This window comes from Lactuca sativa, chromosome 5, assembly GCF_002870075.4.
Source record: "Lactuca sativa cultivar Salinas chromosome 5, Lsat_Salinas_v11, whole genome shotgun sequence".
Classification (NCBI taxonomy): Eukaryota; Viridiplantae; Streptophyta; class Magnoliopsida; order Asterales; family Asteraceae; genus Lactuca; species Lactuca sativa.
This window is the reverse complement of record NC_056627.2, coordinates 217,136,853-217,208,941: the sequence shown is the minus strand read 5'-3', so window position 1 is coordinate 217,208,941 and position 72,089 is coordinate 217,136,853.

The following is a 72,089-nucleotide window of genomic DNA, read 5'->3' as shown; positions in this document are numbered from 1 at the left end:
AATACATAGGGATTAAAACACTCTGTCTAAGAGAATATACTTTTGAATAATAAAATATTTAACAAAATATACGTGCCTGCATTCATACTAAAATCAGCGTCACAATGACAAGAACAAAAGTATTACGATTGTTGAATATCACAGGTAAGCTCGGGGATGTATGGTCAGTCTTGGGAGTGGCGTAGCCTGATCGACTATGTTGTTCCAAAGATTGATTAGCACATGCCCAAGAATGGTTTTGATATGGCAACAAGTCTAAAAACATACCAACATCACCACAATGAGAACATTATAACAGAACCTAAGTCTGAAATACCATAGGGGTGTTTTGTGTTACTATAAGTACTTTATACTTGAGAACTAAAATGGAATATTCATTCCTAAGTTGATAATTGCTAAGTGGATACGCTAAAGTTATATCTAACTAGGATGTGATAGACTTAGAATCGGTGAAAATTTTGCTTTACCCTTATTCCTTGTGAATTTGGAGTTGAGGTCACTTATTCGAAGGCCTATCCTGTGTTGAATACATATAACTGGTATGCACTTTACAAATAGCGATGGAACTAATGAAGACTTTCTAAATAATTATCTAGATAGTTCGTCTAATAATTATTTTCTTACCCCAAATTCTCGCGTAGATAACATGGCTGGATTCCATCCCCACGACAACCTGTTCCTTCCGAACGCGGTTATTGCTGGATGGTTTGGAGAAGAACCATATAATGATCATCCAATACCTCTAAATGATCACCATGCTGACGACCTTTCAGACGATGCCATCTCCGAACCTGAGGTTGAGAACCTACCCCAGGCAGCTCCCTTTCCAATTCCTAACCCTCGTTCGGCTTTTCAAGGCCCGATGCCTGAGTGGGTGGAATGTTTGGAAACATGGAGCCAACGACAAGATCAGCCCATGCCATTTAATGGTGACCGAAGCTTCTATGACCTGAGCAATGGGGGCTCAGCAGACAGAATCATGCCAATTCTGATCCGAAGAGTTGCCCGAAACAAAATTCAGGGTAGGACAGCTCTACAATGTATCGCAGAAGTCGATACAAATCGAGGAATGCATATGGTTCGCACCAGTCACCTTGAACATTCTCGTGAGAGGTATGAGAGAGACTATGAAACCTTGTTGCAAGCACTGGCTGAATCACAAGCCGAAGTCATGGAACTTCGGGTACGCCAGAGAGTGTACGAAAGACACCTACTTGATGTGGAACGCCAACTGGCTGAACTGAGAGTTCACCAGAGGGATGACCGTCGCTAGTAGTAGATACTTTACTTTATTTTTCCTTGTTAGAAAGGAATCGTCTTCCTGTTTATGCCCGATGTGGTATTTTCTATGAAACTATCTTGTACTGTAAGTACTTTAGTTAGGCCCTTACGCTGTCAAGAACTATCTTCTCTGGATATAATGTAAGACCTTTTTACAAGGTCATTTTCCCGAACCTGTACGTCATTAATATCAAAGATATTGACAGCCGGCTAGCTTCTGAGTCATTCTTTATTCGAATACTCTTATCATACTTTCTTTAGAGTCTATTTGAAACATGCTCTAGTCAAGTCATTGGACTATAGCAATTTAACTCCGGCGACATCTCCAAGTCTCTTTCAATGGTTGGATCACGTTATTCGCCAACCAACGATACCTCGGCTAGAACGACAAACATCTTGAGACCATTGCATGAACTTACTTCCGATGTTTGCTAGGACTGCATCATAGGGATGTAGGTCAAACCTTCGTGAACATACTTCCATTCCATACTAGGACTGCATCATAGGGATGTGGGTCGAACCTTAGAGAACATATTTCTATTCCTTACATGAGCGATCGAACTACGTTTAGATTCAACCATTTTCGCTCACAAATTCATCTTTTTTTCGCTATAACAGAATCATGTCTCCCAAGAAAAGCGATCAGCCCATCAACCAAACACCAACTCTTTAGATTGATGCAGCTACCTTTCAAGATGCAGTCTCGGCTGTCGTGTCAGCCATTCTGAACCATCTGAACACTAACAATGCAAGTGTTAGCGGGATTGTTAACAACTATTCCCATCCAAGTAAAAATCCAGTACCTCAGCAAGCAACAAACTACCATGATACCCCGAGTCCTAAGACCAAGAGTAACAAACGAAAGTCTTGGACTAACTCAAAGGACAAGTCGTTTCAAAGGGAGAACAGGAAACAACCACCAGTAACAACCTTCACAGCTACGACATCTACACCTTCTACTACCATCCCTTCTGGTATCCCAGTTAACCATAACCCAGTCAGGACGTATGCAGGCAAACTCCCAAAATGCATCAAATGCAATTATTACCACCATGGACCTTGTTGGGAGATGTAGTGCTTAAACTACAACAAAAAGGGACACACCATCCGTTATTGCAATATCCCAATCCAACACACCACTTCAACCACAAATGTCGAAACTTCTCGAATATGCCATCTATGTGGTGTAACAGGGCACTTCAAAAGGGACTATCCATCGGAGAAGGACAACGGCAAATCCGGAGGAGTTTGACCTCAGAATGCAAAGAGGCAGTTAAGGACCCTAATATAGTATAGGTTCCCTCCAAATCGTCAGTATTTAGTATGTTCAAAAACATGTTTAAAACTAGTGCAACCAGAGTCTTATCTTTTGCGAGATTTCGTCCGTTAAAGGACTCTCGTGCTGCGTATACTTGTATTTTGTAGTATACCTTGTTCGCAGCAAGAGTCTTGTAATAAATCCTAAGTACAGTAACTCTGTTAATGGTTGCACTGTTGCGTTTTGTATGAAACGCCTTATATTCAAAATCTAATTTCTTTAGTTTCCATACGATTCCGACTTTATCATGTGACTCAAGTAAATTCGATCCTCGCAATACCAGCTTCATAAATACAACTCTTTCTCAGAAATCGTCTTTTAGCGAAGTCGTCATATCAGAACACGGAAGTACTCATACAAGGAGTACCTTATAGTTCTTTTCCTTTCCGAATGAATCCCTACAATATTACTCTTGCAGTACGTCAAATTCAATTCCAGGATTCATACGATTGACCTATCACTGGAGAATGTATACATGAGAGTGATATATCATCAATGTTCTACAGGTTTAGAATTGATGATTTCACTATGACTTCTTTTCCCCTCGATGGGATGTGAGGTTAAGGAAGAATCAGTTATTCGACTACTTTTTCAACCTTAGTTATATACGACTCGTATACACGAAATTGTGATCATTGAACCATGTATGAATTATAATATGAACTTCAGGACGGAGATTGCCCAAGACTACGAGTAATTACATGTAGCATGTGAACAAACTTAGGAACCAGTATGACTCTTTAACCAGATCGCCTTCAGTCTAAACACCTATAGAGGATACAAGAACAGCCCGGACAACACAACGAACTACTCAAAAACAGAATTAGAAGACCAGGGTTCTCAACCTTGAGAACTCCGGTCTTATTATTACAAGAAGTCGACGAAGTGCATCTTATCTACCTCGACGACCGGAGACTTCATTAAGATTTCCTTTAGAAATCGTTGTCTCTACCTCGCATAAACGAACTGATTGAACAACCACAGGGAAAGTATTACTTTCAGAAATGGACCTGAGATCCGAATATCACCAGTTCGAGTGTTAGGGAAGGATGTCCTAAAAGAGTACCCTCCGAACTCGATACAGACACTTCGAGTCCGTAGTGATACCCCTCGGATAGGACCAATACGTCCATAGTATTCATGAGCTAGGTGAGTGGAGTACACCTTTCTTACTGGGATCAGTTCGTCATTTCTCCATGTAATGGCTTACTTATCTACCCTCGTAGTAAGAAAGAACCCATAGAAACATTACCCTCGGAGATACTTTTTGCAAAGTTATCTAATCAAGTATTTTGGAAATTAGAGTCAAATTTCCTGGGACACACTATTAGTGTTGTGGAAATTCTTGAGTACTCTGTCAAATTATCCAAAACCGTTGGGAATTTGTCGGCACCGTAGTCACCGACGGAAAATTCGCCAAATTCTAGGTCTTACAGACCTACTATCATAGTCCATTCAGAACTCCCCACAAATTTCAGAAACCCTTTCGACTTAGACCCAGCAAGGCATGGCCCTTGATTGGGAAGTAAGCGAGAGAAAGAACCTTTGGAATTCCAAGTGAGAGACCAAATTCTTTAGGAAACCTCACTCTTGGAATGGCTTAATACGCTTCGTAAAGCGTGGAAAGCTAAAATCCAATATAGTTAGGACCTCCGAGATTCTTACCAGAATCGGTCCTGCATTTCACAAACTAGACCTACTCCGCGAACTTAGTAACGTACATTTTCCCCTTCACGTCTCGAACTTGAAACAGTATCCTTCCATTAGGACTTTCATAATCCCTCTTGACGAGATCGAGATTTACGAGATCCTTGCCTTCGTATTAGAACCGTAGTGACCCTTTACCGAGAGGTCAAGCGGACGAAGCAACGCCGTCGCCCGTTAGTGAAGGTTCGTTGGGATACCAACCGAGAACCCGATTTCACTTAGGAGTGCGAGAACCAATCCATTAGGAAGTTCACATAACGACTCGATCATTCGTACATACTTACTTGCTTAAATTCTAATTTCAGGACGAAATTTCTTCTAACGGGGGAATGATGTGACAACCCGAAATTTCCATTCTGTACAAACAATATCAATTCAATAGAAGTTATAACAGTCACAGTTAATCTTCAGACTTTTTCGTTTAAGTTTGAATACGTCAGGGTTTACACTTCAGGAAATATCAGGAGAGTGGATGCACTAGGGTTTAGTGCAACTCTATTATTCCATCACTCTATTATATTAGAGATCATTTCGGGATTAAAAATATTTTCTGCCAAAAATATCTCAGAACTATAAATAGAATTCTGAACCAAATTCATTCATTATTCGCATTTCCAACTAGAGAAAAGCCATTTTCTCTCTCACGGATCTTCGGGTTTTTATCCCAAATCTTGAGTACCTCTCTCTAGTAGTGTTAGAATGCTTATTATGTGTTAATAACATGAATTAGATAGCTAAATAACAAGATTTAGGAGTTTACTCCCCAAGGTGTTCTTGGGCGGTAAACTCCCGAAACAATGCCTAGCCTTTCCCCCGCGATATACTATTGCCTTAGGCTTGTTTATAAGTGTATTTGGGACATGAAAACACCAAAGAAACACATATGTATGAGAGTTCACGTCCCAAGAGGATCTTGGACCGTTAACTCAAAAATCATGCACAAAAGGGTGCTTTTAAGGCACCTAAAGCATTGGACATTTACTAGAAATTGTTCCCACATAAATCAAGGACCAAAACACATCAAAATCACCTTCCAAAGTGATTTTACGGCCAAGACATGTTTCTTGGGCCCTAAACATGAAAGAAGGGCACCAAAGTGTGCCTAATGCCTTCATATGCTTTAGGTAAAAGTCTAGAACGTATACTACATATGCAAGAGACTTGAAAGCAACAAAAACACCATTCCAAGGAAGTTTACGACCGTAAACTCCAAAGGAAATGGCCTTGGGGCCGTAAACTCCTCTAAGGAGTGTTTCTAGGCCTAAAACACTTCCAAGAATTTAACCACCAAGTTGGAATAATTCTAGGAATCATTTGGAACTTCAAAACACATAATACACCCATGGTTGGGAGTTTACGGCCGTAAACTCAAGAGTTTACAACGGTAAACTCCATGTGTGATGGTATAAGGAGAGTAAACTCATATATGGGGTCCTTTGGAACCCTAAACACAAGTGCCTTGTCCCACAATAACTTAGATGCAATCCTTAGGGCTTAAAACACTTATATAAAGTGTTTATTATTTCTAGGATGTCTTAACATTATCAATTAGTAATTGGAGACTAATTGAGTGCATATATGTGTGACTATATGTTCATTAGGATCGTAGTGTGTGTACAAGTCCTCACTTGACGCCTAACAATCCTACACCGTCCAATACATCTAAACTACCAACTACATGTGAGTTCATACCCCTTAATCAATGTTTTAAATGATTTTAAACGTTTTAATGGGGGGGGGGGAATACAAGTAGAAAACAATATGTTATTAAATCAATCTTATGTATTTTTATAACTGTGTTTTTCACTCAGTAGATTTCACATATTTCAAAAGGTGACACATGAAGTGGTTTTCTATCTTAAAATACATTGATAACAAAAGTATTAGTTTTGAAATGTTTATTAAAATGACATCAAGTCATTCTTAAGTATTGTTCAAAACTCCTAGATATCTTGCAAAACCATTATTTTACCTTCTTGAATCAAACTATACTTATGCGCATATGTTCATATATATGTTAGAGATTATAGTTTTCACCCTTCATTTAGTTTCCAATACTCTTGGCTAGCAAGAGTGCATAAACCTACGTAAACAACCAATTACCTTTCAGTTAACTATCCTAGGGATAGTTAGAAGATATCAAACATTATTACTACTACAAGGAATCACACAAGAGTCAGTTCATTCATGAGTCTATACCAATACCTTACATGATGCATGAGTACACTTACTTAGGATTACATGATACACGAATATGTTTACATATACTTACCTGTTACATGAACACACTTACATGAATACCATACAGGAACACTTTTACATAGGTGCATTATCCTGTATTCACATACCTGGATACTTGTACTTAGAACTACGAGGATGATTTATTAGTATTTTCTGTGTAAATTATCTTTCATATCCCGGTTCAATGGGATATCTCAGCGGGACTTACCATTCCGAACCCCACTGATTAGCACCAGTGGTCGATGACCATCTACAGAGGTCTAAGGTTACTACTTATACTAGGTAGATCGATAACCGAGGCTAACCCCTCCACCCACCTACTGCTGCTACAGAGGACAAGTGGACAATCTTCGATTGTTCATAAGGTTATACCTTTCGCTCATTGCGATGTTGTGTTACTCCTAGTACCCAACGATGACACTTACATTAATACTTTTTCTGGACAATCTTTGGATGTTCATTAGGTTACATATTTCACTTAATGCGATGTTGTGTTAGTCCTAGTACCCAGTGACAACACTTACAGTAGTACATTTTCCTGTTTACCTTATTTTGTGATACTTTCACATAAACGATGAGTTAGACTAAGTACTTTAGTACTAAACAATTTAAGAAAAAACTATCATTTTACTTACAAAGCATTCGGGTCTTGGTAGAAGACTACATCTTAAACTAATAGAAAATAAGGGATTTTCTAGGGTTTTTCATACTTACATCAACATTTTCATTTAAAGGTTTACATGGGCTTCATAATAGATTTTCATAAGCAAGGCAACGACACTTAATTACGTATGAATTCACCAGCTTTAAAGCTGATACTCTCTTTCAAAATAACTTGTATTTTCAGGTCATCAGTTAGACAGGTGCGATGGCCAGGTTTTTGAGAAGATGGAGCACAGACAAGACTCGCCTTATTTTGATTATTCATTTTATTGTTGTACATTACCAAAGAACACACATGTATTAAAACTCTACTTATAATGCAATGGATGATGTTATTGCTTGTTTATTATATTACACTGTTGTGATACTGTACATGATGTCCTCCACCGCTGAACGTTTCCGCCGTTCGTGGTTTTAGGGTGTGTCAGAGCAGCTGAGACTGGAGCATGTGGTGCGGAGGGAACTTGGGTGGTTGCGGCTTTGACTGTCACTGTTTGTTTATTCTTGGACGATTCCAAGCCTTGACGTCCCTTTGTAACATCCCGAAATATCAAGAGTAGAGTGGAAGGGCTAAAAGAGTAAATTGGGAAGGAGTGACTCCGCGAGTCCATGGATGGACTCGGCGAGTAGAGTCGCGACTTGGTCGCGTGTTAAGTAGCCGACTCGGCGAGTCAATGAGATGGACTCGGCGAGTAGGCGCTGAGTGGAGAAAACCCTAATTCTCGGGGTTGAGCCCTATATAAAGAACCTTATGTTTTCTTCCCAGCCTCTTTATCACCCCTTGAGTCCCAGAAACCCTAAAATCGTGGAGAAGAACCATTGTTCACCAAATTAGAGCTTGGAGTGGTGGCTATTGAAGAGATCTTAGAGAAGGAGAGGCTTGGAGCAAGGGGCTTTGTTTGGATTCAAGTTTCATTGCAGTTGGGGCGTTCTTTTGAGGTAATATCTCGTCTTTGAGCTGCCATTTCCTTGATGCATCATTTTGGGGGTATTAGAGATTATATATTTGGATGTGTTGGAGTTTAGAGGTTAGATCTGAGGTTGCTACGTCAGATCTAGAATGGAGAAGAGTTGGAATGCATGAAAGTCCCTGTGTTGAGTGTTGGATGAAGCTATCATGTCCCAAACCTTAGCCCTAATGTGCAAAATGCATAGATCTCTATGGATTCACGTAAAGTTTGCCACTTTACGTGATGGATGAGTTGTAGGAGGCTAGATCTATGTTTTGGAGCAATTGCATGGCCTGGAATGCTTCTGAGTGGATTCAGAACGATGGTACTCGGCGAGTCACATGGGTGTACTCGACGAGTTGCTTGAAGATGAGCTGGGACTTGGCGAGTTGGATGAAGATGGCATGGAACTCGGCGAGTTGTATGAACAACTCGGCGAGTAGGTTGAAGATAGCCTTAGACTCGGCGAGTCTTGTCGAAGAGTTCCAATATTTTCTGGTCGAGTCGAGAATCGGCGAGTCAAGGGATGACTCGGTGAGTTGTGGGCGAGTGGACTCAGAGTTGTTGGACTCGGCGAGTCTCGGGGTGACTCAGCGAGTTAGGTCGCGGATTGAGGGAAGTTCTGAGTATGGGGACTCGGCGAGTAGAGTCAGTCAGGGGTTGACTTTGACCTTTTCTTTGACCAAGGGTTGACCAGTGGTTTCCAGGGGCATTTTGGTAATTGTTGATTATTGTTTTGAGTTCAGTGCATTGGTGGTTGTCCAGTGGTGGAGATCGTATCAGTGATCGGAGCAGCTTGGGTTATCTGTTCAGTTAGCAGTTTCGAGGTGAGTTATCCTCACTATATTAACGGGGTTTAAGGCACCAAGGCCGACCCTTTATCGGATGGAAATCCGGGTAGTTGTCTGTTGTTATGATATTGCAGGATATGGGCCGGAAGGCATTATATGTAGAGGGCCGGAAGGAATTGTGATGTGGACCGGAAGGTCATGGCCTGGAAAGGCGTATGTGCGTAATTAGTATGTTTGCTGAGTCGTAGGGTGATGTTATGCTAGTGATCGGCTAGGTCGGTATCCTGGTTAGGGTGATCATATGCTATGTGATCTGTTTGATCGATTTGCTGACTGTGAACTGTTATATGATTATATGTTATGTGCACACGGTTGCTTGGACTGGAGTTTGATCCGATATGCATGGCTGTTCTATGTTCTGTATGCTTTTTATGTTATGGGCCGGAAGGCAATATGTTATGGGTCGGAAGGCAATATGATATGGGCCGGAAGGCAATACGATTTGGACCGGAAGGTCGTGGCCTAGAAGGGCGTATGTGTGGTTGGTATTTTGGGGATATCTCACTAAGCTTTCGGGCTTACAGTTGTGGTTTCATGTTTTTTTTAGGTTCTTCAGGAGGCTGTGGCAAGGCGAAGGCGTGATCGTACCGCTCCTCATGATTTCATAGTATTGTGATTCTGGTAAAACGTTAAATGTTTTTTATTGAAAACCTTTTTGTAAAGATTTAATGGAATCGAGATGTTTTTGAAAAATTTAAAATTGGTTGTATTTTTCGGTCGTTACAAGTTGGTATCAGAGCCTTGGTTTGAGTGAATTGGAGGAACATTCATGTGACTCCAGTCTCAAATCGAGGAGAGTTTTCAAAAGAGTATTTAAAATGGTTTTCAAAATAAGTAAGGGAGGACGCGGAGGTACAATCAGCCGGAGCCAGTAAGTAACCCCAAAATACCATGCATGTTATTTGTTTTTGAGTTTTGATAGAACAACATGCTAGTGATAGGCTAAGGATCTTCAGAATTTCATGATATGTTGCCTGATTTGTGATGCATGTAGCCTAGGGTTCCTTATGGGATATTTTCAGTGTTCCTCTAGTGGTGAGGGTTGAGCGTTGTTATGCATGTTTCTCTAGGGCGTTGTGGTAGTACTTCATACAAATATGGGTAGGTGTGGAAGGTAGTATGGGCCCGTACTACTGAAAGCACAGGACCCATACGCGTATCAGGGAAACCATGATCTCTAGGGTTGGGTTGAGAGAGTTGGATCCCAGGTTGTGGGAAGAGTCTGAGATTTTGTGTGGTGTTTTTCAGTATGGAGATTCCGAGGCATGATGAGAGTGGATCCGGATCAGGATCGGGAGCTGGAGAGAGAGTTCCGGGCGGATCGGTGCCGCCCGAAGTCATCGGTCAGATGAGCCCGTGCGAGTTGGATGCGAGGATTGGTGAGATCCTACGTGATGAGATTGCTGAGTTGTTCCGGGCTGAGTTGCCGGAGCTGTTTGGGTCGATTAAGACCGCCATAGTTGAGTATTTTGATGAGCGCTATGCAGCTCTCGCAGAGACGGCTGCTGCGGCGGCTACAGCGGCTGTAGCGGCGGCAGGGGGAGGAGCTGGTCGGGGTTTTCAGTATCGGGACTTCGCTAATATGAAGCCTCCCACCTTCGATGGAGTTCGGGACCCGATTGTTTCTATGAGATGGTTATCAGACGTGGAGGGGTGTTTCTTCACGTGTTTATGCCTTGCCGATCAGAGGGTGAGGTGTGCTCTGAACCTGTTGAGGCTCGGGGCGAAGGATTGGTGGAGATTGACCACGGGGTCATATTCAGATGCGCAGAGGGCTGCGGTATCATGGGATCAGTTCAGAGAGATGTTCAGCACTCGTTATATTCCACAGGTGGAGAGGGAGAGATTGGCTCAGGAGTTCCTTGAGCTGAAGCAGGATTCGGAGTCGGTGACTGAGATCACCAGGATGTTCACTGAGAAGGCGATGTTTTGCCCAGAGTTCGCTTCGGAGCAGGCTCAGATGTCTCGATATCTGAGCATGCTCAAGAGGGACATCAGGCAGTTTGTGTCTGCGCAGAGGTGTGAGACCTTGTTGGAGTTGCAGGAGGCCGCTAGGCGGCGTGAATTAGAGATTGAGTTGCAATTGCGTGAGCTGAGGCAGGCTCCGGTGCAGTCGCAGCCGACGCCGAAACGGTCCAAGACCGTTGATGTTAGAGTGGAGGATCTGAGCTGCCACACTTGTGGGAAGTGTGGGAGGGGTCACACCGGGGTTTGTAGGTCCGGTGGTGCATGCCGCAAGTGCGGAAAGGAGGGGCACTATGCGAGGGATTGTCGGCAATCAGCGCCAGTTCGGGATTTAAGGATTTGCTATCATTGTCATCAGGTTGGGCATTTGAGGGTCAACTGTCCACAGCTTGCTGCAGGACCGGTGCAGGCTCCAGCACCGGCCACTTTGAGGATCACAGCTGGAGGTCAGGGTGGAGCGGAGCCCCCAAGGGCTCAGGGTCGTGCTTATCAGCTTGCGGCAGAGGAGGTCAGAGCGGTGCCAGATGCAATTGCGGGTATGTTTCTTTCTTGATATCTTGTTATCTTGTGATTATTGTGGTGTAATGTTTATAAGCTGGTAGTTTGTTTGGTTTTCGTTGTGGTATTCGTCATTTTGCGGATTGTGGTTTTGGTTATGGGTTATTGTTTTGGGAATTCCGTTGGTTATCATTCATGAGGGTTATTAGTGGAAACCCGGCATTGGGTTGAAAGCCGGGTAGCATCTGCTTTCTGAGGAGTGGTTAGATGCAGATTGAGTTTCTTTCGAGCAGGTTGATCGGTGTTGATGGGAGGTCTTGTTAAGGTTGTTTATGCTTGTGGGAAGCAGTCCGCGTGTAAGTGTTTTCTTTGTGCAAGAATTGTTCTGGGAGGTCCGTAATGGCGACCGGTGGTTGATAGTTAGTGCCCAAGTGGGGGAGAATTGGAGAATTCTCCGGGAGATCGACGAGTATTCGAGAGTGCTTAGTTGTTGGGATTCAGCAAGTGTTCTGTCAGCCCAGAGTATAGGCTGATGGGAGTAAGTGTCGGGCATGCGGGGCGAGATACAGACCTAGGGCATTTAATTGAGGAAGGCTTGGGAGCAGGCCGGGATCGAGTATGTATGATGGAGTTAGAGTTCGGAACCCCCCTTAAGGGCTAGAACGGTATGCATGGGAGAATTTCCTGGGGAGGGGGATAGCTCGGGATGTTGAATGCTAGTTGAGCGGTCTGGATAGACTAAAGGCCGGAAGGCGTACCAGTCAGGCCGAAGGCTCGGAGAACGATCCAGCCAAACTTAAGGCACTGAGAGCGGTCCAGATTGGCTAAAGGTTCTGAGAGTGGTCCAGATGGACTGAAGGCCTGGTGAGGCGGTCCAGTCATGCTGAAGACTCTGCATGTATTGTTGGATCAGTTTGAGGATATGGATTGTGTATGTTGCGGTGTGATTGCATTAGAAGGTCTGGCCCCGGGTAGTGATCTTGATTAGTGGAGATAGTGCAGGGGCTTGAGAGTCCCTACGATGAGAGTCAGAGTATATGTGTTGGATGGATAGCGGATACGCTAAAAAGGGTGGTGTAGCGTTAGGCGAGCACCGTGGCACTTGTTGGAGTGGCAATATGGCCAAGTGGATTCCTTGGAAAAGGAAGTGAGAGAGGTGTGTAACTCCGAGAGGGAGTGCAAGTTCACGGAAGTGAAAGCGGCAGAGCAGAGTTATGATTAGAGTAATTCGAGTATGGTTTTTGAGCAGAGTGTTTGCGGCAGTGGATTAGAAGCTCATCCGGTTTGGGATGTCTGCTGAGGTTGCGGAGGAATTCCGCAGATGTAGAGCCAAGAGACTTGGGAGGGATGCAGGGAGAGAGTCTTGGGCTCTCAATGTGATTGTGATTAGGGTATTGGATATGTATTAGTGGTTCATCCTGGGGGATGTTGGAGGATATCATCAGTGTATCGGGTTTTCCCAACCTGAGGGTGCGGGAGCAAGTTCAGTATGTGTATGTGATTGCAAGAGGAGAACTCGTGGGAGTTGCTCTGAGATTGAGAACGGGTCTTTCCGTCATCACGAAATGGATAGAGTGGGGTTCGGATCGGGGATCCGATGGTTCATGGCTTTCTAGCTCTTATGGGCCGAGTGATTGTTAAGATTTGGGACAGTGATGCGTCATGGGTAATTCTTGGTTGTTGAGTGTGATTATCAGAGGGTACAGGTGGTGCCCGGCTCGAGACGGTGGTCAGGACACCGTAAGGAAAGAGAAAGTGTGCTTGAATTTCGATGTGTATGCCTTGAGGGACTTGGCCGGTTAAGGCCAGGTGGCGCGTTGTGGGAGTATCTTTGGGTTTGAATTGATGTAGGCTTCGAGGACGAATCCTAATTTAAGTGGGGGAGAATTGTAACATCCCGAAATATCAAGAGTAGAGTGGAAGGGCTAAAAGAGTAAATTGGGAAGGAGTGACTCCGCGAGTCCATGGATGGACTCGGCGAGTAGAGTCGCAACTTGGTCGCGTGTTAAGTAGCCGACTCGGCGAGTCAATGAGGTGGACTCGGCGAGTAGGCGCTGAGTGGAGAAAACCCTAATTCTCGGGGTTGAGCCCTATATAAAGAACCTTATGTTTTCTTCCCAGCCTCTTTATCACCCCTTGAGTCCCAGAAACCCTAAAATCGTGGAGAAGTACCATTGTTGAGCAAATTAGAGCTTGGAGAGGTGGCTATTGAAGAGATCTTAGAGAAGGATAGGCTTGGAGCAAGGGGCTTTTCTTGGATTCAAGTTTCATTGCAGTTGGGGCGTTCTTTTGAGGTAATATCTCGTCTTTGAGCTGCCATTTCTTTGATGCATCATTTTGGGGGTATTAGAGATTAGATATTTGGATGTGTTGGAGTTTAGAGGTTAGATCTAAGGTTGCTACCTCAGATCTGGAATGGAGAAGAGTTGGAATGCATGAAAGTCCCTGTGTTGAGTGTTGGATGAAGCTATCATGTCCCAAACCTTAGCCCTAATGTGCAAAATGCATAGATCTCTATGGATTCACGTAAAGTTTGCCACTTTACGTGATGGATGAGTTGTAGGAGGCTAGATCTATGTTTTGGAGCAATTGCATGGCCTGGAATGCTTCTGAATGGATTCAGAACTGTGGTACTCGGCGAGTCACATGGGTGTACTCGACGAGTTGCTTGAAGATGAGCTAGGACTCGGCGAGTTGGAAGAACAACTCGGCGAGTTGGATGAAGATGGATTGGAACTCGGCGAGTTGTATGAACAACTCGGCGAGTCTGTTCTTGGACTCGGCGAGTCTTGTCGAAGAGTTCCAATATTTTCTGGACGAGTCGAGAATCGGCTAGTCAAGGGATGACTCGGTGAGTTGTGGGCGAGTGGACTCAGAGTTGTTGGACTCCGCGAGTCTCGGGGTGACTCGGCAAGTTAGGTCGCGGATTGAGGGAAGTTCTGAGTATGGGGACTCGGTGAGTCATCGGGTTGACTCGGCGAGTAGAGTCAGTCAGGGGTTGACTTTGACCTTGTCTTTGACCAAGGGTTGACCAGTGGTTTCCAGGGGCATTTTGGTAATTGTTGATTATTGTTTTGAGTTCAGTGCATTGGTGGTTGTCCAGTGGTGGAGATCGTATCAGTGATCGGAGCAGCTTGGGTTATCTGTTCAGTCGGCAGTTTCGAGGTGAGTTATCCTCACTATATTAACGGGGTTTAAGGCACCAAGGCCGACCCTTTATCGGATGGAAATCCGGGTAGTTGTCTGTTGTTATGATATTGCGGGATATGGGCCGGAAGGCATTATGACATGGGCCGGAAGGCATTATATGTAGAGGGTCGGAAGGCATTATATGTTGTGGGCCGGAAGGCATTGTGATGTGGACCGGAAGGTCATGGCCTAGAAAGGCGTATGTGCGTAATTAGTATGTTGGCTGAGTCGTAGGGTGATGTTATGCTAGTGATCGGCTAGGTCGGTATCCTGGTTAGGGTGATCATATGCTATGTGATCTGTTTGATCGATTTGCTGACTGTGAACTGTTATATGATTATATGTTATGTGCACATGGTTGCTTGGACTAGAGTTTGATCCGATATGCATGGCTGTTCTATGTTCTGTATGCTTTTTATGTTATGGGCCGGAAGACAATATGTTATGGGCCGGAAGGCAATATGATATGGGCCGGAAGGCAATACGATTTGGACCGGAAGGTCATGGCCTGGAAGGGCGTATGTGTGGTTGGTATTTTGGGGATATCTCACTAAGCTTTCGGGCTTACAGTTGTGGTTTCATGTTTTTTTTCAGGCTCTTCAGGAGGCTGTCGCAAGGCGAAGGCGTGATCGTACCGCTCCTCATGATTTCATAGTATTGTGATTCTGGGAAAACGTTAAATGTTTTGTATTGAAAACCTTTTTGTAAAGATTTAATGGAATCAAGATGTTTTTGAAAAATTTAAAATTGGTTGTATTTTTCGGTCGTTACACCCTTCCTCTTGTCGGAATTTCGGACGGTGAGACTCCACAATTCCTATTCCATCTTCTGAATTTCACCTCGCGGGCAGTACTCGGCCATCAACATTTCTTTCATCTCCGCCCACGGCATAGAGTTAGCTATGGGAAGACTCATAGCTTCTAGGTGTCCGTTCCACCAAGGGAGAGCTTGATCAACGAACGTGCATGCAACAAACTTCACCTTCATCTCCTCAGGGCATTGGCATATCTTGAACACCGATTCCACCTTCTCAATCCATCTTTTCAGGGTTATCATTCCCCCAGTGCCATTAAAGGTTCGTGGCTTAGCATTGGTGAAATCATTGTAGGAGCAGGTATTGGTAGGTCCTTGATTTATCCCGTTGTTTGAACTTCCAGCCCCTTGTCCATTGACTCCACCATTGTTCCCTTGGTGGATTTGTGCCATGGATTTAGTGACCGCAGCAGATACAGCTGCTTGGAATGCACCTGAGTTGACTTCAGGTGGGGTTGGCCCAGGGTTTCCACGGGTTGGTCGTTGAAGCATCTTTCTGTCATGGAACGGAAAGATGTTGAGTGCCTATGGTTTTTGTGAGATTGTGGTCCTATAAACTAGGTATGTGGCATGAACTTAAGTAATTTCATAAATTAGCATACAATCATGGATATATAACACATAGCAGATTACAACATCACTGTAGAACACATATAATTTTCTATTAATATTATCCGCACTTTGATACATGAAAATTTGATCGAAAGAGCATCAATAAGTGGTGCAAGTTCGGCAACGTAAGGACTCTATGAGTAGTGTAATCACTTAAACATAGAGTCGATGGTACATAGCATAGATCATAGTACTAGTAAGGTAAGTCTACTCCTAACACTCTAAGGAGCGTCCTATGACGGCAGCGAGGTCATATACTGAAGTCTTGTGCCAAAAACTGGGCCATCTCAGTCATTTCTCCAATGACTTCATCCCTTTCCTGCTCAGCTTGCACTGCTCGTGCTTCCATGGCGAATAGTTGTTGCCGCAGAGCAGCAATCTCAGCTTCTGGAGAGCGATTCTCCCTTGCGGGATTCCCTAGTGGGGCGGGGTGGTCCTGATGCACCTCGCTTGCAGGTGATGTGGCAGAATCCTCGCATGAGTCTTGTTCTTCCTCCATGTCATCATCGGTCCCATCAAACTCGTAGTATGAGTCCGTGTACTCGTCAGGCCCTACGTCGTGTGCTCCCCCCTGATCTCCCTCAGGCTCATCTTTGATCATCCCGTAGGCCACTAAGACCTGATGAAACTGAATGCCCTGGTGCTCCCCTTCCATCGTGACTGAGAGGAGGTATATGAATAAACTATCATTACTCCAAATACGTTTTAATTATTGTATAAATCGACATGATGTTCTCTTCTTGGTAATAAAGGGGTATCTTTTTAGGTTTACCTACCATCGCGGTTTCCTTAGGGCATGTGATAGTTGTACCTCGGTGAAAATGTAGTTGATCAGGCTACATTCACTCCTTAATACGACTATGAAAAGTCCCGGCTTAACCGAGATGCTAGCATTATCTTATTTGATTTGGTATTACGTTATTTTTCCTATATCGTACGAGTAGGGGTGTTTTATCGTTGTGTTTTATTTGTTTTGTTTTGTTTTGTTTTGTTTTATCGTTGTGTTTTATATACATGAATCATAACATAAACATCACCATGCATCAATATATTACAACTGAAATTATTCACATCAAGTACATTGTTTTAACATTTCAAATGTATAACATAAATCATTTGATAGTTTTCAAAAGCACAACACACTAACATACTTGGTACTTACTCCTCAACTTACCTGTTACCTGAGAATACAAGTTATTTTGAAAAACGGTCAATATATGGAATGTTGGTGAGTTCATAAGCAGGTTTGATATGAAAATGTTTTTGTGTAGTTTGAACGAAAACAACCCAAAAAATCTGATATTTTCTTAAAAGACCATTGTTTTTAAAACGTGTGAAGATCCGTAAATATATGCATGATGATTTCAAAACATGTATAATTGAAAAACTTTGTATTAAAAGCACAAGTGAAAAATGTTGAACTTCCCCGGAAAACCCGATGTTTTCCGAAAATAAAAATATCATATAACGGTTCGAATTGTTATCCCATCATGTGAATGATAATTACTAGTTCGTCTGTCTTAGCACTCTGGTGAACGCTGAAATTGATCTTAAGATTTTGTCACCCTATACTGGCCGAGTCTAACTGTAGCAAACAACTGAGGTGTGGGGTAGTCACCCCCGAATAGTTCTATACACAAACTCTCGCTCTCCCTCCAAGAGACTTTGATTATAACTACAGACTACGACCGACACACGTTGGTGTCACCCGTTATTACTCACTAAATCCCAAATGAATTTGATTACTATTGATTATCGACCTGCATCGGTTTACTTGGACCTTACTAGCAGTACTAATGGGCCACTATGGCCCAATAGCACTTAAAAGCCATTGAGGGTCCCTTAAATATAAAATTGGGTCGTAAAAGGCCCAATAACATTTATTATTATTCCTTGGGCCCAAAATCATGTTAATGGGTCACAAAGGCCCAACAAGCATGACTGGACTTTCAAGCCCAAAGTTTGGATTGTTTACTTGTTTTAGGAATTGTATAATTGTTGGAAAGTTTGATTGGACGATTGTTATTTTGGATCGGCACGAGGCTGTTCGGTTGTTGTTAACGATTTTTGGAATTATGCATATATTCGTCTTCATGAGTTGTAGTTTTGTATTTTTGACTCAAACATCATAATAGTAAAAGAATTGATTCAAAATATTGGTTTGACCCATTTCAGCCCTTCTTTAATAAAGATGAAAATTTTAGTCCCTTATATAAAAAAAGACATTTTAGCCCTTAAACCATTTTCTTGACACATTTGACCCATAGACTTGTTCAAGTGATATTTTTTTGGCTCAAAACTTATTATTTGGTAGTTTCAGGCCTTCTAGAAAAGTATTTTTCGGTTAAAGTCCAATCTTTTGCAACTTTTACAATTTTGGCCTAAAATCCAAAAACTTTACATTTTTTATCCTTTTTGGTAAAGAAAAGCATTTTAACCCTTGAAATAATTTTGTTTAACTCTTTATCCCCTGTTTTGAGGAATTTATCATTTCAGCCCTTTGAAAATCATGTTTTTCGCAACTTTGGGCTTAATGGGCCGAAAAGCCCAAAAATTGGCCCATTAAGCTAATATTTACATTTCAAGTCCTTTGAAGAGCATAATTTTCATAAAAACATTTATTTTAACTGTTTTGACTCTTTTGACCCTCAAGAACACCGTGAATGACAACTTTTCACCCAACTTTTGTTTATTTGACAATTGAAGCCCCAAAAATTGGTTTTATGTTATAATATGTTTATCCAAATCTTGGAGGGTAGTTTTATTGACTTGTTTACTGTGATATATCTTAGTTCATGTTTTTTCTCCTACTTATGCCATAAATTTCGTTATTTCTTCTCTTTTTTTTGCATATTTACCACATAAACACTTACAATCACACATACATGCATAAAATCATACATAGCACACACATACACATAGATCTACACATTTTACTTGTATTCTCCCCCATAAAACTTGCAAACAACGAAAAGAGATGGGTATGAACTCACCTTCAGTTTGTGGGTTCGGTTTTGAAGAAGAATGGAAGAAGTTTGATGCTATTCTCGGCCTAGCAAGCTTCTTGGAGGATCATTGGCTTAGATGTGCTCTAAGATGCAAGATCATGAGTTTGAATAGATTAAGAGGAGATTTTTGATGAAATGAGGTAGTTAGATCATGGATTTAAGCATCAAATTACCTTAGATGATGACTCTTAGGGAAAATCCTACTTGAAAGCTCTTAAATCTCAAAAATTTGATGAAGAAGTGAAGGAGTTGTAGTGTGTTCTTAAGAGTGTTTAAGTAAAAGAAAATTGTGTGTGTGTGTGTGTGTGTGGTACTCTTGACCGAAGAAGAAAAAGAGAGGAGAAGAGAGAGAATGAAGTGATAGGTACTTGGAAATATGAGATGTTGCATGTATATCCTATGTGTAATTGTGAGGTGGAAATTAGAAAAGTCAACTCTTTTCTCCCATTTGTGTAGTTGGGCTGAAAGAAGGAGAAGAAAGAAAAAAAATTGGGCCTTCTTGTGCTTAAGTCCATAATTTGGCCCAATTGGATGATTTTTGTCCCAATTGGTGTTTGGGGAGGGTTTCACGGCCCAAAATAAATCAAGGAATGATTTTTATGGCTCATTAGGGCTAATTAGATTAGTTATGGCCCAATACGGTCCATTAGGGTATTTTATTTCATTCTAGGTCCAATATGGCCCAGATTATTAAAATAACGGAAGTGGGTCCAATTTTAAGAGTTCTAAGACCAAAATAGTCAAAATTGGAAGCTTATTGTCCCATTAGGCCCAATAAGGAAGTCCAAGTCCAAAATGGACTTAAACCGGGATTTCTAGGGTTTCCAATTCTTTGTTGACTATTTGCAATGCTTGTATAAAGTGTTTGATGGAAGTTTTGTTGTTATTGAATAAGCATCATACATGTTTTACATTTTTGGTTCACAATTGTTATCATTGTTGTTGTTACAAAGCATCAAAATTCCTAGCTGTGACATCATCCCCCCATTTCACCTCCCTGTCCATGATTTCGACTGGTTCTTCGACGAACAGGAGATTCTCGTTGATTTCTATTTCTTCAAGGGTAATGACCAGGGTTTCGTCGGATAAACACTTTTTCAAATAGGAAACATGGAACACAGGGTGTACATTGCTGAGCTCAGCGGGTAGCTGGAGTCTATACGCCACTGGATCGATTCGGTATCAATACTAAAAAGAAAAGAAGAATGTGGAATCTATACCAAGATGGATTTACCCAACAACTGGAATTGAATGTACATATATTGCTACTATGACTGGTAATTTCTATAACATTTTTCATATTTCTTTTTATTTAGCTGCTATGATGGATAATATCAATTTGAATGATGACAACGTCAGTTCATTCATTAAAAGAGTAGCGTGTATTCAAACTAGCAAATAACCATGCTCTGTGAATGTTTATCAGCATTTTATCCTTTCAGGCAACATCTTTTATATTGGGGGTACAATTGAAGAAGACAAAGTACAGACTACATAGAATTAGCTTCAATAAAGATGTAGGTATTTTTGTGTTTGGTGATGTCCAGGTATGTATGGTTTCTTAGTGATAACATAATCTATAAGTTAACTTTATTCCGTTTCTATATAACTACATATGTTGTGCTTGGTTTCACAATGAGAGTTGGCTGCAACTGGAATTCAATTCCATTCCAATGTTACATCTGCCACCCTTACACTTTATAACATGTTGCATTAACTTAATTTGTGTTAAAATTTAATATTTTATTGGTAAAACGTAAAAGCTCATGACACAAAATGTTCATCGGGTTGTTTTATAAGTAATAATTCTGATTTTTTTGCAATCATTATGTTCTTAATGTTTCTTTTTCTATTATTGTTCAATTTTCTGGAATTGCTATTAATTTTCTGGAATTGTGTAATTATCAGAATATGATCAAGATTCAACAAAAAGCAATGTAGGTTGGAATTTCTTTTTGTTAAACCACATGAAAATTGATTTTTTTTACATATAATTTTTTTTTTTTCAATTTCAATGTTTAAGTTAGGCTTCTTATATCCTTAATCGCAAGTAATATGATATTTTTGAACATGCTTTTGTATTGCAATTCCCTTGGTAGATTAAATAGAGAGACAAATATATACAACCATAGGATAATCTTGGAAAAGTAGATAACTATATATAATCAAGTTTCCACAAACCATTTTGCATCGTTAAACTTATCCACTTGATAAATGATTTGTTCAGGCATGAGAATATTGTCATGACTTTTGACCATAATGTGATTCATGTATTTTCTTTATACCTTATTATCTGTTACTTATATTAAAATTGCCCCATCTCTTAATTTCCAGTTCTCTTTTGACAAAAGCTTATGAAGACACAATGTTAGGGTAATGGTCGTTACAAGCAAGTTTTTTTTATTTTTTTATAAAGTATTATGTATAAATTAAATCTTTTTAAGCATTATATAAAACGTTTAACACTTTACATGATCTGAAACATATGCAAAAAGGAAATTTTTCTGATGGTTTTGACATTTATGCTTTTGTTGGAGTTTATGAAGGAACAAATTCATTTACGCACAGTCAGCTCCCAAGGTTATCATTAACTTTAGCAATTGTTAAGCGCAGTTATTTCATTTTCACATTTGGTTTGTTTATAGTTATTTCTTGCACGATTGCTTTCATATGTGGGAGGGAACCAAACTTTGAGCTCACTGTTGAAGAAAAAAACAAACCAAGTCAACTCAGTTGGGACGATTTCTTAGCAAGGTGTCAATCTGCAATCAACAACAAGAGTAAATTATACTTTGAGATATTTTTTCATTGTAAATTGATTTTGTAAATTTTTTGATGAATTTGTGATTTTATAAGACTACCATTCATTGTTAAAAATGGTATATAAAGCTGAATAAATTTCATGAAATTTTTTGTGAAACTTATAATAGTTATTTTATCTATCTATTATTAATATCAACACTTTCCCAACCCATGCAAATCATGGATACTTCCCTAGTTTATCTTAATTTCATTCTATTTTTTCTTAATTCCATTTCATACCTCTTTAATTCTCTCAACAGATTTTCATAGAAAATCCAAATAAGTTGGTTCTAGCCAAAGTAAATCCAAAAAAAACGGTTCTAGTTAATATATTCTTTTTTGTGTTTTGGAATCCTAAAACCCGAACTATCAAACAAAACCTAAATTGTTAACAATACAAAAACTATCAACAACAAATATTATCTCGTGCAACAATCCTACAACACACACTGTCTTTCATATGATAAAATCGTAAACGTCTAATAAAGTGTTTGTGAACAACTTATGCTAATAAGGGAGGAAGGAGTCGTTCCCTCCCAACCCACCGAACTCACTGTCACATCAATTTTTGTCTCTTTTTTTCTTCATCTTTCTCAACCCACAACACACAGAAATCCTATCTTTTTTAACTCACTCAACCCACTCAATTAAAAAAATACAAAGCAACTAAGGTACAAGTTTTAAAACACATGGTACAAGAGAAAATAAGAAAGAGAAAGTAGAGAGAGATGATGAAGTGGGTTAGTGAAACCAATCAACCCACTCGTTGAAGTGGGAGTGGTACCGTCGATAACTCTATTGTTAATTAAGATTTTACATTTCATTGTTTTGTATTTTTTTTAATTGAGTGGGTTGAGTGGGTTCAAAATGATAAGGTTTCCTTGTGTTGAGGGTTCGGAAAGATGAAGAAAAATAAAAGAGAAAAAAAGATGTAGCAGTGGGTTCAGTGGGTTGGGAGGGAATGACTCCCTCCCCGTAAGTGATATTCATGACCATTAAGTTAGTTTCTAGATCAAATATCTCATAATACGACTTTACTTATAATTTTTTAGATAGTTAATTGTAATGTTCTAAATAACGTAAGGCGTGACTTGACGGCAATGTCAAGCATCAAGCTTTTCCGAGCCTTAGCGAGTCACGACGTTTGTAAGGCGTGAGCTAAGACGGCAATTTTCTATATAATTACTATTTTTATATGTATTTTCAACTATTATTTATTTTTATACGCATATATGAGTTAAGGTGGCCTTTTGGTAAAGCTTGGCGGCATGTGCAAGCCTTGGAGTCGTGACGCGTCATGGCGAGCTTTTTAGAACCTTGGTTAATTGCATGAACATTGTACTAATTGTCTTTATAATTATATAATTTAATTAATTGGACCAACATTGTATTAATTGACTTTATAATTATATAAATATATTCATTGAACTCAATTGAAATCTATCATATTTGAAGGATAAATGGAAATATGCATGAAAACATCTTTATATCTTCTATATATTCTCTAAATCTATTGGTCTAGTTAAATTAAATAACCCCTCCCTTTAAATTAAATAACCCCTCCAATTAAATAACCCCTCCCTTTACTTTATTTTTATAGTATAATTAACATTTGAATTTATTTGAACTGAATTCTCATTCTTCTTGTGATCAACATTTGGTCTTATCAAAACTATACTTTTGCATGAATTCTCATTCTCCTTGTGATCAACATTTGGTCTTATCAAAACTATACTTTTGCACGAACATGTCCACATGTGTATTAGTTAGTTGCGATAGATTCGGGTTTATAATTTAAAACTAGTTTTATATATACACTAAGTAAATGCTCATGTGTTGCGTAGGAAAAAAAAAAAAAACTAATTTTAAACAAAACTGAAATGCAACAATAATAATAAAGAAAATTCATCAACGTCGATAAAACATAATATTAGAATCAATTAATCTTAATTGTTGAAAAATAATTAACTTATTTGTTTTGTGATTATTATATTATTAATAAACATTACAATTACTTAAATTAGTATTGATCTATATGAATATGGATCTTTTCGAATCCTTAAGTAATATAAATCCACTATATTTGAATATCCATGAGATTTGAAAAGTGCAATATGGATAAATATGGATCCAATGATTTCAATATGAATCAATTTTGTATTCATTGGATCTCAATATGGATAAATAAAGATACGTAGGATTTCAGTATGGATCATTTTATGGATTCCAAAATGTCAATATGGATCCATTTGTGGGTTCATGACTCGTGCAACATATCTTTCTGTGTAGGTGATAATGACTTAATTATGTTATAGTTAAATTAGACCAAAGTTAACTATTTATCTATATTAGAGGACCATTAACATAATTTACAAATATGATATTTTTTTGGATGTACGTAGAGAACTTCGATAAAAGCTACAATAGCGACTTATAGGTATTAGCGATTAAATAACTTTCGAAGTTATTTGTTTCTTTTGGTGGTGGTGTTGTCAAACTGAACGACACTAAGAGAAACAATAAAACACAACCTTAAAAGCTTGAAATACACCAACGTTGTTTGTTTCCGATGGTATTCTCTTAGCATCTTCCCTAAAAAGATATCTTTAACCATACAACATATTTACTGATATAAAAAGTTCCTATAAATATTATTAATTAGTTTTTATAAAAAAAAAAAAAAAAAAAAAAAAAAAAAAAAGAGTGAGATATATTTAAAGAGGTTAAGACGTATATTCAACATAATTTACATGTATGTTTGATTGAAAGAACCCGTTTCTAAACTTTACAATATTACTCCAAACTTTACCATTTACTCAACACCATTAACATAATCTACAACTCATAATGATTTATAAGGATATAACCTAATGCATCAATGCAGTACTATGCAAACAATTTGTTAGAGTAAGATTACTCTTATCCTTAAGGTCGATGCAAATGGTACTCCAATTATTCAACTCCTCCACCCATCTATTTCTTACGACTCACTAAAATGCAATGTACATGTTTTGGTCAAACATTAATTTGAGAGATATCAACAAAATTGTACAAGTGGTTGTTGTGTTATGACTACTTTGTATATGGAATTGAAATCAAAATGACACAAGTGATTTACAAGGAAAACCCTTAATCCTAGTTAGATCTCATGCATAAAACCTTGAGAGGTGATAATGATCACCTGCCTTGTTTGATTTTATCAATTGAAAAGAAAGTTACAAAAAGTAAGCTTGAGAGTACGAGTACAAATGTTCTAGTGAGTCTAAGTTGTCAAAAAAATGTGTTTGTTCTGTGACTTTTACAAGTGTAAATAAAGCTTAGGTTGAATAACTAAAAGTTTGTTATTCCTGATATCATGTTGTACTAGTATGCGTACGTTGCCTTGACTTGGTATTTCTAGGTCTTAAGTTCGATCGAAATTATTCTTTAGAGTTGATGAATCTCTTGTTGACTAATTCTGCACATGTGAAAAACAAACAAGAAATATATCCATAAATTTCGTTAGGAAAAAAAAAAAAAAAATAGTGATGGTCAGGATCTTAATGTATGTTTCGGGATCCCGAGACTCCTTTATGATCCGGAATCCTTGATAGGTTTCAGGATCTTGGCCCCTAACAATTTCCCCAAAATTATACCTGCAAAATAATTTAATTAATTTCAAGTATTTAAAGTGTGTAATTTTGTAACACTCCAAAACAGGTATTACCTTCGGAACCCTTAAAATTATAAATATTGCATTATGGTCCCTTAAGTACGTTGGGCGTACTTTAGAGTACGCTTAGCATACCATGCATGAATGATCACGGAGGGGCAGCATGTATGCTGGGCGTACCAAAGGGTACGAGGGGCGTACGTGGCGAATATTCAAACGCTAATTTCCGAACTTCAGTCCTGTATAAGCACCCTTATCTCATTTTAGCCTCGCCCTAACTAGCCTCCTTCACCCTCAAACATCCCTAAGGCCATGAAATCATTAACGTGTGTGTTCCTGAGCTTGTGAGTGTTTAAACACCATCCTTTTTGGTGTGTTAGCTACAAGGAAGAAGAGGAAACAAGCTTGAACGACAAAGAGCTTCTGGATCTTGCATTTAGAGCACCTTAGGAAGCTTGAGGAGGTAAAAAGCTTTCACATTGGGCATCATTATCATTTCTAGAGCTAGAGTTTTCTATATGGTCCCTTTTTGGTGTTCATGAGCCACCTCTTGAGTGTTTGTGTCACACTCTTAAACCTAAACGGTGGAAACATTCGGGGCGAAGGACGTCATGTATAGTATCATAACAATTGAATAGTAAAGAAAGTACACACCATCATAATATATATTTGAAAAGTTTACATGATTGTTGTATTACATATTTCAAAAGTCAAATACAATATGATGCTCCAAAAGATGTTACTAAGGCCAGAGCATTAGTCCACAAAAGTAGTTGCTAACCTAGTGTTTAGCGATTCCGTGAGAATACAAGTTATTTCAACGAAAAACTGTCAGCAATTAAGTTTGTGAGTTCATAAGTAGATATTTGTGTAAATGTATGCCATTCGAAAGTTCACGTTTGTTTTCCAGAAAATCTGATATTTTCTTATAAAATGAGTTATGAATCGTTGTTTGTATGAAATGAATGTATTGAACCAGGAAAATCCTATATTTTCCTAAAAGTGAGAAGTAGTCTTAAATCTCCAAGACTGAAATTTGTAAGTAAATATGTCATACTTAAACTGAAAAATGTATAGTTCTATTAGTGAAGAAAAGTATAGGAAGCTTGTATTTTTACGTAAAAATAACTATAATATTACTTTTCCCGAAAAACATAATACCTTAATAATTGTCTATCCTGCGAGTTTTCATAACCATACTATGATGGATTTGCCTATAGCAACGTTCTTCAGGCGTCGAAATGTTATGACACTTGTCACCTTTAACCTACCGGTCCGGTTGTAGCTAACAACCAGGGTGCGGGATCATCAGTCCCGTATATATCTATGCACACTTATCACGTTCTCCGGACGGAGACTCTTTTTATAAAACAAGGATTTCTTGTATACCTTGATAGGTACGATGAAGACGAATGACTCACATATTCTCAATTAAGTCACATATTTTTGAAATGTATATGTTTATGTCCAAAATGATTACCCTTTTTACAGTGTTGATAAACGCATAATAATGATATGTCTTTTCTTATCTATACGTAATGTTATAGTTGAAATAATTACCCTTGTCATGATATGTTATGCAAACAGATAAATAAAGCATGTTATTATTTATAAACACATTTCATCCCGAGAGGGTAAAGTGGTGTCGTAAGATGTTTTGCATGCCAACATTTTTCTGTGATAGTTATTACAACAATATGAAAAGTATAACAAAAAAGATTGACGTTTTTACATGAGTTTAACCGTGTGTTTACTTGTATCCCGCCCCCCCCCCCCCTAAAAGTGTTTAAAAGCATTTGAAAGTATAGTGATAGGGGTATTAACTCACTTGGTAGAAGTGACGATTTGATGAAAAAGACGTTTAACTCGGGCAGCACTTCGACTTGAAAGACACAAGTTTCTCGGGAACTTCAGGACTTCGGGCTTCCTTCAAGGCTTGGACATATAACTGGGGCGTCGGGGTAGTCTCGGGATGCTTAACACAAAGTAAAAGTGGAAAGGAGAGTAGAATTGAGAAGCCTAAACCCGACACCTTCGGTTTCTATTTATAGTGAGAAATTTTAAAGTTCACGTCGTGAAATTGGGGAGGTTCACGTCGTGACTTTTGATCTTATCCCTCCTGTAGACTCGACGTCAAATAGCCCAACCCTGACACACATCAGTCACTGGCTCACGTCGTGAGCTTCAGGCTCACGTCTTGAGTCCTCTAACAGTGTGGGAATTCATGTCCCGAACTTTAGAAATTCATATCTCTCGTATACGAGCTCCGATTTTGACGTTCTTTATATCCACATGTAGGTGAGATTATGTTCTACAACTTTCGTTTAGACTTTGTCAGCTAATTTTGAATTTATTTTTAATATTGTATTTTTAACAGTCCGGGACTGGAAAAGTCCGTTAAAAATCCATAACCTCTTCATCTGACTTCTATTTTCGTCTGTCTTTTTACCGTTGTACAACTATTTTCGAGATCTTCGATTCTCGTTTAGGTTGCGTTGGCTAAAACTCACTCGATCTCTATTTCGAATTTTTAGTTGTCTACTGTTATATCTGAAACTTAGGAAAATCATAACTTCCTCATATGAAGTCAGATTTGGACGTTCTTTTTTTATGTACGTTTACGATTTAATGATATCTACGACTTTCATTTAGATACCTAAAGATATAAAGCATTTTATTGAAAATTTGTGTTTTACGCTTAACAGTATTTTACCAGTATTGCCGCAGATCTTTGATCGGTCATAACTTCTTCGTTATAACTCGGATTTTAGTGTTCTCTATATTTTTGAAAAACTTGTTACGATATCTACCACTTTGTACTTTCGAATTGAGATTTTTGAACATTTCATTTTTGGATGCTATTTTTACTATCAAAAGTAGGTTACAGTATTTGACTTTAGGTAATTACATTGACTTGAAATATTGGGTTGTTACAGTTTGAGCAACTGCAGAACTTAGTATGGATAGATCTTAAGTCCTTCAGTCCATTCATAGCATAAAAATAGGGTCTTGCTGAGTGTTTTGACCTCATGCATGGATTAAGACTCTTGGAAAGGTTTTAATGGGTTGTTGGGAGCATATGGAATATGAAAAGGCATAAAGTTGCCAACTTTATGCTTTAGAACATCTTAATGGACTCATATCTAAAGTTAGACGTTGGAACATCAAGTATTAAGCACTTAATGGAAAGAAGTGCTTAACCTACTTGTATGTTGGGCGTAGTATAGCGTACGTAGCGCGTACAACTCAGGGACTCAGTACGCTAAGCATACAGGAATGGTACGCATGGCATACGCACTCAGATGTACTTGGACTTGTTTTGGGCTTGTAAGCTCTTCGGGCCTTAATCAGTCATTGGGTCTGGTCATATTTTAATTTAGTATTCCAATTTATCTATTTTGGGCCATGATTGCTATGGTTGGGCTTTATTGGCCATGAGGCCCATTAATGATTTTTGGACATGGGCTTTGGGCCCATTAGGAATGGGAGACTTGTGAGCCATTATGAAAGGACTTGGGGCCTGGGTTCTTTAAATCGATTATATTCAACCCTAACCTTAGGTTAATGGTATTATTTTTCAGCACGGGTGGTTACAGACTATTAGGAGAGCAGCTTTCGGATTCAATAGACAGAGGTAAATCTCCTCACCATACTAATGGGTCAAAGGCAACAATGACGACCCATTATTTGGTTGTAGTGTTTGATGTGGATTCACTACTAATATGTCTCGTATGCATGTATATGAGAATGTGCTTGTACTTATTTACTAGATATGTGAAGACCCCGGAGGGAGTCCGTGGCAGTTGGATATAAGACCACGTGGGGTTGCCCATGGCATTTCTAGGTAAAGACCATGTAGGGGAGGCCATGGAAAGTAGTTTAGACCATGTGGGGGAGCCAATGGCACATAGGAGTAAGACCCTGGAGGGAGTCCACAACATCCTTAGATGTTTGTATGCATGGCTTCTGTGGTTCATGTAGCTTATATAGCTAATATCGATTATGTGAGTATGTGGATTGTATGGGGTATGCTATGGGGAACTCACTAAGCATTAGCTTACAGTTTGTTGGTTTGTTTCAGGTACTTCAGAGTGTAAGGTCAAGGGGAAGGTTTGATGGCGCAACATGCACTCTCCGGTATTTTATATGGGGACACTCTTATATTTGAGATTAAATGTTGATGTTATGGGATTTGAAAACTGTTGTCATTGAGATATCATATTTAATGGGAGTGTTTTGATTAATTAAAAATGCAAATTTTATTTGGAAATTTTGGTCGTTACAAGTTGGTATTCGAGCATTGGTGTGAGGGATTCGGGGACACTCTCGGGTGTGTCAGGACTCAAACTAAGGAAATGGTAAATTTGTTTTCAAATTTAAAAAGGAAACAACTTCTTAAAATGGAAAAAAGGGAGAGTGTAATGTGTGTGATCGGTCGAGCCTATGTAAGTAGTTATCCAATATGTTAGCCCTGCTATACTGATATTTGGATTATGATAATTGTATGAATCTTGTTATGGGTATGATTTCAAAATTGTATATGGTTAGGGTCTTATAGCCTCAGAATGAGTGATTTGGCCTTATTTCTGTTCCTTGTCTAGTTGTGGTCTTAGGGTAGAGTTTGTTATTTGAAAGTCTATTTGATCCTGTTCTGTGTATAATTTGCATGCATAAGGCAACCTGTTATGATTGAGTTCTGGTTTGATATGGATGGAGCAAATCATAGTATAGCCTAGGATTTGAGCTATGTGGTAGCCTGTGAGATATGTTTTATTCTGGGACGAATTAGAGTTATCAGGGAGAGCCTTGGGGATGGTACAAGTGTGTGTGGAAGATAGTATTAGGCCCGTACTACAGAAAGCACAGGACCTATACCCATACCAATGTTAGATCTAGAAGCTCTAAGGAGAACCGGTGTGGAATGGTCCCCTTTTTGGACATCCTGATCATTATGTTTTATGGTATTGCAGTGCAGTATGGTGGTGACACGACATGGAGCTGGGTCATCAGGATCAGGATCCGGATCTGGGTCGAGCGATGGTACCTAGCCCATTAGTGTGAGGCTATACGAGCTTATTGTAGCTAAGGTTATGAGGAGAATCCTTAACACTACCCCAATAATTTTTGGGACATTCAAGGAAAGGATGATGGAGATCATGGAGGAGCGGCTCAGGACCTTCCGAGTCGAGATTGCTGCAAGCCAATTCAGGTCCCGAACTCCCTCATTCAGGGAGTTCCACGCGTGTGGAGCGCCTGAGTTCTTCAGGGTCAGGGACCCAATAACTAGTCGACGTTGGGTTGCAGACATGGAGAATGCCCAGTGCATGAGTTTTTGCCCTGATGCAGAAAAGGTGGGGTTTTCCTCATGTATGCTGAGCGACCAAGCTATGGATTAGTGGGAGGAGGTGAATACCCAAGTGAGAGCATCCGGTGAGGCTGAGATGACATGGGTCGGGTTTTTTAGATGATTTGATCTGGATTTTGCACCATCTATTGAGGTGCAAGGTTTGGTGAGGGAGTTCCAGGAACTCCAACAGACTACCGAGATTGTGGCGGAGATCACTGCCAAGTTTTGGGAACGAGAATTGTTGATCCTGCAGTATGCTACAGATGAGGACATGAGGAGCACGAGATACCATTCCATGCTGAGGGATGATACTCGTGAGTTTGTGAACTTTACAGGGTGCAAACCCTGAATAAGATGGTAGAGATGGCCCGTGGGCGGGAAATGGAGTTGGGGATTCACGCCAAGCGGAAGAGGAAGCAGGTTCAGGCAGATGCAGGTAAGGCTAAAAAGCCTAAGACCTCGGATTCTTTTGGTAGCGGCCAACAGGGTCATGGCCGATGTGCCAAGTGCAGTAAGCTGCATAGTGGGGCCTACCGAGCAGCGGGCTTAGGATGTTATGCATGTGGCCAGCCGATCCACATGAGCAGGGATTGGCCCAAGAAGGGCTTGATTTGTTTTCATTGCAACTAGACTGGCCATAAAAAGGCCGATTGTCCGAGGTTGTGGGGAGAAGGAGGAGTGGTGGCGGCGCTTGCACCCACCACAATGAGGATCACTGATGGCCACCCTGCAGGCAGATACTCTTGCAGTGAAGAGTCACGCATTCCAGTTGACTACTGAGGACGCTTGGGCAGCGCCATACATCGTGGTTGGTATGTATTTTATTTTTCCTGCTTGATATTTATTTGTATTGCTTATGTGTATATATGTACTCCTGTATAGGGACCTTTTTAGTCAAGGGTATGTTGGCTCATATTCTTTTAGATTTGGGAGCTACCCGATTGTTCATATCTCTTGCGCATAGCAAGAAGTTTTGGGACGCTCCGGGAACGTTGGATTCAACATTTGAGGTTGAGATTGCTGACGATCGTACTATAAGTGTTGCGAGGGTATATCGGGATTGTGTCCTGAATGTGTTTGGGGAGAGGTTTCGGGTTTATCTGGTAACGATACCGTTGCGAGGGATGAAGGTGATTGTCGGGATGGACTGGTTGGGGGCCAACGGGGCCATGATAGATTGTGAGCGCCAACTGGTGAGAGTTCGAACCCTAAGTCGGGGAGAACTGGTTATTCATAAAGAGAGGGCCTCGTAGGGGCCAAACCTATGTTCAACTGTGAGGGTAGGGGACTTCTTCATCAGGGTTGTTTAGGATTCTTGGCATATGTCTTAGATACGAAGGATGAGGCCTCAACAGATTTGAGAAGTGTACCCGTTGTAGAGGATTATCGGGATGTCTTTCCCGAGGTATTACATGGGGTGCCTCTAGAGAGGTAAGTAGAGTTTCATGTTGATTTGGTGTCGGGTGCCGCTTCGATAGCTAACGCACCATACCGGCTAGCTCTTCCCGAGATGCAGGAGCTGTCTTTGCAGCTCTAGGAGCTACTAGACCGAGGGTTCATTCGCCCAAGCAGTTCCCCGTGGGGAGCACCGATACTGTTCGTGAAAAAGAAGGACTGGTAACACAAGATGTGTATTGATTCTCAGGAGTTTAACAAGTTAATGGTGAAAAAGTGTTATCCACTCTCGAGGATCAATGATTTGTTCGGTCAGCTACAAGGTGCATCTTGGTTTTCCAAGATTGATCTTCGGTTGGGGTACCATCAGATAAGGATTCGAGAAGAGGATATACCAAAGAAAGCTTTCAGGACCTGGTACAGGCACTACGAGTTTATGGTGATGTCATTCGGGCTCACCAATGCCCCAACAGTGTTCATGGATCTCATGAACAGGGTGTGTATGCCGATGTTGGCTCGGTCGGTGATCATTTTTATTAATGATATATTGGTCTATTCTAAGACAAAGGATCAACACGAGCAGCATCTGAGGGGGGTTTTGGAGACACTGAGGACGAAAAGGTTTATGCCAAGTTCTCGATGTGTGATTTCTGGTTACGGGAGGTGCAGTTTTTGGGGCACAATATCAACCAAAAGGGTATTTTGGTTGATCCAGCCAAGATTAAGGATGTGATGTGGTGGTAATTACCAAAGAATGCGTCTGAGATTCGTAGCTTCTTGGGTCTAGCGGGGTGCTATCAGAGATTCGGTAAGAATTTCTCCAAGATTGCGGTGCCTTTGACCCACGTAACGAAGAAGAATGTGACATTTCGATGGGGCCAGGATTAGCAGTTGGATTTTGAGACCTTGAGATAGAGGGTATGTGAGGCCCCGATTTTAGCGCTACCTGACGGGTTGGATGATTTGGTGGTGTATTGAGATGCGTCTATCACAGAGCTAGGCACTATTCTGATGCAGAGGGGGCATGTGATGGTGTATGCATCGAGGCAGTTCAAGCCTCACGATACAAACTACCCCACTCACGACCTTGAATTGGGAGTTGTGGTGTTTGCTCTCAAAATTTGGAGGCAAACTTGTATGGAGTTTGGTGCACCATCTTTACTGACCACAAAAGTTTGAAGTATTTGAAGGATCAGTAGAACCTAAACATGTGGAAGAGGAGGTGGTTGGATGTATTAAAGGACTATGATTATGAGATCTTGTACCATACAGGAAAGGCCAATGTGGTGGCCGATGCTTTGATCCGTAAGGCGGCTAGAACTCCGATTAGCGATGTCTGTCTGAGGATGACAGTGATCTCTCCATTCTTGGATATGATCAAGAAGGCTCAAGTGAAGGGTTTGAAGAAAGAAAACTAGAAGATATAACAGATTCGGGGTCAGTTTCCCTTATTTGTACGAGATGGTCGGGGACTCTTGACATAGTGTGGCCGGGTACGGGTACCATTGACTGGGGGAGTGAGACAGAAGATATTGGAAGAGGCACATAAGTCCAAGTTCTCTATACATCTGGGAGTTACAAAAATGTATAGAGATCTGAGGCTGACTTACTGGTGGCCCTGCATGAAGCGAGAGATTACATGGTTCATGGAGCGGTGTTTGACCTGCAGGAAGGTCATGGCCGAACATCAGAGACCTCATGGAAAGGTTCAAACGTTCCACATTCCTACGTGGAAACGGGAAGAGATCACCATGGACATCACAAAGTTACCGGGGATGGCGAGGGGTGTGGATGTCATATGGGTTATTATGGATAGATTGACGAAGATTGCCCACTTTATTCCGATCTTTGAAATCATCTCCGTTGATAAATTAGGGGATATTTATGTGCGAGAGGTGGTGATTAGGCATGGGGTACCAGTGTCGGTGGTCTCTGATCGGGATGATAGATTCACATCCAGATTCTGAAAAAGTTCCATGAGGAACTGGGCACTCAGTTACAATTCGGCACTACTTACCATCCCTAGAGAGATGGACTGAGTGAGAGGACAATCCAGACACCGGAGGATATGCATCGGGCATGTGTATTGGACTTCAGAGGAAGTTGGGATACATACCTCCCACAAGCAGAGTTTTCATATCACATTAGTTATCATGCTAGTATCGACCGACCCCCGTTTGAGATGTTGTATGGTCGGAGGTGTAGGACCCCAGTTTGTTGGGGTGAGGTTGCACACCGAGTCATGGGGATCCAAACAGTAATCCATCAAGACTACCAAGTTGATTCAGCAGGTGCGCGACCGACTGCAAGTCGCATAGAGCAGTCAGAAAAGCTATGCTGACCGACACCGATCGGATCTTGAGTTTCAGGTGGGGGACTTTGTTTTGCTGAAAGTGTTGTCATGGAAGGGGTCATTAGGCTTCAAAAGAGGTGCAAGTTAGGGCCCCAATACATATGTTCGTTCAGGGTTTCTGCCCGGGTGGGCAAGATGGCTTACTATTTGGATCTGGCGGACAAGCTTAGTCAAATTCACAACACCTTCCATGTGTCTCTGCTTCGAAAGTGTGTCATTCTGCTTCGAAAGTGTGTCATTGACGAGGCCGCAGTTATTTCATTGGACGACATTCAGGTGATAAGAGCCTGTACTACATTGAGAGACCCATAGCGGCTTTGGATAAGAAGACTAAGGTTCTTCGTAACAAGGAGGTGAATCTGGTGAAGGTGAAATGGCAACACCGAAGAGGCTCCGAATGGACATGGTAGCCGGAGGAGGAGATGTGGGAGCATTACCCTCACCTTTTGTGTCTGCGGACTTCGAGGAAGAAGTCTAGTTCAAGTGGGGGAGAGTTGTAACACTCTAAATTAGGTATTACCTGTGGAACCCTTGAAATTATAAATGTTGCATAATGGTCCCTTAAGTATGTTGCGCCTACTTCAGAGTACGCTTAGCGTACGATGCATGAATGATCGCGGAGGAGCAGCACGAATGCTGGCCATACCATAGGGTATGCGGGGCATATGTGATGAATATTGAAACCCTAATTTCCATACTTAAGACCTATATAAGCACCCTTATCTCATTTGAGCCTCACCCAAACTAGCCTCCTTCACCCTTAAATGTCCCGAAAGCCCTGAAATCATTAGAGTGTGTGTTCTTGAGCTTTTCAGTGTTTAAACACCATCCTTTTTGGTATGCTAGCTACAAGGAAGAGGAGGAAACAAGCTTAAACAAGGAAGAGCTTCTGGATCTTTCATTTAGAGCAGCTTAGGAAGCTTGAGGAGGTAAAAATCTTTCACCTTGGTCATCATTATCATTTCTAGAGCTAGGGTTTTCTATATGGTCCCTTTTTGGTGTTTATGAACCACCTCTTGAGAGTTTAAGCAACTCCAGAACTTAGGAAGGATAGATCTGAAGTCCTTTAGTCCATTCATAGCATTAAATGGGGTCTTGATGGGTGTTTTGACCGCATGCAAGGATTAAGACGCGTGGAAAGGTCTTAATGGGTTTTTGGGAGCATATGGAACATGCAAAGGCATGAAGTTGCCAACTTCATCCCTTAGGACGTCTTAATGGACTCAGATCTAAAGTTGGATGTTGGAACATCAAGTATTAAGAACTTAATGGAAGAAGGTGCTTAACCTACTTTTATGTTGGACGTAGTATAGCGTACACAACTCGTATAGCTTAGGGACTCAGTACGCTAAGCGTACAGGAGTGGCATGCAGGGCGTACGCACTCAGATGGACTTGGACTTGTTTTGGGCTTGTAAGCCCTTTGGGCCTTAATCAGTCATTGGGCCTAGTCATGGTTTGGGTTAGTGGGCCAATTTATCTGTTTTGGGCCATGATTGTTATGGTTGGGCTTTATTAGGCCATGAGACCCATTAATGATTTTCGGACATGGACTTTGGGCCCATTAGAAATGGGAGACTTTTGAGCCATTATGAAAGTACTTGGGGATTGGTTTTTTTAATTGGATTATATTCATCCCTAACCTTGGGTTAATGGTATTATTGTTTAGCATGGGTGTTTACAGACTCTTACGAGAGCAACATTCGGATTCAGCAGACAAAAGTGAGTCTCCTCACCATACCAATGGGTCGAAGGCACCAAGGCTGACCCATTAGTTAGTTGTAGTGTTTATTGTGGATTCACTAATGATATGTATGGTATGCATGTATATTAGAATGTGCTAGTACTTATTGACTGGATATGTGAAGACCCCAGGAGGAGCCCGTGTTAGTTGGATATAACAGTATGTGGGGGAGCCCATGGCGTTCCTTGGTAACGAACATGTGGGGGAGCCCATGGAAAATAGTTAATACCGTGTGGGGGAGCTAATGACACATAGGAGTAAGACCCTAGAGGGAGTCCACGACATCCCTATATGTTTGTATGCATGGCTTATGTGGTTTATGTAGCCTATATAACTAATATGGATTATGTGATTATGTGGATTGTGTGGGGTATGCTCTGGGGAACTCGCTAAGTATTAGCTTACAATTTGTTGGTTTGTTTCAGGTACTTCATATCCTAAGGGCACGAGCCAAGTTTGATGGTTCGGCATGCACTCTCCGGCATTTTATATGGGGACACTCTGATATTTTAAATAAAATGTTGATGTTATGGATTTTGAAAACAATTGTCATTGAGATTTCATATTTTATGGGAATGTTTAGATTAATGAAAAATGAAAATTTTATTTGGAAATTTGGGTCGTTACAAATTTAATTTATTTGAAATAAATAATTTGAAATTCAAACTCTAACAGTTAGAATTATATATGTTTAAATTTGAGATTATGTTGTCAAATCACTTCTTACTCCTCTGCTATATGCATAAATAGGGGTTAGTGGTTGTCTTGAAAGAAAATTTCTTGCTCCTTTCTTTTTAATTTTCTTGTTCTTTAATCATAGGAAAAGAGGTACTCTTCTCTTGTTCTAGCTCATCGCTTCTTCCGGAAAGGACTTCATTGATCAAAAGCTCTTTTCTTCTTCCTCTTTTGATAATGAGGGCATTGAATCCTTGAAAGCAAGGGGATTTTTCCACTGGCATGGAATCCTTGGGTTTAGTTTCCTGAGTATCTTTTTTCTTTAGGTCTGACTTACCATTTTTCTAGTGTCATTTCTAAATTCTTCATATCACTCGAACTTCTTACATCAAATATATTTCAGTTGTCTGGAGAATCCTTTTTTGGATCCATCGATTAACTCATTCCATGAGCTTTGACGTTAGTTTGTCTGAGTTAGCCCATAGCTATGATCTTTCAACTTTTTGATCTTCCCATTTCTTGTTTAAATTCAAAACCAACAAATCAGATCTCATTTTGACATCGAAACAAAACAAAGGTGGTTGGAAAGAAAAATATTTCTTTGTGAGGCATAATTCTATCCCTGGTGGAGATCTCTTGCCTAAACCTTGGTTTATAAGGGGCGGGAGTTTATTTCATTACGTTAAGTATCCAGAAATTATTACTTCCTTATTTTGTTTGTTTTGACGCAACTTTCAAATTTGAAGAGGTTGCTCAAGAAGTCAAAGATACCGAGGAAAAAGTTGAGTATTCTCTTAATTTGCCTGAGGCTGAGAGGTCATTCAAGTTTAACCTCTCCAGTTTCCAAGAAGGTTTTTCCACCACTGCTCTAATGTCTACTGGTAAGGATTCTTATTTTTACTTGTTTCATTCTGAGGATTTTGAATCGATGAGGATCCTTTATAGTTTTTCAAGATACAAGGCTACATGTTCCAATGCTCATTTCTCCCTCACGGAACTTAATGAGGTCGTGTCTAGCGATCAACTTGTAACGCCCGCAAATCTGGGCTAGTCAAATTAGAGGCAATAGGGGTCGAAAACGACTTTTCGACAAAAGATTATTTAGAATAAATAATCTTAACCAAGTTGTAGATTATGTTACAAGGTTTTCGTACATATAAAGAACGCCGAAATCCGAGTTATAACGAAAAAGTTATGACCCGTTGAGGTTTCGCGACGGAACCGGCACGATACCGGGAAGCGTAAATAGTGAATTTACGATAGAGCGAGATTTAGCCTTAGCGATCTAAACGAAAGTCGTAGAATATGTTAAACTAAGAACATCGATAAAAAGAACGCCCAAATCTGACTTCGTATGAGGAAGTTATGATTTTTCTAAAATTTAGCATAGTAGTGAACAGCCCAAAATCTGAATTTTAGATCGGTCGATTTTTAGCCGACGGGATCTAAATGAAAGTTGTAGTACTCGTAAATACCAACGCGTGGATATAAAGAACGTCGATAATAGAGCTTGTATGCGAAAGTTATGCACGAAGCTTAGTCCCTACTTTTCGAGCGCAGCGAATTCGATACAGTTTTGTAAATACGAGATAGAATGAGAATTAGCCAACGAGGTCTAAATGAGAGTTGAAGATCTCATTAATAGGAACTCAACGGTAAAGAGACAGACAAAAACGGAACTCATATGCGAAAGTTATGGACGAAGCTTAGTCTCTACTTTTCGAGCGCGGCGAATTCGATACAGTTTTGTAAATCCGAGATAGAATGAGAATTAGCTAACGAGGTCTAAATGAAAGTTGAAGATCTCATTAATAGGAACTCAATAGTAAAAAGACAGACAAAAACAGAGCTCGTATGCAAAAGTTACGGACGAAGCTTGGAGACTACTTTACTATACACTTCCTATAAATACAAGGGTGAACTCCTCATATTTTCTTCACACCATAAGCCTTTCTTTCTCTCTCTAACTTCTCTCTAACCTCCCTAAACCCCTCCCAAGTCTAGGGAACCTCCCTATCACGAGAAGAAAGCCCCGGAGCGCCCGACGGCTCAGAGAAGAAAAGCTTTCGGCTCGGAAACGCTGCTCCAGCGAAGCCCGGTTTTTAATAAAAACCCGTTGTAAGTGAGCTACGCCTATAGTATATTTAATATAGATTTTATTTAATTATAGTAACATTGTTAGGACCTTAAAATAATTATTTAGGCTATTATTATGAGTTATATTGAGTTTTATTTAACGCATATATAATAGTAATAATAGCTAGACTATTAAATTAGTCTCGTCAAGCGTTAGACTAAACTCTAGTGGTAATGATACTAGGTTTAGTCAATGGATAATTGTTTTAAGAGTAACGAAGTGCTGTCCGAGTGCCGACTCACCACCTTTCAGGTGAGTGCATGGTCTCTTTCATCTTACACATAGATATAAAGTATTTTAATATAAATTACGTGTTATGTGTGCATATTGTCTGAATACTTGTTGTCTATGCTGGTGAAAGATTTTTATATATGTTTTAAATGATGTAAACTGTATAAAGTATTTTATATCTACAAAATATGTTGGGTAAAACATGGGTAGATAAATGATGAGGTATAAAAGTTGAAATAGAGGAACATTAGTAGTACGGACCTAGTGCCCTATAGGTATACATTGGCAACAGTGGACCTAGTACCCTACAGACGAGCACTGGTAGCTGCGCCACAACCCATAGATGTTTTAGATCTACGGTAAACGTCCTAGCAGCTGCGCTCTAAGGACAGTATCATCAGCTATTCCTAATAGGGAGCCTTATGACCATGACAGTGGCGTTAAAAGGTCAATACCGGCAGAAGCGCCTCATAGGAAATGTCCCAATTCTGGCAGCTGCGCCTAAGTGACAAGATTAGCAGCTGCGCTTGACCAAAGTGTCATTGGCAACAATGGACTTCATGTTGTTTCCTTAGGATGATCCTTAGGAATGAATGAATGAGAAATAGTTGGTTCTTAGGGTAGATCCTTAAGAATAAAGAAGATAATGGGGATGGGTAATTGGGTTGATTGTTTGATTGTTAAAACATAATAATTATATTATTGTGGGTTGAAAACCCTATGTACTCACCAGGTTTCCCAACCTGACCCACTCAGTTTATTTGTATCACAGGTGTCGATATGAAGTCACATTACACTGAGAGATTTAAAAGAGATATAGATCACTAGTGTAAATAAATGTAAGTTCTGTTTATGCTTATGTTTCTGTATTGACGATGACATCCCAAATGTTTTTAAAAGTGAATAAAAATATATTTATTTAGAAATGCTTTGATAACGCGATTATCATGTTTTTCTGGGAACAAATTCCGCAACATTTTTATTAAAAGAAGTACTCTAATTTTTATAAAGCATAAACAAAATCGGTCTTTTCTGGCCGTGAAAATGGGGATGTCACAGTTGGTATCAGAGCATTAGTTTAAGCGAACTACGAATATGGATTTATTTCTAGACTTAAACTTAGAATGCTAAGCGATGATTGTGAGGTGTGAGCGCTAGCTTATTTTAGGAATTGTGCCTAAAATGCTTTTATGTGCTAAATGCTTGTGCCTGATATGCTGTTATTTGTTCGGATCTATGGTCTGTTGCCGACCGGATCTGGAAACCTTATGTGTTTAGGATTCTAAGCGTTTAACTACGATATTAGAACTAGCATATAAACGTTTCGGAGTGATAAGAATGATTTAAACGTCAATCCTAAGTAAAGGTCTAGATTCACCTTATTCGGTGTATAGATCAAGATGGCAAGAACCCGTAGCGGAAACGTGAATGCAAATGGGAACCGAGATCAACCCCCAGCGATTGAGCAAATACCGGTTTTGGTAGCCGCTGCTGAGCCAATAACGATGGCAGGAGTGCAAGCGATGATCCAAGCAATGTTGGATCGTCAAATGGAGGAAACCAGACGTTTGCTCCAGCAAAATCGAGAGGAAGCGACTATTCAGATCGAACAGCCCAAGTTGAACGAAGGGCAGACTGAGGAAGGAAACTACAGTGGGACTGTTGGTCAAGTCAACCCACCAATAGTTCGACAAAACAACCAAGAAGACGAAGTCGAGAGGAATGGATGCAAGTACAAGGATTTTCTGACTTGCAAGCCATCGACTTTCACTGGAAAGGAGGATCCGATCGGGGTCATGGATTGGATCTCGGAGATGGAATTAGCTTTCATGACGTGCGGTTGCAAGGGAAAATAACAGACCACGTTTGCAGTGCGTCAGTTTCGAGGAGGCGCTGTATGATGGTGGAATACCTTGGGAAAGACGTTGAGCCCCAATGAGCCCCTGCAACTAACATGGGCAGAATTTCTAGTGCATTTCAAACGTAGGTACTGCTCAGCCCAAAATCTGCTCGAGCTAGAAAACCAATTCCTTACCTTAAAGAAAGGAAGCATGTCTATTGATGAATACACCAACAACTTCATAGAGAAGATGGAGTTCGCCTTACGTCTTGTTCCGGATGAGCTGACAAAAATTGACAAGTACGCAAAAGGACTTCCATGGGAATATGCAGTGCCAGTGCGTCAGGCACCTACTTTGGAGGCAGCTATCTGGGCTGCCAAGTCGGTTGAGGAGATGATCAAGGGAAGAGCCGCCAACAAGACCGAGGTTGGCGAAAAGAGGAAGTTTGAGGGGTCTGCGAAGCCCGATGAGAGAAGCAAATCAAGTACCAGGAAGTTTAGAGGAGGAGGGAGTGAAGAAAGATGGTGCGAGAAGTGCAAAAAGAAACACTCTGGAAAATGCAGTGAGGAAGTAACTTGTTTCAAGTGTGGGAAGCATGGGCATTATGCCAACGAGTGTAAATTCAATAAAAGGGTGTGTTACGAATGTAATGAGGAAGGGCACTTCAAGCAAGATTGCCCAAAGAGAGAGGGGGGCTACAAAGCCAAATGTGCCGCCAAAGCCAAAGGCGAGAGCATTTCAAATGATCCTTGACGAAGCAGATGACAATGCGAGCATTCAGGAGTGACAGATTGACATCCAAAGATCGAGTTATGAAGTAGCCATAGAATCGTATGATGTAGCCTGTTAGAGGCGTAGTCTAGGGTGAACTTGAACACCTATGTAATAGTTTCAAGGAATAATAAAAACCTTCGTTTTGATATTCGATGTGTTAAGCTGTGATATGATTTTCTTGTGTGGTGACTTGGAAAACTGCGGAACAATACCTGAGACGAGTATGACTAGGTGTGAATGGTAGTAGAGGCCTATACTACCGGAAGCACAGGACTCACACTTGGATCAGGGAAAGTCACAAGGTTACCAAGAAGCTAGTAATTGATTTCGTTTTATTCGAGTGTGTTGTTACCATCATTTCGGTAATGACTAAGAAGATTGTTGATATTCCGACCCTAGTGGTCATATCGAGTCGAGTCCGACTACGATGAGTATGTTGTGTGGTTCAGAGAACCAAGTTTGATGTAGCGTCCGACTTAAACCAAACGGTTGAAATCAAAGCGATCAATAGAAGTATCGCACTCGTTGTTAAAGAAGTTGGTGGCTAGAAATTCCTAATGTTAAAGTGTGATTATATCACATTTAACATGAAAGAAGGCATAGTCTGTTTTAGAATTTAACTCTAAGAGACCTAAGTCTAAGTGTTGCAACATACGATGATAGGTCATTAGAATATGACACATCGATCTATAGTAGTAATAAAAGAACTTATCTCAAGTCCGTATCCATCAAGGATCGAGATTGTGACTTGAAGGTCATAATTTGGAGTCTAACCTGAGGTAGAGAGCAGGTGCACGATCGAGTACTCTTACAGTCATTGAGTTTAAGAGATAGAATTGAAGGAATGTAGAAGTTATAATTATTACCTAGGATGAAGAGATGACGTATGGAGTCATTATACGACCCTGTTTCGTTGATGATTCCGGTACGTAATCATCCTAAGGGGGAGATAATTGTAACGCCCGCAAATCTGGGCTAGTCAAATTAGAGGCAATAAGGGTCGAAAAAGACTTTTCGACAAAAGATTATTTAGAATAAATAATCTTAACCAAGTTGTAGAGTATGTTACAAGGTTTTCGTACATATAAAGAACGCCGAAATCCGAGTTATAACGAAGAAGTTATGACCCGTTGAGGTTTCGCGACGGAACCGGCACGATACCGGGAAGCGTAAATAGTGAATTTACGATAGAGCGAGATTTAGCCTTAGCGATCTAAACGAAAGTCATAGAATATGTTAAACTAAGAACATTGATAAAAAGAACGCCCAAATCTGACTTCGTATGAGGAAGTTATGATTTTTCTAAGATTTAGCATAGTAGTGCACAGCCCGAAATCTGAATTTTAGATCGGTCGATTTTTAGCCGACGGGATCAAAATGAAAGTTTTATTACTCGTAAATACCAACGCGTGGATATAAAGAACGTCAATAATAGAGCTCGTATGCGAAAGTTATGGACGAAGCTTAGTCCCTACTTTTCGAGCGCGGCGAATTCGATGCAGTTTTGTAAATACGAGATAGAATGAGAATTAGCCAACGAGGTCTAAATAAGAGTTGAAGATCTCATTAATAGGAACTCAATAGAAAAAGACAGACAAAAACGGAGCTCGTATGCAAAAGTTACGGACGAAGCTTGGAGACTACTTTACTATACACTTCCTATAAATACAAGGGTGAACTCCTCATATTTTCTTCACACCATAAGCCTTTTTTTCTCTCTCTAACTTCTCTCTAACCTCCCTAAACCCCTCCCAAGTCTAGGGAACCTCCCTATCACTAGAAGAAAGCCCCGGAGCGCCCGACGGCTCCGAGAAGAAAAGCTTTCGGCTCGGAAACGCTGCTCCAGCGAAGCCCGGTTTTTAATAAAAACCCGTTGTAAGTGAGCTACGCCTATAGTATATTTAATATAGATTTTATTTAATTATAGTAACATTGTTAGGACCTTAAAATAATTATTTAGGCTATTATTATGAGTTATATTGAGTTTTATTTAACGCATATATAATAGTAATAATAGCTAGACTATTAAATTAGTCTCGTCAAGCGTTAGACTAAACTCTAGTGGTAATGATACTAGGTTTAGTCAATGGATAATTGTTTTAAGAGTAACGAAGTGCTGTCCGAGTGCCGACTCACCACCTTTCAGGTGAGTGCATGGTCTCTTTCATCTTACACATAGATATAAAGTATTTTAATATAAATTACGTGTTATGTGTGCATATTGTCTGAATACTTGTTGTCTATGCTGGTGAAAGATTTTTATATATGTTTTAAATGATGTAAACTGTATAAAGTATTTTATATCTACAAAATATGTTGGGTAAAACATGGGTAGATAAATGATGAGGTATAAAAGTTGAAATAGAGGAACATTAGTAGTACGGACCTAGTGCCCTATAGGTATACATTGGCAACAGTGGACCTAGTACCCTACAGACGAGCACTGGTAGCTGCGCCACAACCCATAGATGTTTTAGATCTACGGTAAACGTCCTAGCAGCTGCGCTCTAAGGACAGTATCATCAGCTATGCCTAATAGGGAGCCTTATGACCATGACAGTGGCGTTAAAAGGTCAATACCGGCAGAAGCACCTCATAGGAAATGTCCCAATTCTGGCAGCTGCGCCTAAGTGACAAGATTAGCAGCTGCGCTTGACCAAAGTGTCATTGGCAACAATGGACTTCATGTTGTTTCCTTAGGATGATCCTTAGGAATGAATGAATGAGAAATAGTTGGTTCTTAGGGTAGATCCTTAAGAATAAAGAAGATAATGGGGATGGGTAATTGGGTTGATTGTTTGATTGTTAAAACATAATAATTATATTATTGTGGGTTGAAAACCCTATGTACTCACCAGGTTTCCCAACCTGACCCACTCAGTTTATTTGTATCACAGGTGTCGATATGAAGTCACATTACACTGAGAGATTTAAAAGAGATATAGATCACTAGTGTAAATAAATGTAAGTTCTGTTTATGCTTATGTTTCTGTATTGACGATGACATCCCAAATGTTTTTAAAAGTGAATAAAAATATATTTATTTAGAAATGCTTTGATAACGCGATTATCATGTTTTTCTGGGAACAAATTCCGCAACATTTTTATTAAAAGAAGTACTCTAATTTTTATAAAGCATAAACAAAATCGGTCTTTTCTGGCCGTGAAAATGGGGATGTCACACAACTCGTGTTCAAGAAGGATAAGACATCCTCCTCTTGCCCAAAGGAAGGTTGTGGTTGATCAGACCAGAAAAACTCATGGGTCCAAGAAAAGGAAACCATTAGTGACCTTGGATATCATCCTGGAGAGCCTTGGGGTAGAAAAGGCCATGAAGAAGTTGGTCTCTCTCTCTCTCTCTCTCTCTCTCTCTCGGAAACTGTAAGTATTTTTCTTTAATCTTTTTGCTTGATTTTGAATATTCTAAGTACAATTTCTTTCAGGTTTCTGACCACATCTCCCGATCTTTTGAGGATCTAAAGCTCAGGGTTGAAGAGGTTGAGTGTGCCCTGAAAGAGTAGGAGAAGATATGGAAAGCAACCAATGAGGACCTTCTTGTGAGGGTGGAGAAGCTGAGCAAGGAGAATGAGCATGCCTTGGAGATTGAGAGGTTATTGTTGAGGTGAAGAGTAGTGTCGCTGAAGCCTTCTGGGAGGTGAAGATCTTGCTAGCGGAGGACATTGAGAATGCAAGATCCTGGAACATGGTTGGTTGGCGTGAAGCCCTAGCCAAGTCAACAAGCAAGCATATTAATACCAATCAGGATCCTATGGGGTAGGTGAAGGATGGAGAGAAGAATGAGACTGATTTGACTCCGAATGTTGGTGGTAAAACCATGAATTAGATTTTATTGATTTTAAAAACATTATTTAATTTGGTCAGTAAAACAATATTTCTTGTTTTGCATGGTTGATGGGCAACCCTTCTCAGTTTTTATGCCTCGCTTTTACTATTTTTTTGTGTGGTTGGTATGTTTGTAGAAATAGGATCAAAGTAGTTTTTTCTAAGGGTTCTTATACTATTAGGATCCTAAAATTTTAGATTTATGAAAACTTTTTAGAATCCGAGATAAGTAGCTATTTGATTGGGATGTTGAAATAGTTAGGATCGAAATGCTTGAAAGAGATAAATTTTAGTTAAAGAGTAGGAAAATCTTTAGACGAAAAGGATATATTTTTCTTATTTTAGAGACAATTTTTGGTGCAATAAGCATAGAAGATAACGACAGATAGAACCTGGTAAGAGCGTTTTTATTCCCATCCTAAAATTTCAATTAGATTTTTAGTTTGAAATTTTTTTTAGGATTCAAAACTTTGAGAAGTGTTTTTCAATCTTGAGGTTTGAACTGAGGAGAATCCTTCTAACTTCTGAGAAAAACTCCACCTTAAGAGTCCATTGGGGTAGACCCCAACTTTATGATATACTGGCGAAGATCCCAACATAGAAAATCTTGGGGAGGATCCTAAATTAAAATATACTAGGGAAGAACCTAACTTAGGTTTTTCTATGGAAAATACAAAATTAGAATTTACTGGGAAAGATCCCACATCATAAGATAACATGATAATGTTATAAACGTAGATTTTTATTCATGGTCTTAACAAATATTCATAGATAAGAGGGTTGCCAAGTCACTAAGGCAAGAAATGATCCCTTTATCCCTATTCCATAGTTAGACATCATGTGTCCAAGTGTGGTGTGGAAACCCAAACAAAGATAAAAGAGATTATTAAATCTTTAAACCTTAGAGGGGATTAAGTGCCCTTGATTCGAGGAGAGGTGATCAATCTCTATCCGTGGTTACTAGGATCTTCAAGCTTCTTCATGTTGAAAACGTTAGCTTGGCGTGGGCGTTCGCTTGACTAACACCCCTCTGATGCTTAAGTCACTAATGATCTAGAGAGAAAAAAAACAATTAAAGGGAAAAGTGAAGGTAGGGAGTAGGTTTGTACCTTGGTTTTGTTGAAATAACATGTGGTCAAGTTGACTTACATGAGCATTTGAGATGTATAGCATTCAACGATGTTGGTAAGATAGTCTGTTCTAGGGTCATCAGCCAATACGCCCCTTTTCTTGCATCTGAATCGATGAGATAAGGTCGATCCCATTTAGATCTAGCTTACCATCTTTAGCATCCTTGGTATTTTGTAACACTTTTCCCAGGACCATGTTGCCTACTTGGAATCTTCTGACCTCAATACTTCTATTATAGGCTATAGAGATCATTTGATGATGAATTGCAATACGGATCTTGGCAAGATCCCTTATTTCATCAAAAGTGTGAAGATCCTGAGCCAGGATCCTATTAGTATGTCCTGAGTCTAGAGTTGGTATCTCACCATCGTGATCACTACTTTAGTTGGGATCGCAACTTCTGCTTCAAATACTAATGAGTATGAGGTTTGGGTCATTGCCTTTTTTTCTTGTGGTCCTATCTGCCCATAGGACGAAAGGAAGTTCTTCAGCCCATGTCCCTTTCTTTTCATCTAATCTCCTTTTCATGTTTTTGACTATGATCTTTCTGTTGGATTTTGCTTGAACTTTAGCTTGAGGGTGAAATGGGGTGGACATTATCATTTTGATTCCCTAACTCATGCAAAAGTACCTTGTTCTTTTTTTGATAAATTAGGATCCCTTATCATATATAATTTTGGCTAGGATCCTAAATCTTGTCTACATATTATGCTCAATGAAAGAGACTACTTCCTTATCTCTTACATGAGCAAAAGCTTCAGCTTCGATCCATTTTGAGAAGTAAGTTGTCATTTCTCACATGAAGACTTTTCCACTGGGTGCCTTGGGTAGTCTGTGGACTATTTCCATACCCTACTTCATGAATGACCAAGGATAAATGATGAAATATATGGGTTTTGATGGTCGATGAAGGATATTGACGTCTGTTTGGCAAGTATCACACTTTTGAGCATGTAAGAAGGCATATATCTTCATGGTTGGTCAACAGTATCTCGTTCTTAATACTTTAGAACATTAGGATCCGCCCCAAGTATGGTTTCCATGATCTCCTTCATGTATATCTTTCAAAACCTCTATAGCCTCATGACCCCCTAAGAATCTTAGATATAGGCCTGCCATGGACTTTTTGTATGATACTCCTTGAATGAGCACATAGCCTCTGACCCTCATTCTTAATGCTATATCGCTTTTTTCTTCTTTTGGGATTGTACCATTTTGAAGGTATTATATGATGGGCATGATCTAGGATCTTAAATTTTGTTGGCGATCCTAAATGTTCGACCCAAGATCCTGAATATTGGGATCATGGTGAGAGGGTTGGATATCAGGATTTTTGATTGTTATGATGTTAAGGGTGGTGAGATCCTCTAAGTATCTTGGTTAGATATTCTATTGTTGGGATCATTTTGTAAACTATCGGGATCTTAGTCTCCGGTGGGGTCCTAAGAGAAGATCCTAGATTGGCTAATGCGTCTCCTTCGGTATTATCTTCTCTAGGAACTTGGTTTAAGCTAAAAATTTTAATTTATGAGGCTAAAGTTCTATGTATGTAGAGGTATAATACTAATTGTTTACCTTTAACTAAATATGATCCATTGAAATGGTTGCTTATTAATAGTAAATTGACATACGCCTGGGCTTCGTCCATTTGAATATCCTTGACTAGTTGTAACCCATTGATTAGTGCTTGATATTCCACATCATTAATAGTTGCATCAAATTCACAACTAACTGCCTGGGGAAAGATTCCCCGTGTAGCGATTTTAGTTTGATCCCAAGGCATGTTCATCTCAAGTTCGATGCTCCATCTGTAAAGAGTGTCCATTTCCCCACCGTTTCTTCTTTTTGATGTTTTTGAGTTTCTAATTCGACCTCAGGTTTAGATCATCACTAAAATCAACCACAAAATATGCAAGTTTCTGTAACTTTTTTGCTAATCTTAGCTTGTATCCAATGTTATACGTGCTTAGCTTCACTAACCATTTAGCCATTCTTCCTGACATTTTTGGTTTCCTCATAACATTCTTAATAGGATATTTAGTTTTGACGTGTATATTATGAGCAAGGTTGTAAAAAACGCTCGACGTTAGCTAGTCGGTAGACTGGGTTAAGGGATTAATCAACTAGGCGGAGATTAATCGGGGACCATTAATTGCTAATTTGTAGAATTTTAAAAAATTAAATATGACTATTATCATATCAAAGTTCGTAAATACTACTAATATGATAACAAAAATAGGTTAATATGATTAATAAAACACTAATCATGCCTAAAATAGTTTTCATTGGGATAAAGATTCTTCAAAATTTTAAAATTTAATCATTTTATAATGTTTCACTCATTATGTATGGAGGGATTAATCGCTAGGCGCCCTCTAATCGGTCGGGTAGCGCCTAGGGATTAATCGGAGATTAATCGGGACCTAGTCGCGATTTTTACAATAGTGATTATGAGTTTCAAAATAATGTCTTAGTTTGCTGGAAAATGTGACTAGTGCAAGTATTATTTTTTCAAGGTGAGAGTACCTAGTCAAAGGATCCATGAGACTCTTAATTAAATAGTAAATAAGGTGTTGATCTCCTTCAAGATCCTAGTCCATGAATTCAATAACTTCATTTAATGATACTGAAAGATAGAGGAGTGGTTCCTCATCTAATGGTTTCACTAACAAGGGTGCTAAACTTAAATACCGCTTAAGTTCTGGGAAGGCATCTTCATATTCTTTGGACCATTCAAATCTCCTTTTATTATTCAATATATCATAGAAAGCTTTGTACATCTCCAAGGATCTTGAGATGAACCTATTAAGAGTTGCCACACTTCCTGTCAACCTTTGAATATCCTTGGTTGAAGTTGGGGATTAGATCGATTATGGCTTTGATCTGCTCCGAGCTTGCTTCTATTCCTAGCTTAGTGAGAACATATCCACAAAACTTCCCTACCTTCATTCCAAAGTGGCACTTGGATGGATTCAACTTTATGTTGTATTTATCTAATATGTCGTAGGCTTCTTCAGTATCCCTAAGGTGATCTTCAACTCTTTTTGATTTAACCACCATGTCATCTATGTATACTTCCATAGAGTCCCCTAGATTTTCTTTGAACATCCTATTTACCAATCTTTGGTACGTTACCCCTTCATTTTTTGACCAAATGGAAAACCAATATAGCATTATATACTTGTGGGTGTTATGAAGGTAGTATCCTCTTGATTAGATGGTTCCATTCATATTTGTTAGAACCCAACTAAGGCATCCATGAATGTTAGTAAGTCATGGCCTACCGTACATCTATCATAGATTCGTTGTGTGGTATAGGGAAAGTATCCTGAGGGCAAGCCTTGTTAAGATCCATATAGTCCATGCACACTCATCATTTACCCTTCTTCTTTTATACTACCACCATGGTGGCCATCTACCTTAGGAATTTGATTTCATTGATCATTCTTGTCTTAAGAAGTTTCTCAACTTCCTCTTACAAGATTTGGTTCCTCTCAGGTGCAAACATCCTTCTCGTTTGATGTATAGGTCTGAAAGAAGGATCTATACTAAGTTTGTGAGTTATAAATTCTTTTTTTATACCGGCAATATCTTCGTGTTTCCATGAAGAAGTCTTTCTTCTGTCATTTAAGAACTTCATTAGGTCTTGCTCAATTTCTTCAGGTATTGAGGATCCTACAAGTACTTTGGCATCAGGATCCTCAAGATTTAAGGTCACTTCGTTTATGTCTTGTTCTTTTTCTTCTAGCATGTTTAACACCCTTTACTTTAAATCTTATGCTTTTTTCGGTACCGTGGAAGGCTTCATTGAGGCCTTATAGCATTCTTTCGACACTTGTTGATCACCGATGATCTTCATTGTTCCCCAAGGAGTAGGCATCTTAACGCATTGGTGGTATATCAAGGGTTTTTATTTTATGTTGTGAATCCATGACCTACCTAATACCATATTGTAGGAAGACATAGCATCAATAACACAAAACTGTTGTATAAAGTTTACCACTTTGATATAGATATGTAGTTTTATCTCTCCGATTATGTGCTTTGTTTCATCATTAAACCCTACCAACATTAAGGATTTTTTGATGATCTCAGATTCTAGGATGTTCATCTGGGTTAAAGCACCTAAGAGATGATGTTTATTGAGGATCCTCCGTCCACCAAGTTCCTTCTAACAAAGTGATTGATGATGTAGAGAGTTATCACCAGTCCTTCGTGGTGAGAATCTTGGATGTTCTCTCTATCTTGTTAATCGATTGTGATTTCTTTCTCGTTTTTTACCGACGTCTTCTTCCAGGGTATATCTTATTTTTCTGCCTTGGACACCTTAACATGCCTTTTAGCTACGGAGTAAGAAGTTCCACAAATATCAGAACCTCTAGAAATAACGTTAATTACCTTGGTTTTTTCAGGATCGTTGTAGGTTCTTTCCCTTTTTCCTTTAATATTTCTTTCCTTCTTCCTAGGATTTCTTTAAGATATCCTTTGCTTACGAGATAGATAATTTCCTTACTGAGAGCGATATAGTCCTTGGTGTTGTGGCCAAAATCTTCATGGTAGGCACACCACATATATTTGTCCTTCCATCCACTTGATTTTTCTTATTTCCTTCGCTACGTTGCTTTATCACAGAGATCCTGCATAGCGAAGATTAGACCTGAAACATCCATAGAAAAGAATATTCAGTGATTGAGGTGACCTTGGAAGATACCACCGGCTCTCGGAGTAACTATGACCAACGAAGGGATAGACAAAGTCACAAGAAGCAAGGCCGTCAGCCGTTTCCCAAGAGGAGGTCCTGGGAAGACACTCTGACGTTCAAGTTAGTGGATGAAATATGCATAAGATTGGTGAGAATTGAGAGAGATCACTTGCTTCTCAAGGTAGGGTAGAGGCTCTTTATACTAAGGATCCCCGCTGTTCTGTAGAGGAAATAGGGTCTGAAATTCCGACATGATCCATCACTCTGATTGGCTAATTGTGTCCCCTGTTGTGTCGGGGCCAACAATTGGTTCAGGCATTAGTGCTCTGGGCATACTATTTGTCGTCAAGATCCGATGCATTTAGCTTGCATAAAGGATGTTCTTGACGGGGCTGGAATTCTCGCACTGGTGTCGCGCCCTGAAGGGACGACCTAGCGCTAGTGCTCTTATTGGGGCATCCAAGTTGGCCCTTGCTGGGCTAGCTAGAGGATCCTTCGACCTGGGGATCCTGATCCTGGCCCGCGCTAGCAGGCATTTCATCAAGTACCCTAGTCCAGTATTCATAGATTTTGCTAGCTATCTAGGATATTCTGGACTTAATGGGCATTTACACGTGTTGGAAAGTAGTTTGCTCATCTCTTCAATTTCGGTAATGTAACCGCTTATCCCTCCTGGAAGTTACGTCACTTTACAGGTTTTAGTAGATTCCTGCATTCAGTCTTCTTTCTTATGTCCATGGAGGAAGTCTTTTTCTTTCCCACTTTCTCTCTGCACTTCATCTTCCTTTTCTTCTTCTAGTAATTTCTTTCTATGGTGACTCTGACTCGTCTTGTTTCCACCGCCTCTAAGTTTCACACCCGGCCGATGGGTTGGAATTCTATGTTCCTGGGGCGTGATCGCTTCTCCTCCATCCAGGAAGGTTGACATTTACTAAAAACCGCTCAACGTTGTCCTTCATTTACCTATGACGGACTTCCAACATTCAAATGTTGACTCCCAATGCGGTTCATTAAATGGTGGCCTTTGAAATGATATGTCGAGCAACAGAATCATCCCGGACTTCTTTGTCTTAAAATACTTCTTCCGATTTGGGGCTACCGGTAAGAAGTACACCTTTTGTGCTCGTCGTGAGGGTCACAACCATGTTCTGGGCAGTAAGACACCAAAGAACTGACAGGAGAAATGGTTATGGGTCAATTGGGAGCTACTTGGTCGGGAGCCCAGTCGAGCGAACAACTTTTTGGACATTATTCCCAAGCTATTTCCGCACAATCAAGCCTCTGCTAACTGCTTGAAGAATCTTCAAGTAGATATCAACGGGTTATCAGAGGTCTTGCTTTCCAGTGTTAGGATGAGCCCGAGCTGGCGTGCCCATGGTTAAATGACAGTTTTTCTTCATTATGTCCAATGGTAGTGTTTTTATTCTCTTACTCCTACTCCCCCCCTTTTATAAATATAATAATCGTTTAACTTGTTATCATGATCACAAGTACAGAGTGTTCTGTTTCCACGGATGTCGTCCTCCGGAAATGGCAGCAGGGGAAGTTAGAGCATCGTGTGGTGGACCTGCATGAGACCCTTCCTCCGCCATGCCACCTTAGTCAGCCTTCGTCCATGGTGGCTTGGCCTAGGGGAGCTCTTCCATGACAAAAAGTAGACCAGCTCCGGTCATTCCTTTGCCCGCTTCCCTAGTCGTCCAGCCGGCTGAGGGACCCTCCAACGAAGTGGTGGAGGATAGAAAGGAAGGTATCGTGTCAAGTGTTCGTATCCACATCGATAACAAGGAATTTGATTTTACCGGGGTCTTCTAGGAATGGTCCTATAATGTCAATCCCCATTGGTAGAATGGCCATGGGCTAACAATGCTTGTTAGCGGTGTCGGGGGAACACCTTGCACTAGAGAGACGGTTTGGCATTCTACACAGGTGAGATTGAGTTTGGTGGTGTCTTCGTGGATGTCCGACCAATAGAGTCCCATTTGGAATATCTTCCTTGTAAGGGCTCTAGCTCCCTCATGGGCATCTATCGGCCCAGCATGAGCTTCATGAAGGGCCTGTTTCACTAATGCCTTATCTTTGCATTTGAGCTATTGGTCCGTGTAACTTTTCCTATCCAATAACCCTCCCAAGATAGCATATTATGGGGCCCATATTCTCGTTTTGTAGGCTTCAGCGTGGTCTTCTGGGAGGATGTCGTGTTGTAAGTAGTCTATGATAGGTGTCATCCAGCTGGGTTGCATCGTAGATAAGGACTGCACCCGTCGCTCTTCGATGCTTCACTCTTTGAGTACTTCTACCAAGATTTATTTGGATAAGTGGCCAAAGCATGTGGATGCCAGCTTACTCAAGGCGTCTGCGTGCCTATTGCTTCCCCTTGGTATTTGTTTGATGGAGAAAATCCTAAGTGATCTTCTGATATGTTGAATAGATTTTACATATTTTTCCATCCTCTTATTCTTCACATCGAAACCCCCTGTGATTTGGTTGGCGGCCAGTCTAGAGTCAGTGAGAGTCGTCACTTTCTCTACTCCCATCTTTACTGCAAGTCTTAGTCCTGCCAACAAGGCTTCATACTCGGCCTCATTATTGGATGTTTCGAAGTTGAAACATAAGGTGTAATTGACTTCTTTGCCTGTGGGGCTAGTTAGGACGAGGCCTGCCCCAGATCCTTCCATGCTGGACGCCCCATCGATGTAAAGGGTCCAGGCCTGTCCATTTCCTTCATGTTGTAGCTCCTTTTGCGTGTTCTCTTGTACCTGCTTCTACAATTTTCCTGGTATCTTCAGTAAGAAGTTCGCTAGAGCCTTCACTTTGATGCTCGTTTGGGGGTGGTAGCTAACATCGTGTTCCCCCAGATCGATGTCCCATTTTGCGAGGCGTCCTGAGGTTTCTAGTTTCAGGAGAACTTTTTTGATTGGGCAGCTATTTAGGACCTCTATTTGGTGCGCTTGGAAGTATCGCCGCAATTGCCAAGTTGTGTATACTAATGCTAGCACTAGCTTTTCATTGATAGGGTAGTTAAGCTCTAGTCCTTGTAGCGCCCGGCTAACAAAGTAGATAGGGAGTTTCTTTCCTTGTCATTCCACAACTAGCATTGATGAGATAGCTTTATTGGATGCTGACAAGTGCATTTGGAGCATCTTGCCATGGATTCGGTTGGCTAGTGTCGGCAACGTATACAACGCTTTCTTTATTTGGTGTAGTGCTACTTTGACTTCTGGCGTCCAACAAAAAATGTTTTTCTCAATACATCCTTTAAGCGTGTTAGATGGTGGCATCTCCTTCTCAACTGACTTGGAGATGAAATAACTCATCACCGTTAACTTACTGTTCAGGCCCTGGGTGTCTGTTAGCGTGTGGGTGATGCTATTTCTTTGAGCTCTGTTATCTTGGTGGGGCTAGGCTAGATTCCTTCTTTTGTAATGAAATACGCCAAGAACTTTCCTTCTTCTACCTCGAAGGTGTACTTTGTGGGTTTCAGTTTCATCTTTACTTTCTCTAGGCTCCCCAGAGATTCTTCAATGTGTTTCTGCAGCCTCTGCTCGTCTGGGGTCTTTATGACCATATCATCCACATAAACTTCGATGTTCCGCCCAATTTTGTTGACGAAGAGAGAATCAACCAATCTCTAGTAACTTACGCCTGCGTTTTTCAGTCTGAACAACATTTTTTGGTAGCAAAAGATGCCATGGTCTGTGTAAAAGGCGGTCTTTTCCTCGTCTTCCTTGCTCATGAGGATCAGGTGGTAGCTATTGTATATGTCTAGGAAACATTTCTAGTGGAAATCATGCAAGGATTCTACCTTCTGTTCTATCTCTTGAAGTGGATAGCAGTCCTTACGACATGCCTTGTTTAAGTCAGAGTAGTCGATACACATACGCCATGTCCTATCGTGTCTTTTTACCATAATCAGGTTGGCAATCCATGCTCGGAAGATTGCCTCCCTGAGAATGCCCAATTTGGTTAGTTTGGCCAACTCTGCGTTTATTGACTTGTTCCTGTATCGCCCCTGGATGCATTTTTTTTGTTTTTATCTCCTTGGTCTCGTGCCTGATAATCAGCTTGTGTTCTATGACCCCTCGATCGACTCCTACCATATTGGTGGGAGTCTAGGCGAATACATGCTTGTAGTTCTTTAGAAGCTCTATCAATGATTGTCTTGTTTTCTAGGGAAGGGTTACCCCTATACTGACTGGTTGTTCCAGGTGATCCCGGTTGTTGGCCTCCTTCCCTTTAGGTGCTTCCATGCGAGGCCTATTTGATTCTTCTAAGATTTCTTTTGGTTGCATGATCTCATAGCACTTTAGGGTTTGTGGAGGGGTGGCCAAGACTGTCCCTAGCCCTTGGCTCGTGCCACATTTCAATATCCCATGAATGGTGGATGATACTTCCCCGAACTTAAGCAGGGTTGTCCAACCCAAAATGACATTGTGCTCGGATTAATGTCGTACGATGACGAAATCGATGAGGGCGGTCTTGTGTCTGTTTTTTCGTGGCTAGTAACTGTGAATGGCAAATGAACCGTACCTAAAGGCCATATGCTATGCCCCGTAAAACTGATGAGCTGGCCTGGCACCGATTTCTTGTCTTCCTTCCCTTTGTCCGGGAGCAATGGAAAAATAGTGCTCGTATATGAGATCCACCGAGCTTCCTATGTCGACATATACACGATGAATGGTGACGTCTCAGATGGACCCTTGGAATACCAGTGGGTCGTCCCCTCTCTAACCCGGCGGCCTTGGGTCAGTCCTTGAGAAAGTCATGCCTCACATTGCCTCTGTAATGCTACTTCCGTCGCATGCGTGTTCCTTCCTTCCTCGCTTTTGGCATTTCGTCAAGATCTCCTGGCGGCAATTTCCTCCTCAGGTGTTGTCTTTAGGATTTTCTGCGTCGAACTTCATGCGTAGGCTTCGAGCAATCTCCACTATGTTTCCCTTTAGCTTCTTTTCCTCCATTTCACTTTTCAAGACCAAACAATAGGTTGTGTCATGCATTTTACTTTTGTGATATTTGTAGTAGCGCTTTTTGGTTCCTTTGGTTGCTGGTTTATCGGTGACAGTTTCTGGTCGTCGTCCCCACTTGCCATCTCTTGCAAAAGTTTTGAACTATCTGTTACGCCCATCATACCTATGTCCTCATCACGTGTCGTTCCAGCATGGATGATATCTCTTTGCGGTTGGGGCTGCCATGGCGTTTAGTTACGCTTGTCTCGAGGCCTCCCCTTCTTCCTGTCGTAAGTATCTTTCCGCCTTTACTTTTAACGCTACCCGCGTCTGGGGTTTCTTTCACATGAGCTTCTAGGAAAGCAGACCATGGAGGAGGCCCCATGTGAATGCCCATATGATAAGTCCTTATTCATGACCTGGCACGTTAAGGGTTGCATTTGTGAACCGGGTGAAGTACTCCTTGACTGTCTCCTCCTCCCTTTGTTTACATCTGATTATGAAATGTGAGTCTCTTTTGTATTTGCGCAGTTGCATGAAGTTGGTTAAGAAGATGTACTTTATTTGGCCAACGTTGTAAATGCTTCCTGGTCGGAGTGTCTTGAACCACATTCCTGCGTTTCCAACGAGTGTTGTAGGGAAATACATAAGCCAAAAATATTCATCAAGTTTGAGGGATGTCATGGTCCATTCATACGTGTCGATATGGATGTCTAGGTCTATGGTGTTGTTGTAGGTTTTAAGGTTGGGTAACTTCGCGGTGTTGGGTACCTCATAGTCTAAGAGCTCTTTCACGAATGGTGAGGTTACGCTATGATGGGCAGGTTTAGACTCATCGACATCCCCTTCATCGACGCGGGCATTAACCCTATAATGGCCAGGTTTGTAGTATGGTTTTGTTTTATAGGATCTTTGGGCCAAGAAATTGGCCTTCGTATTAGGGTTGTCAAAAGAATTCAGAATGTTGGTCTTCTTATAAATTACTTTGTCTTCTTCTATTTTGATGAACCTCAACGCTCTACTTCTGACTTCATCCATTCTGTAGCACAGGGTCATCACAAGATATTCATAGAATGGAGAATCTTTCCTTATGCCCATTTTGAAAGCTTCTACGGCAATGGCCATGTCAATGTGTGGAGTGTTTAATGCTTCTATGCCAAATCTGTTGGGTCAAAATATGGTTTATACTTTGCTTTTCTTGGCAATTATATTTTTCTATAATATTTTTGGAGTTTACGGTCATGTTTACAGCCGTAAACACCTTACGGCCGTAAACCCATTTACGGCCCATGTTATCCGGTCCATATTCTCCAAGTATAAATATAGGTTTTAGGGTGAGGAGTAGAGATGGATGAACCCTAGAGAGTTTACGGCCAGAGAGACAGAAGAACTATTGTGTGTTAATGTGTGTGTGAATCTCTTGTATCCGGATCATCATTCTATTCATTAATACATTGAGATTCATATGATTCTTCTTCTCCTTCTCTTCTATTTTATCTGACATCATCCGTTTGATTGGGATTCCGCACCATCAAACGGATCAGATTGATACACATGCAAATTAGGGACTTACAATTGGTATCAGAGCCAAGTTGTATCGATCAATTTTTTCAGATTTTGGGCATTATTTGATCTTATTTTCGAAATATTTTTGCCTTTTTAGATAGATCTCGCAAAAATAAGGGGGGTTTGTTCTTCGTGTTTTTCATAAAAAAAAGGTTTTTGATCGAGTTTTGGAGCTTCAAAGTCGAAAAATCGGTGTTTTTGGTCGTAATCAGCGAGGGGGTGGCGGCCAGCAGCTAGGGTTTCCGAAGTGTTTGCGGCTGGTGTTTGCAGTCCGAGGAGTTCGCGGTCAGAGGTTACGGTCCGAGGCCTCGCACCTTTACGGCCCGAGCTTGCGGCTCAGCATCCTCGCACTTCAGCATCCTCGTTCTCAGCAGCGTCAAATAAAAAGGAACCGAAGGTGCAGGTGCCAAGGTTCGAACTCGCGACCTCCAGATCAAGTACCTCGCGCCTTATCCAACTCGGCTACATGATCCCTTGTTACTTCGCTTCCGAATTTAATTCATAAAGACTACTTTTGGCACCAAATTTCGAATTTTGACACTTTTAACCCAAAAACTCAATTTCTTTTATTTTTAAATTCCTTTTTCATCCAAAATAAATAATAATAATAATAATAAATAATTAAAAATATATATATTTTTTTGACTTTTATTTTTTGACTTTTTATTTAAAATTTTGACTTTGACTTCCAAGTTTGATCTTTGATTTTAAACTTTGACTTTTTCATTTAACTTTTAAAATTTCAAATTTAGCTTTTCGGTTTGACTTTTAAGTTTGACTTTTCAAGTTTGAATTTTGAGTTTAATTTTTTAAATTTGACTTTTAAGTTTACTTTTTAAATTTGACTTTTCAAGTTTGACTTTTGAGTTTAACTTTTTAAATTTGACTTTTAAGGTTGACTTTTGAGGTTTATAATCAAAGGGTTTGACTTTTAAGTTTTATTTTAGCTTCTAGTTGTGCTTTTAATTGATTTTAAGGTCTACGAGGGAGTTGAAACATGAAAGAGAGTCGTCAGGATATGTTAAGACAAAATTTCAACATTTTTGATTATATCCCTGGAGAAACCCTCGAAACTCAGTTGCAGCGATATACTACACTTATTACCGAGATGAATATAGCTGGGATCTTCTTGTCTATATCTGAGATAAACAAAAAGCTCTTGAATTCACTTCCAAAAATTGTGGGATATGGACGTGGCTATCATCAAGAAGACAAAAGATCTCAATTGTCTTAGTTTTGTTGATTTAATTGAAGAACTTGATGCTTTGAAATGTGGAAATACAATGAGTTCTGCAAACATCTCGGTCAATGAAGTTTCAGGTTCTCAATCATGTGAAGTTTCATGTACACTATCTAGTGAAGATACGATTAAATTTCTTCGGGAACAAATTGATTTATTAAAAAGAGAAGTTGAGGACTTGAGATATGAAGGATATCAACTTAGGAAACGACAGAAACCCCTGAAGGCTGAATTAGAAGCAAAAACCAAGGACTTTAGGAAACTTCAGGAAGAGTATAGCAACAAGTATGAAAATTATGATTATATTAAGAGAGAACTTGCTGCTGTAACTGAAGAAATTGACGCTTTAAAAATTAAGTGTGGAAAAACAGATGTCAGTTTCAAAATTTATACTGCGTCAAGTCAGACAGTCGAGTCCTTATATGAAACCCAATTAAAATTCAAAGATAATCGAAACAAGGGTCTAGGGTATGATAGTGTACCTCCTCCTTATAATCATAACTACACATCCATCCCTATGACACAGGACGAAACTGACAGGGAGCCACATCTTCGATATGGCAAATGAGCTGGATTTGTGTCAGGAGGAGTTATTAATGTTGAAAATCCTAATGTTTCTACTTCATGTACAGATAAAGTAGCAGAAGATGAGAACAAGGAGAGCACTACTGAACAAACAAATGTCTCTTTGAGCTCTGAGTCTGTTGCTTCGAACTCAGCTGCTTCTGATAAACATGCCGTTGAGAAATACAGGCCTCTAATTCTAGCGCAACAGAGTGCCTGTCGCAAGTGTGCATGTGGGAACAACAAGAAACGAGGCAAGGATACGCCACCAGGGGCAGGAAGAAACAATTTCCCAGTGAAGAAAAGGACTTGTTTTGACTGTGGAACACCTGGACACATTGCAAGAAACTGTCCAAATCGCGCATATGTTCCTTACTATGCACAAGGCTGGCAGAACGCACCAAGAGGGAGATACTCCAAAAGAAACCCCTCAGGTTCACGTTCAGACCATGATGACTGGAATGCGCACAAGGCCAAACATCCAACTCCCAAGGCCAATCATCCAACTCCTTAGAACAAGAAGGGAATGCTGGCCCAGAAGTCTAGTTCAAGAGATGCTCCTGTGAAACCAAGACCGGTTAGGTCAAAGTCATCTAGGCAGACGACTTTAAGTTCCAAAGCAAGTGCCGAGGCACCCATCAGATCAAACAAGAAATGGGTTAAACCCGAATATAGATGGGTACCAAAGGTGAAAACTCCTAATTCTCCTAATGCTTCTAACGTTTCTACATCTTCTGTTTGTGATAAGCAGGATATGTCATGGGAGAGAATACCCCGCATTGATGACAAAGGTCGACCCAGTTTCAAAATGGATTGGGTTCCAAAGACCAACTAATCCCGCTCTATGTCGGAGCAGCTATGGAGGCATATCATCAGACGTCAGTTTGTTGGTAGTGGCTGTTCCTGGCACTTGATAGGAGACATCTCTCAACTGTACAACACTCAGAACATTATTTGTGAGAATGTGTCCATTTGCGGGAAAGAAATAAAGGAAGAAAGGAAGAGATCACAAACGGGGTTAGTGCTTAATGACATGAAGAATTTTCGGATCTATTCTGAGATTACGCGTGCTGTTCTCAGACCTTCTGGATGCAAATTCAACCGGTGACTTACGGTTTGAGTTTTCTTCTCTATACTCCTGAGTTTTTCTTAAGCTGATTCGCTTTAAAGACTAATTTTTGTTTTACGATATTTTAAATTTGCGCATTTACTTTCGTTTCTATCCTATGCACAAATATAGGGGAGAAATAAAAACAAAACAAAAATTAGAAAAGTTTCAAAAATCCAAAAACATTACAAAATCAGAAAATCCAAAAATTATGGTGTAAATGAAATGTGCTTGTAAGAGATGTTTTGGGAAGTGATATTATCAAGTGATAACAGGCAATCTGAGTCTGCGTAACGTACCCAAAGTTGAAGGGTCTATGCTCTGGTTTGATGCGTCGGTAGGCATGAAAAAATTTAAAATGGACATGACTAGGCAGAGTTGAACTTAGGAAATTTATAGACTTGATAAATCTTGACCTAGTTTGATCCATTCAGCCTGACAATACGACGCTCGGATAGGTTGAGCAGGGAGATATATATGGGAATCTACTTGTCACGTTAATTGAACCCGTACTTGAAACGTGGTTTAACTTTTCCACAATGTGCGGATTCTGTCCTTAATTCCAGTGGGATGGGGTGACTGGTAAATTCCGATAAATTAGGTTTGTAGAATATCATTTTCTTTCTTTCTATCTGTTAGCCATATGTTGTCTCCTTTGAGTGACTTCTAATCCGACCTGGTACACAGCATATGCAACCTTCTACTTCTCAACCCCTCTGAAACAATAAGCAATAGAATTCTGAATCTATCCTCTCTCTGAATGGTTGTCTGCTCACCTGGTGTAAGGAGTACTCTGGAAGTTCTTGATGGCTGGGGCATATCAGGAAGCGGGAAACACGTTCTATTACACTTAAAATTGAACACATACAGATTGTCTGTAGATCTCGCGGCTCGATTTAGGTGGACAACAATATCCCTGGTTGTAGTCAGTTAAATGGTCATAAGAAAATTTTATTTAAGAATTATGGCCAATCATGATAATAAAGTTATAATTAGATATATGCATGTATCATTTTATTGGTAAATTGTCCAAATCTTTTCACAAATGTTTCGTGTTTAAGTGGACCACAATACTGGCGATCGATTAGACGAAGATATGAAGATAAGGGTACCGACAAGTGGAATAAGGTTTTCCAACAACTTTGATCTCAAATCACTTTTAAAGTTAGCTATTATTTTTGTTTTTGTTAAATTTGTTCATAGTTTCTTCTAATTTAAATATTAGGGGAGAATTAAAACAAAACAAACAAAAATCAAAAAAATTAAAAATCCAAAAATAGTGTTATTTCTGTTTTAGTTCTTTTTCAGAAAATATGAAAAATCCAAAAATATTGTGTGCCAAATTTTTCTTTTAGTTTTGTTTTGTCTTGAAAAGTGATTTCAGGTATAGATAAGACTCATGGAGTTTGTGTTGAAGATTTCTGAGCCAAAGCCTCGTCCGTGAGCATCGAAGAATTCGCATTCGAAGGAGCAAGAAATGAAGATTATTCTTTCAACATTCAATCCTTCAACCCCAGAAGTAAGGTGAAGCTGCAATTGAAGATTATGTGACTGATTACATTGAAGCCTCCTCAATCAGTATGCTGCTATCTTTTTACCTGCTGAAGTGATCTAGAAGATTTGTTCTCTCTGAAGTTCTCTCTGAAGATTCTCAAGCTGAAAGCGCCATCTTTCAAGAATCAGTATGTGAAGCCTCCTCACCCAATGTGCGTTCAATGCTACATTCCAAAAAAAAAGCTCAAGGGCTCAAGATGAAGTAATTCATGGAAGATTCATATGTTCATCCTGATGTTGTGAAGAAATCAAAGGTTAAAGCTGAAGCCAAGCTCCCATTGAAGATTGACAAGAAGAGCCAGCTACTTTTTAGGGGAGCTTGTTGGGTCATTAAGAAAAGAAAGCTATAAACCAAGGGGGAGATTGTTGGGTCAAAATATGGTTTATACTTTGCTTTTCTGGGCAATTATATTTTTCTGTAACATTTTTGGAGTTTACGGTCATGTTTACGGTTGAGTTTACGGCCGTAAACACCTTACAACCGTAAACCCATTTACGGCCCATGTTATCCGGTCCATATTATCCAAGTATAAATATAGGTGTTAGGGTGAGAAGTAGAGATGGATGAACCCTAGAGAGTTTATGGCCAAAGAGACAGAAGAACTATTGTGTGTTAGTGTGTGTGTGAATCTCTTGTATCCGGATCATCATTCTATTCATTAATACATTGAGATTCATATGATTCTTCTTCTCCTTCTCTTCTATTTTATCTGACATCATCCGTTTAATTGGGATTCGGCACCATCAAACGGATCTGATTGATACACAGGCAAATTAGGGACTTACAAAATCTGCTTACAAAGTCTCTAACGGACTCCTTAGGATCCTGGACTACTCGATAAAGATCACTAGTGATCCTTTCGAATATCATGCAGCAGGAAAACTGATTATTGAAATGATTAACTAAATGAGGAAAAGAGGAAAAGGAGTAAGGAGGAACATTGAGAAGCCATTTTAAGATAGATGTTGTAAGATTCAAACCAAAACCCTTGCATAAACAGACTTCTTTTAAGTGCGACGAAATGGGTATGATTTCTATTCATTCTCTATATGGTGTTGTATGCTCCTCTAGATCTGTAGTTCCATCGTAGGATCTCATATTAGGAGTTTGTAAGTGTTTTGGGACTTCAGTGTCGGCTATCTAGGGAATAAACCTCGAGATCCTGTGACTGGTAGGGGATACCTTCGGTATAGGTTGAGCCACCCGTGACATGCTCGAGATTATATGTCTTAGTTTCTGAAGTTCCTTCGCCATGAATGGACTTATCCCTCCATCAAGATTCACAGAGTTAGTATTAAAAGCACTGTTTCTGAAGAAGGTACCGATGTATTTGTTCTTAGAAGTAATGAAGATTTTGTCAAGGTCCTGGATCACAGGAGCTTGACTAGTTGGAGTTACACCCTAAGTCGAGACAACAGTGGATGTTGGAACTACAATCTCTATATGTTTCCTTAAGGATCCTGTATTATCAAAATTTAGGATCTTGGGTTGCAAGATAGAGTGTGTTGCTTCTTGCGGTTTCCCAATTTCTACTCTTATTCGTTCCACCTCCTTGAACAAATTGCTATTTTCCTCCTGTTTTCGGGTCACCTATTGTGTCAACATTTTCATCATGATGAAGAATTCATTGTTGGAGATTGGGATGGTAGGATCCTGGAACCCCTTGGATCCTAGGTTATCATGGCTTGTGATTAGAGAGGTGCTCTTTTTAGAGGTATTAGAAATTTTTCTTCTTACTAGGAGGTCTGCTTGGAGGTGGTGGAAGATTCTTTGAAGAAATAGGAGGAACAGTGGAAGAAGATAAAGATAGTTGCGTAGACATGATTTTCGAGAATTACGAACACCACGACCCCACGGTGGGCACTAAACTGTTTTGATCAAAAGTCGATTTAAGAGATATCAACCAAATTGTATGAGAGGTTGTGGTGTTATGACTAATTTGTATATGGAATTGAGATCAAAATGACACAATTAATTTACAAGGATAGCCATTGATCCTTGTTAAGATGTATGGCATAAAACCTTGGCAAGTGATAACCATCACCTGCCTTGTTTGATTTTATTAATCAAAATGAATTTTACAAAATTAAGCTTGAGTGTACGAGTACAAATGTTTCAGTGAGTCGAAGTTGTCAAAAAATTGTACCCGTTGTGTGACTTTTACAAGTGTATACATAGCCTAGGTAGAATAACTAAAAGTCTGATATTCATGGGCTTGTATTGAACTAGTATTTACATGTTGCCTTGACTTGGTATTTTTGAGTCTTAAGTTTGAATGAAAAGGTTGTTCAGATTCGATGAATCTTTTCTTGACTAGTTCTGCATACGTGAAGAATAAAGAAATATATATATATATATATATATATATATATATATATATATATATATATATACATACATACATACATACACACACACACACACACACATATATATATATATATATATATATATATATATATATATATATATATCTTTACTATCTTATAAAACAAATCCCACTATTTCTAAAAATAGATTGAATAAAATAATAATTTTTTTTAAGACGTCCAAATCATTAAGCTAATTGTACAACTAATCACTAATAAAATAATATTAAAATTTAAACAAAATCCTATAAATCTTCTCTTCCAAGGTTTTGACCAGATCTTTTTTCATCCAAATAAATTCTCAACACCCTATAATTTGGTCATTTCATGAATTTTCTTTATTTTTAATATGACATGTTTCCTAAAACAAACTAATGATTGAATTGAAAATAATCATTCTTCATCGAAAAAAATTAATTGTCGAAACAAACTATTTGTCGTCCGCCGCTTTGGGCGGGTAAACGGCTAGTATATATATATATATATATATATATATATATATATATATATATATATATATATATATATATATATATATATATATATATATATATATATGAATTTAATTAGGAAAAAGGAATCATGGTGATGGTCAGGATCCTAATATATGTTTTGGGATCCTAAGACTCCTTTAAGATAATAAATCCTGGAGAGGTTTGAGGATCTTGGCCCCTAAAACTATATATACATTCATAAGTTCATCATTCAACATGCTTAAGTTTCCTCAAACCTAATAACACACGTAATTCACCTATCATACAATCAGATTTGATAGTAAACTTAATCATATACAACTTAACTCATTAAGAAATCATTTCTCTACATGAGAGTACAATCCATAATGCACTAAGTACAAACTCTTAATGTATAATTGTTTTGATATGTTATATATAACTGATTATTTGTTTCAACATCAACTAATTGTTATGCTACGACACTCTAAATCACTTATTTCATTAAGCCAAGGACTTAATCCCATCATACATGAATATTCCAAGTTAGGGTTTATGATAATCCTTTTAATTCATCATCATAATCATACATAGAAGTACTATTTGAGCTAACAAAACTAAATTAACATTAAAATATAATTCTATTGTTAATTTTGAATTTCACCTAGGTTTTACATCAAAAACCTTGAATTAATCAACCTAACAGAAAGAAATTAGAAGAATCAATGATGGTTCACCTTTATTTTCTAGATTAACAAGTTAATCCAAAATATCTTCATGTCCCAAACCTTTACCCACATGTATGTTTGAAAATCTCACCACAATAGGTGTTTAGGAGTGAGAGATAAACAAATGGCCAACTTTACTTTGTGCTCTAATTTTATGTGTGCATTGTTATCGGTTCGTGACAAGCCTTAGGTTGCATCATGAAAATCACTGACTTGAAAAGTCATATTTTAGGATTATGAACAATTAATGGATCAAAAGAGGCCTTGAGCTTCAATGGAATGGATTTCAGACTCTACTGGAGGTCTATGATGTTGGATAAGTGATGTAAAACTTGGATTCTTCAATAGAATCTGAAGGGTAAAATGGGTAGAGTTATGTTCAAGCTTCTTGCATAAATTTGGATAGTATCTTGGTATATAGGATTATTCTATACTGATTATATGTTTACATATGTATGATTACCTGTATTTACTAATTATATGTTTATCTATTACATATATCGAAATAGTGTAGGTGGGTTGAGGCTATACTGCTTGGTGTTGTCAGCCAACAAACCTGGTAGCAATCCAATCAGGATATTGTGGGCTAGTGACAATCTAATCAGGAGAATGTGGGCCAGAGTGGAAATCCAACGGGGTGTTCTGGGCCAGGGTAATCCAGTAAGGAGACTATAGACCGAGCATGCAATATGTACATTTGTTTGTTTATATGTGGTACTTTAAGGGAACTCACTAAGCTTTGGCTTACAGTTTAAATGTTATCTTTCAAGAACATCAGATTATCGGGGCAAGGGGAAGGCTTGATCGTGCACATCGTTCGGATATGAAGATATTTGATTTTGGGAGACTCTAATTTATTACATTAATATCTGGAAGCTATATTTTGTAAACATTTATGGTTTTGGAGTGGTTTTTAAATTGAAAATTTTACCTTGATTTTTGGGATGTTATAAGTTGGTATCTGATGCGACTTAGAGCTCCAGGATGTCCTCTGGACAACTGCTAAGGTGGAGTTTTTAGGATCATAGAGCAAGGTCATTAGAGGCGCCCTAGGGACTATCCCCTGGGAGCAGGCTCCGACAATAAAGTTAGATTGGTGGGTACAGATGATATGGTTCTTCTTAATTTAAGAGAACCATCTTGGTGTTGGAAGTAGCGTATGGGCATGGTGGCTGAAGGAGGAGAGTGGCAGCTAAGTCACTGAGGAAGGTCTTGAGTGGCGGCTGAGCCACTGGGGAAATGTACATCTCCATTGAGGAGGTATTGTTCACTTTATTAGGGACAATTAGGTCAGGGAAAATTAGGTAATTCCTTGGGATAACCCAATTCAAGCTCAACCAGCAAGGAGTTGGGAAAGCCCAACCTGGGGATGCAAGTGAGCACCAGGCACACTCCAGTCAAGGATGGCATTCGGGAGCTAAACAAGGCTGTCAAGGGAGTGTCAGGAAGGGCTTGCATGGGAATTCCAAGTAGATATGACAGCAGAGCACCAGGAAAGGTTAACAAGGGAACGCTTGTTAGGGTTGGTTGTAGAGTGCCAGGAAGGGGTAGCTCACCAAGGCTGTCTAGGCCGTGCTAGTACACCTATCATCATCAAGTCCCCCCAGTCCAATGTGATTGGTACATGGCTAAAAACATTGGACCAAACTCTGTTGCACAAGGCTGGCGCCTAAGCGACAGGCAACGATGGTGAACTAGAGAGGTTTAGGTCATGCTAATAGACTTATCATTATCAAGTCCCCCCCCCCCAGTCCAATGTGATTGTTATGCGACCAATCACATTAGACTGGACACTATCATGAAAGCCATGTGTCATCAAGTCCCCCTAGTCCGATGTGATTGGATTGCTGCCAATCACATCGCACTAGACAAAACACAAAAGAATAAAAAGAATGGCCACATCTCTTTCACAAGAGTCGTGGTGTTGCTATCGAATCTTAGTGGAATGTCACCAATAATCATTTACATAGTCTGCTTCGCATGAGCATTGATAACCATCTTCAAGGTTTTTCTTGCATTGGCTATACCTAGTTAGTCCCCCCCCCCCCCAAGTCTAATGTGGGTAGCATAGGCAAACATCAAACTATGATGAATAATCCAAGGTTGCTATAACAATACACAATGAGGTTTTGGCATAGTAAAATACAGAAAGACTCTTATCTGAGATGCATATTATCGAACCAATGGGTCGTAGGGTTGTAAGTAGCAGGGTTGTTGTTGTGACAGCGTTCTTGTTGAAAGGTACCCTTACTATAGTAATGTTAGAAACGCGTTATTGATCGTCTGAGCATAAGAAAACCATGTTGTTGATTATAAGATAAGAGACACCAAATGTGTGTGCATGAAGATGCATGACTTATATTGTGTAGTTTAGAATAACAGATCGGGCATAGCAACCAGTGATCGTGGAGAAGTCACGTGGGAGAGCATCGCATGGGATAGATTGAGCTTATCAACCATCGATTGTGTATACATCATGAAGGAGAGAACTGTGGGGAATAGATCGGGCTTAGGAGCCAACGATTGGGAAACCATCATGTGGGAGAGCATCGCATGGCATGGATCGCACTTAGCAGGCATCGATTATGGAGGAATCAAGTAGGAGAGCATGGAGTGGAATAAATCAAGCTTAGTAGCTAGCGATTGTGAAGGAATCACACAAGAGTGTGATGTGGGGAATATATTGGGATTAGCAGCCAGTGATCATGAAAACGCCATAATGGAAAGTATCGCATGGAATCATATAGGCACAAGTTTTAAGCCTTTGATCCTTGTTGGCAAAGCATGTCGTTGTAAAGGAGTTGGGATGCAAAGCCTAGCAACTAGCAGCCAATGTATTGAACCTTGCTGGCGGAGCTTGCTATTATAATGGAATCGGGCTAGGAAGCCAAGGGACTCAAGGAAAAGGTGTTGAACCTTACAGACAGAGCTTGTCGTTATAATGGAGTCGGGCTGAAAAGGCAAGCGACTCAAGGCAAGGTTTCGAACCATCTAGGCGGAACTTGACGCAATAATTGAGTCGGGCTGGGAAGCCAAGCAACTCAAGGCAAAGGTACTAAACCTTGAAGGAGGAGCTTGCCCCTATAATGGAGTCAGGCTGGCAAGCCAAGTGACTCAAGCAAAAGGTACTAAACCTTTTGAACCTTTACCAAGATTAAGCTTAGCATCCTTCGATATATGTGTTCGGCCAGGTGATCAGTCCAGCCAGAATGTAGTGGAACTTGATGCTTTGCTATATCATTAGTTGTAGTGACAATCTGTGCCTCACTGTCTTGGCTATTTGTCGAGATTTGGGGCTACTAAGATCTGGAGAGCAAGGTTGTTGAGAGCTGGATAGTAGAGATGTTCTCAAGTGGTGTGTAGTGGGCATATTGTCGAGAGATAGCAGCAGGTCCGCTGAGAGCGAGAGCTAGTTAACATGGCTGTTGAGAGTCAGGTAGCACGACTGTTGAGGTCCAAGAAGCGTGGATACTGAGAGCTGAGTAGCGAGACTACCAAGGGTCAGTCAACATGGTTGTTCAGTGCTGATTAGCGGGATTGCCTAGAGCTGGTCAACACAGTTGTCGATAGTCGGGCAACAGGGTTGCTGAGAATTCGGCAAATAGACAGTCAAGGTTTGGTCAGCATGGCTACTGGGATCCAGGTGACACGGCCACTGAGGATTGGGTCATGAAGCTATTTTTTCATCTATAACATCAATGTCTTCCCAGGGATGCACAATCATATACAATGTCCACTTGTTATGTAGTTCAGCAATTTGCTCGGAATAACACTTTTACATAGTGTTGTACCAACCCTTCTACTCCCCTTTCTAGGAAGGGTGGAGAATAAGAACGATTGAAGTGTGATATTAGCTTGGGTTTGCATGTTTGATCCTCATTCATTGGTATATGTCAGTGTAAAAAATTATAGTAAGTTATTAGCTCCATGCTATGTAAAGAATAGTAAGATAAATGCATGGTAACGGATGTTAAAGCGTATAAGTTAGCAATTTTGGGAGTTGCTCACCACATGTGTTTGTTTAAACTTGTATAGGTAAACTACTTGTATATTGAGTAAATGCTTGAGTAGTATGCGACCAGTACCTAAGAAACAACAATGGCAAAGTGGTTTTATGAAATCAAAAACTGTTTTCGAATTCAACTATCAAAATGTGGCATCTTTGCCTATTTAAATAAGATGTAGTAAAAAAGTATTTTCTACTATGTATAGCAGGTTAGTATTTGGTGCATTGATGCCTTAACTCCCTGAAGGTAAATGCATGTTGTGATTATCATAATAAAGCTTTAGTAAATATTTTATAATATATAGATATATGGTAATGATTTACTTGATAAAAGAGGGATATTCGGAATGGACTGGTGTGTGTCTAATGTCAGTTTTCAATTTGAGCCTTTTGATCATGATCATTTTCAAAAAACTTTGTGAAGTAGAGAAAGCGTACTACTCTTATCCCTCCTTTTTTATTTGAACACCTCAAGTGGTGCGGGTCATGACATATCTTCTAAAGTTGGGTTTTGTTAGGCGAAATCGCTGCCCACGACCACTAGATAGTTGATTGATAAAATTGCCATTGTAAAAGTGGCACATTTTATTTATTAAGATAACCCAATATAATGAAATGTTGACATTTTCTTGAAGCCCAAGATAAATATGTAAGATCTCATTTGATAGGACGAGCCCAAGTTAAGAGAACAATAGCACACATGCAAGTTGTGAAATGTGTTACAGATAAGAGTACCACCTGTCATTTCCTTCTTTCTTTTCTCTAGTTTTAAACACATTGCATAAGGGCAAACCATGTGTGTTTTATTTAAATGTGTTACAGATAAGAGTACTATGACAACCCGACAATTTTACACTGTGCAATCGATCCATATATCTATAATTCACTTGAATTTAGCATCTTTTAGCAGAATGTTGGGTCCGCACGAGTGCTTTAGGCTTAGTATATCGTAAATATGCGCCTTACAAAGGGTTAGGAAGGGTGTTGCATCACAAAATCCAGCCAAACACACCAAGAGTGGTGTGTGCAGCCAGCCAGCCGCACACCCAACAGCAAACCCCTCCAGCCTCACACCCGACCCTATATATAGTAGAAGACCCCTTTCCATTCACTTTTGGCTGCATCCTTTCTCTCTCTATACTTTCTCTCTCTAGAAAAACCATCCAAGAACACTTAAAAGGCCTCCAAAACATGAAGAACATTATCATTCAGCTTGTTTTAGAGGTAAAACACTTGAATCCAAGCCTAAAGCTCATAGTGTTCTTCGTGTTCTTCGTCCCTTGAAGGAGTGCAGCCGCACACCCTCATCAGGTGGCCGCACACATTCAAAACACCCTCCAAAGTGAGAGTATGGCCACACAATCGACACATAGGACTCAAACAAGGAGTGTACGCCCGCACACCCCTGTGTACGGCGGCACACACACACACCCTGTATGGCCGCACACTCTACTGTGCTGCCTCATAGACAAGCTTGGCCGCATTCCCCGGCCGCACACTCACTTTTATGGCCATACACCCACTCTAATACCCATATTTGGCCTTAAACTTGCATAGATCATTGATTATAAAGAATGGGACACTTAGTCTTAGTGATTCCAAGCCCTTAGGGTGATTTTCCATCATGTTTAGTCATGAACACCCTAGCTATAACTCATATTATGCGTCACTATATGATTAATAGGGACTACTTGCGTTCAGAACATTCGTTGACACTCAGCACTCATACGAATCGCACACTCGAACCCTACATTAAACAGTGAGTTCATACCCCTTAATTACCTTTTCAAATGTTTTTAAATGCTTTTATGGGGAGGAATACAAGTTGAATCCAAT